The following is a 72,089-nucleotide window of genomic DNA, read 5'->3' as shown; positions in this document are numbered from 1 at the left end:
GTGAAGCGGAGTATGTTTCTGCTAGCAGTTGCTGCTCTCAGATCCTGTGGATACAACAACAGATGCGCGACCACGGTTTGCAGTTTCTTAACACACCTCTGTTTGTTGATAATGAGGCCGCAATTAATATAACTAAAAATCCAGTACATCACGCTAAAACTAAACATATCGAAATTCGTCATCACTTTATTCGCGATTGCTTCGAGAAAAAGTTGATACGAATTGAGAAAATCCACACTGACGAACAAAAAGCTGATTTGCATACCAAAGCTTTTGATAAAAATCGGTTTCAATATTTGTTAAAACTTAATGGTATGAAATTGCTTTCGGTGTCGGATGGGGTTGTGAGCGTTGATGAGAGTACTGTTGCGGATGAAGATGAGAAACAATCTGCGATGGTTTGTCGATTTTTTACGTGTTTTGGTCTTTAGGGGGAGATAGATAGTTGTACATAGTTTATTTTCAGAAAAATACAAAAACAGTAAAAAATGCAAAAATACAAAAACATGATAAAATTGAAAAAGAGCTTGTGTATATAGGGAAAATGATTGTACATCAGCCAGACAATTACAGTATGCTAAAGATTTGGAAAGACAAAATGAGTTAAACAGTCTCACTAACGATGTGTCGATAGGTTTTCGCACATTTAGTAGATTTATCCGGGATATAAACCTAAAATTTCAAACTTGTGAAATTCGTGGGGAACACTACTTGGATATATAGGTAACCCCTGAAATCTCGTTTGAAAGGTCTCGTATTTTGATATACTAGGTGTTTGTACTCTATGATGTCTGGGGTATTATTCCGGGACTTCTGCTGAACGGTAGTTTTGACCTAGTCCTTGGCTAATACTTTCACCAAAATGCTTGAAACATAGCATAAAGCCCTCAGCTGATTAGACAATAAAATTGATAATCATCTGTTGTAGCTGAAAAGATCCTCTAAAGGGGACACACTGCTAAGTCGAAGCTGATATCTCTCTGCTGAACGGAAGTTCTGACCTAAGATCCCTCAGTTCTCGCATTTAACCCCTAATTTATGTACAGACATCATTGTAGTGTGGGTACCTGTAAGACTGAATATTGGGATTCTGGATACGGGAGTATATTCAAGAGGTGGGACACATGAATTGATCTAAGTTCTTAAAACACTTAAATGGTATCCTGAATAGATTGAAGTTTGTGTGAGAATTTAAGATGGATCAGTATATCGACAATCGAGGTGAATTGTTTAAATCTGTGTATGTAATATAGCTTAACGGTACTTGTAATCTGTCTGAAAAGCTGATATGATTCCCTGACACGCTCGCCAAAATAAAACTTGTAAATAGTTTACTTTCTGCAATTTAAGTTTTCTGTATTTCATTTCTTAGTTTAGATCACATTAAAAATCCAAAAAGATTTTATTTCTGCTTTATTTTAGACAAACCAGAGTGGAAAGTTGATTGTTGGATTCTAGAAATATGAAGCAGATGCAGGAGATTCTGAGCTGAAGAATGAGAAGAGCTTACATTGTTGGAAGTTTGATTGTTTTCAAAGTCACAAACAAGTTCATTAATTTGATACTTGTTATTTTCAGAAAAAGTTGAAAATGATTTTACTAAATCAGTTTGATTCGTCAATAAGATCAACCAGGGTCATTAAATTGAACTTGGTAGATTAATCAGGTGATCAGGGTCATTAACTTGAACCTGAATACTTGAGTGGATGTTTATAACTGATTCAGTGTGAGTTTTATTGTTAGAAGAGATAGATTGTAATGTTATTGGTTGAGTAACAGGTTTGGAGACTTCATTATTCCCACGGGGGCAAACTGTCAAAGTTTGAGCCAGATACCTCAGATCCCAGCATACTGAGAGGGGGAGTCTGTTCAAGGGATAGTCTGAATCAACAGTTAATGGGAAGATTGAAGTTAGAGCTAGGAGACAATCCTGAAACCTATGAAGAATGCTTGTGAGAATAGACAGAGTTGAGGAAAAGACTAAGACTGAAGACTATGGAACTGAAGACTGATAAAGACTACGTCAACATCCAAGGGGGAGTCTGTTGATGCACGGAATGTCTGTTGACTGCGTCTACAAGAAGTCTAGGTCATGTCTGGTCAATAGATGGTCAAATTGTCAAATTTAGAAAGTTATGACATAGGTCCGCTTTTATGGTCATTTGTATTTAGGATCGCTTTTAGGTACATTAACGGTTCGCTTATTTGTCACAGTTATGTTGTGGTCCGCTCATAGGGTTAAATGTGGTCCGCTTATAGTGCAAATGATGTAGGTCCGCTCATATGGCATGTCATATGAGCGAACCAGGATGTCTATAAATAGTGTGGTCATCTGAGCGGTCCATATACGTGTGTTGGTGCTTGGAGCCGAAACTCTATCAAAATATCTTCAGAAAGCTAATAAAAGCCAGGAAATTAATAGTACAAGCTGTTGTAACCTTGCATATTCTGATTCCGCCTTTATATGTGAGGATGAGCTACTCTGACTGACTTTTCGGGTCAAAGAACGGTCCAACAGGTATCATATGATACATCTAGGGCTGTAAACGAACCTATAACACCCCGTGTTTTCGAAGGTCAAAGTCAAAGTCAAAGTCCAAGTCAAGTTTGACTTCTTTGACTGTAAATAGTCTATTTTATGTTTTGTATTATGTGGAGTAAGTGTTGTTAATCCAAAGAATCGAAGTAATCGAATGTCTAATCGACGCGAAATGCTTTACGACCGTGAATAGTAGGAAGTAACAATGCGATAAAGTTAATCAATCAATAATCAAGCTAATCGAATCATCAATCGAACTCGAAACTCGAACTATGCGAATCTGGTGTTATATTACGTGTGTTTGTGCCCTATGTGTTACCTGTGCATGTTTACTTTATGTCATGTGTGGTGAATCAATCGAATCGAAACTCGAAACTCAATCGAAATCGAATAAGGAGTATAGATGCTTGTATGTAGATATAGTGGTTGGGATTAAAAGTAATTTGAATAAGAAACTCTATCGTATTCGTATCGTCTTCAATCAAAATCGAAATATCAAAAATCATCGCACCGAACACTCGAAACAGGTTGTGGATCGATCAGGCTCCTAGCCGATCGAACAGCCCAGCCGATCGAACAGTCTGTTCGATCGAGCAGGCTGTCCGATCGGGAAGCCTGGCCGATCGGCCAGCCCTTTCCCCTTTTGGAAGCCTATAAATAGGCCTGTCATTATCATTCTTTTCACTTTTGGAAACTCTCTAACCGACCAGCTCGTGCTCCCCTTCTTTTCTCAGATTTCTTCCAATTTCAGTAAGTTTTTATCCTAAATCTTGTACTTTCTTGGTCAATACATGCTCCTACACCTTTCTATCTTTCAAATCTTGATCTCTAACTGTGAAATCATCAAGATCTAAGCATTCTAGGATGATGTCATCATGGTGTTCTTCAAGAACATCATGTTTTGGCCTCAATCCACCAAGAATCACTTGGATCTAGCCGATTTCCACATAAACAAACTAAGATCTATCACAGATCTAAACATTTACATGATGTGAAGGATTGAAAGAATGATTTCCAACTTTCTTTCAACTCTTTTACACTCAATGCCTTCAAACCGGTAGAAACGGAGCTTGAGCCAACTCACTAATCATTATAATGGTTGTGCGGTTCAAGATTCGGATTCTATCTACGAGGTTCACAGACTTCCGGTTAAACGTTAAACTACCGTTCCGAACCGTTCGCCGGCCGGACTTGGGTGATTCCTGTCCAAGCTAAGGATACAAGTAAGAACGAAAGTGTCGTGGTTCAGCTCGTTGTCAAAATACCGCGATATAACGTCAAACAATCAGAACAGCCAAGTGTTAAACGAACAGGCCGACCAGGTCAGGATGCTGACCGATCGAACAGGCTGTTCGAACGAACAGCCCAACCGATTGGACATGTCAGCCGATCGACCAGGCCAGCCGATCGGCTAGCAAGTGGCCCCACACTTTGACAATTTCATGAAGTATAGTATTGAGCGAGGTGATATTCGATCGAACGAGCTGTTTGATAACATTACTCATCGGATCATGAGATACTATGCTTCAACCCTTAATCGATTTACAACTCGTTCGTAGTACGGAGTGCCACCCGATCGAACATGCTATTAGATCGATCAGGTGACATCCAGCTGAGGACTCACTATCGAAGTGTCTAACCGATTGGTTAAGCCGTCCGATCGAACAGGCCGTTCGTTCAATCGATCGACCTGAAAGGTAAGAACACTTCAATGTTCTCAAATACTACAACGAAAACTTCAAAAGGTCAAACCATCATACACAAACAAATCCTACTCAAGGGAAGAAACAATCCACTTGAACAGTCCAACCGATCGAGCCTATCGGCCGATCGAACAGACTGCCCGAACGGACTGTCTAACCGAACGAACAACCCGTTCAATCGAACCTACCATTCGATCGGCCAGGCTGTTCGACCCATCATCACTTGTTTCCATTTTACGCATTGCTCATCGTTATGCTATCGAACTATTCAGGCTAACCCTACTCCCAAGCACTCCCTTCAATCCATCAATCAATCGCTGTGAGTATACTTTAACCCTTTTTGCTTTAGCACTTTTGGGTGTTACATACGTTACTTATCAAAATCACAATCGATCACACTACACAATTACTTTATACGCTAACCGTTATGCATGTATTACGTGACTAAATGAATGCTTGTTGATTGTGTTTACACGTGGAATGCTGTCTACCTGCCTTAACGACGTAGTACTATAGTTTGGACTCAGCACCCGTTCACACGGGGGTTGATAAGGACAATTACTTGCATGGATTACGGTGGTAATCATGTATTGCGAACTGTCTCGGACAGTCAACCCGCAGTCATTGTTATCGATAGATCCATGTCGATATTTAACATGCTTCGTTTTCCTCTGTGTACGTGCTGGTTATGCGTAAACTATTCGAACTCTATATACTATTATCAAACTTGTATGCTCACCTTTACATTATATGTATTGACTTTATTTTAACGTATGTGACAGGTGTTTAAGATGCTTTCTTGCTAGGGAAGCGAGGCTAGAATAAAGCGTCTAGAGCCCCCAACAAATAGTTGTCTGTAGCAGTCAATCTAGGGGTCTTTAGAAGCAGAAACAATATTTATTTTATTTCATTATGTTTAAATCTGAGTTGTCGGAACAGAATTACTTGACTAGTTGTTATCTGTAATAATTTATTGTATTATTTGGGATACGGTATGGGACGTATCATTTAACTGAATAGTATTAATAGTTGTTGTGGAAACTTCTGGACAATCTGTTTCGCTCAGTGCCATGCCCCGATGATTCCGCTATCGGTTGGGGTGTAACAGAACCGAACGAAGATGATCAAGGTCTTGTTTGTGTTTGTTCGTTAAAGAATGTGCATGTTATGAACTGTTCACGAACGCTAACTGAACGAGATTTCTTGTTAGTGATCGTTTATTAAGGAAATGAATATGTTCATGAACTGTTCACGAACACTTACCAAATGCAAACGAACTCAAACAAATGTTAATGAACATAAACGAACACAAATAACATTTAGGAACACAAATGAATACACACGAAAATATTTATTTTAGAATAAAATTTGCATTTTTTATCATAAAGATTACGAAGAATCCTCCAAAAAATAAATAAACACTTAACATAATTATCCGAACACAGTTGGCATAATCATGAGAAACAAAAACATGATTAACACAAAATTAAGAAGTTTGTCAAGCTTTCACACAAACTAAAATTGTAATGGTCAAATAAGGGATGTTGGGGGAGGCATATACTATAACTAGGGTTTCAAATTTTTAAAAACTAAAAACAATATAACAAAAATAAAAACTAAAAACAATGTAACAAAAATACAACATATAAAAACCTTTAAATGAACAAAAACAACTGAACATAAATGAACAGATTACCGAACATAATTTCTTGTTCAGTTCATTCGTTTGTTAAACAAACGAACATAAACGAACTTCCCACCGAATGGTTTATAAACTGTTCAATAAATATTCAATTCGTTTATGGCCCTAGATACATCGATACCAATCAATTAGGATTAGCTACTTGAATAGATTCGATCTTAGCACATTTTAATATTCATTCATATTTATTTACTAGTTATTACTGTTACTTTATTGAATCAGCTCTTGGTATTTAGACTTTAAACCACTTCTAGTTGGTGTTCATTTGTGTTCGTGTATGTTTATTGCGTATATCTCTAGGTTCACTTATGTTTCATAGAATAAATTTAAAATGAATATATTATGTTTCAGAAAGGGTTGGCGGCGCAGCTTGTTGCCCGTCTACCTTCTGTTTTGATGTAACTTAACAAGTTTTCTGGTTATATTAATAAAAGGTATACAATTATTGACAAAAAAAAAAAAAAAAAAAAAAAAACATTAATAGAAAAATCCATTTATTTAACTATTCATATTTGTTTGTTTGTTAGCTTTCTTAGAATTACACACACAAACATAAATAAGCCTCCGTTTGTGTTTCTTCAGTCGTTTACATGACTTAAAAATTGAATATGATCCCCTATAGGTTAAGATAAACTAAGTAATTTTTTACATTCTGTAGTATTTAATTGAATTAATATATCATTCAACTTATTTCAAACAATAAAAAGACATATTTCAGTATTCAAATACATATTATTGTCTCATGATACAATTTTTTACCACTTTAACAACGGTTTTTAAAGCTCAATGAATTATTGTATAAATTGTATAAACAAAATGTCAATGGTGCACGAAGCTCTGTCCTCATGTTTCAATTATTTTGTTGGTCAGCTCATTTTTCAATATTGTTGTTCTTTTGTCACGTTCTATACTATAACTTGAATTTGAACCTAATTTCAAGTATCATATTCAACACCTCTTAGAACTAGAATATTTGTTTTTAATTTTACTTAACGACTTCAACTTTGAAAGTTAGGGTTAAATTTCAAGAAAACGATAACATCAAATACCTTATTAATAAAGGATATTGGATTTTAATGATCCAAACTATTCGTTGTTGGACGTTAACAGTTCTAACTTCAAAAATAACCACTGGCAGTCCCAACTATTAACATTGGCCTCCAATGGACCCTGGCTAATGGAACCCGGACGTCGTTAGTCTCCAATCATCGGCAAAACGATTTTTGGCTGGATCACTCCTTTTTTGTCAGAAAACTCAACCTTTTAGTCCCAAACCTCTTTGTAACTTTAGATCGGACCTTTAGGAACCTTTTTATAATAAAAACCCCAATTATTAAGGTCGTCGGAAAACTCTCTTTTGGCCGGAAAACTACTTTTTTTGCTAGAAAACTCAACTTTTTGGCCGGAAAACTTAACATTTCCGTCTTAAACCTCTTTGTAACATTAGATCGGACCTTTAGGAACCTCTTTCCGGCCAAAAACGTTTTTCCGATGACTGGCGACTAACGAAGTTAATAGCATGAGACAATCAGTGGTTATTTTTTAAGTTGAGACTGTTGACAGCCAACGACGATTAGTTGAGATTATTAAAATCCAATACTCCTATTAATAAAAAACCGGGTCTCTTCTAATTCCGCTAACTTGTCTTGTCTATAACTCGATTAACTTCTTAGTATCATGATCTTAAGAAACGTTTCACTAAAAGTATAATAATATAAGAAATGGGTAACAATTATTGGTAGTGGTAGGGATGATATGTCGTTAAAACCTATGAGGTGCAATTATTTGTAAGTTGTGGGGGCAAATGGTCCAAGTAGAAAACAAAAGGTTATGCCAGCAAATTTTGGAAGCAATTGCATAGAGACAAGTTGATTTGCAGGGCAGGGCAGGACCATTGTTTTCGAGATCTTTTACTCTATCAGGACAAATTTATTCTACAATTAATTTTAAGTCCTTGTTTTTTTATATAAATATAAGATGGTTATTACCAATGCTATAATTTTTAATATTTTTAGGTATAAAGGTGTTGTATCATATTCTATGGGACCAAAGTTAAAAAAAAAAAATTGAGTTTTTACTTTTAACCCCAAACTATATGATTATTTACTTTTAACCCCAAACTATTTGATTCTTTACTTTTAACCTAAAATTATTTGATTTTTTTTACTTTTAACCCAAAACTATTTGATTTTTTGCCTTTTAACCCCAAAGTTTTCATTTTTACTTTTAACCCAAAACTATTTTATTTTTTTTACTTTTAACCCCAAAACTTTTCATCTTTTGCAATTTAACCTCAACTTTTTTACTTTCAACTTTGATCCTCTATACTTTTCATTTTTCGCAAAATTTTCGTTTTACATTCCGTTCTGAATTTTGCGAGTTAACACGGTGCAACGTGCGTGTGTGGTAAAACGTTTTTATGTCGTCTATTTTTTCCCGTTTGACAAGTTAATGGTAACGTGCGGGTCCTAGATCGACTTAGTTATTCTTTTATATGTTTTACGTTTCGGTTTAGTTTCTTCGCATTAACACGCCGCAACTTTAGTGTTGGTGGTCGCTGACAGTAGTGTCATTGGTGTAATGGTGTTCGCCCCCGCCGCAAGACGGGGATGCTTAATACTAGTTAACTCAATAAAGGAACAACTTCGTCACTTGAATAATTTTCTCCGATTCCACATTACGATTATTGTTATTATAAAAAAGTTGATTACGTTTTTTGTCCATTTGATTTGTTGAAAATAACTATTAGAGACCATTAGTTTAAAAATTGCTAAAACAGTCATTTTACCTTTGCTTTCGTAACAATTACAGTCCACCCTCACTATCGCCATCCAGTTGTTCTGTTAGTTTATTTGAAATGACCATAATACCCATGTTATTAAAATTAAAATAAATAAAGAGTTAGTTACGTTTTTCGTCCCTGTGGTTTACTCAAAATAACTATTACAGTCTATTAGTTTAAAATTTATAAAACAGAGGTACCAGTATCTTTCACTTTACTTTTCCCTCTCTCCGTTTCTTCAGATCCTGCCAGAACATCTCCTGGTCTGGCTCCACAACTCTTTTCCGATAACACAGTTTCACCACCGCTTCCAGTTTCTTAAATTTTTATGTGTTTCGACCCAATTTTCATATATTAAAATCATTAAACATGTCATAAGACACGAAAACAAAAATCATTCAACACAAATATATTATCTTAAAGTCCCTAAACTTATCTAGAACAAACATACTTGTAAAAAATATTTAAAATGACAACTTCTTACCCCTATGTTCTCAAAAGGTGACATAATATATTTTTATATTGTAAAAAGGTAAGAATTAGATAAGTTTGGAGACCCTGAGAGCATTCGCATCTCATCTCCCATTTTTTACCCCATGTTCTCAACTAAATAATACTTTTTAATATTTTTATTATTACATTTTATCTTTCTTTCACTCATAATCATTTTTAAAATATATTTAAAAAAATAAATGGTGAACAATATCTGCTCAAATTTACAAATGAATAGTAACATTTTATCTTTGCTTTACTTACAACCATCTACAACCACTTTTTATAAAATAAAAATCCTCATCACATAAATCTACAACCACTTTTTATAAAATAAAAATCCTCATCACATAATTTAAGAGGTTGGATGTGAATGCTATGATACAGCAAGGATGGGTTGATAAGACTTTTTTTATATATATTAACATGGTTTAGGGACTTCATCAGACGAAATCAGGTTGGTCTTTATTATTATTATTATTATTTTTTGAAAAACAAGTAAATGTGTATTTTATGAGGCATTCATATATCTTTTTTTAAGTTATGGGGCATTCATACATCAAAGTTTATAGTTATTATCATATAAAGAACTCGCCAATGTAGGGTAGCTCACTTGGTAGTGACTCATGCTACTTGGAGGGGATGTCTTAGGTTGGGCAAGAGGAGTTATTTAATTAATTTGCGCAATATAGAATAGAAGTAAGCTTTGTCGTTCAAAAAATAATAATAACGAACCCGGTTACTGAATTCAGTGGACCGTAAGTTTATGGTTTAAATGGTTTTAAAACTTAGCAAGTCAGAAACCGGACCCCACACAAAAAAAAAAGAGAGAGCCTAGCCTAGATTTTGATCTTTCACCACAGATTCCAGTTTAGACAAAAGACGCGAACGGGAAAGGATATGTGTCTGCAATCAAAGTGGATGCTTGTTCTTGATGGTTAGGTTACCTTGTTGAGCGCTCGATAATCAATGCCCAAGGCTCCCGCTTTTTTCTGGAATAAAACAAGGGCTTGCCAACCTTTTCCTTGCAAGATAGGGAAAAAGAGCCTTGGAGGCTAGAATAGAAATAGGAAAAAATGACTTCCTTAAATTCTTTCCTGATTTCAACCAAGCCCCTTAACTAATAGACCTAGTAGCCTTGACACCAAAGTCCAAACCATATAGATAAAACTAACCTTTAGGCCCGCTCTAATACTCGGGCTAACCTCTATGCATATAGTAATATAACAGTGGGCCGTCAAGGTGGTGTTGATAGACTCATATAGCCCACAAGGGATAGTGCATATAAACCCATATTTGATAATATTGTTTTCACTATAGTGTATCATGTATTGGTACAACCTCAAACCTACATAACTTTGTTATACTATAAATTAAAATTAAATTTTATTATGGGTACTAATTGTAACGTGTATATTTATTTATGTAGTTGTGGTTGGGTTATCATAAAGTTTTAACCAATTGAATTATTAGTTAAAAGTGACCTCTAGAACATTATTTTTAATTTCACAGGCTTCGTCGTGATCCTCATGGATTAGCTTAGCTATGGCCTACTTGAAAACAAATAACTATAGCATGAGTTTATAAAAGTGTTTAGCCCTAAGAATCTTATTTTTTGCTCCAAGTATTGGTGCATGAACCAACAAAGTTTGAAAGAGAATGTATTGCAAGGAACACTAAGATGACCCACTAGTTGTTGCGATCACATGTATCACATTCTCTCGGCCCGTTTTAAACGATTTAGAATGATGTGATCGAATATGACCTCATCATGATGTCGGACAGTTGTATCTGCCCGACTCAAATCAACATTCTCTGTATGTATCTTTCAACCATGGTTGTAAAAATCCCAACTATGCGCCGATTAATCACAATTAATCCCGATTAATCCTGATTAATCGCTAGTCCCCACCTCATCAGTCGACTAGCGACTAGCAATTACTACAACCATTTTAGCCAAGCAAGTAAATGTTTTTATCTTTTAAAAGATATGTGATATCTTAATAAAGAGACCATCCTTGTGATCAGAACGTGTAGCACAAGCTAGTTGTTGGTGCATTTTGTGTGTCCGTTACTGTGTGAATAGGCTAAACAGAGCGTGTGTTGAATATTGTATAGTTTTGTGTGTGAATATGAGCACAAGAATCATATGCATGAGTCGTGCGTGCGCAAGGGTCCTACGCCTATATATAGGGTAGTGATGCGCAGGACTTCACAAATTTGGTAGTAGGGTTGTTCATGAGCCGATCCGAACGAGCGGACCTTTGCTCGTGCTTCGCTCGTATACAACCGAGCAAAATCCGAACGAGCATATTCGAGCGTGCAATTTTCCGAGCGAGCGGCGAGCGGGCGGTGTGCGAGAAGCGAGCGATGAGTAATTTGGACAACCATAGATTTAGCATGTTTTCTTCGATGTCTCCGCTATCGGGTCACGAATAAGGTCCAACTGTCCGAGAATGACACTAAGATTGAGATCTGGTTGAGGCAGGTGAGGCGATGAATATACAACAAAGAACAATTGTCGCATTGTGATGTATGATGAGAGCGAGAGACGATTAATAAGTGAAAGATGTCAAATTTTTTATTGGTTTGATTAGGCTGGTATGGATAAATATAATTGTATATTTGAGTATAGTGGTCCAAATCTAATAGAGCGGTATGTATAAAATATGAATATACATGTAATGTTGGTATACATATATAATTATATATGTAATAAATTAATAAAAATTAATTCGAGCCGATCTGAGCCGAGCGGACCTTTGCTCATGCTTGGCTTGTTTGCAAACCAAACCAAACCGAGCGAGCATATTCCGAGTGTTTTCCAGCGATCGGCGAACGAGCAATGATCGGCGAACGATTTGAACAACCCTATTTGGTAGTTTCGGATTTGAGAGGAAATCAAACTGCGTGTTCTCTCCCAGTGCTTAATGATGTATACTTTTTCGGTATGAAATGAAAGCTTATAAAATTGGGTTGATGAAACGCTATGCTGCCAAAATCTATACCGAATTAGTTTATCTCTATCCAAATTTCTATCTAAACACCATTTCAGGTCCTAGCAATAGTTAATTAGGTTCATATTTAATCTTCTATTTTTTTTTCTTATAAATAGGTAGGCTAACAATTGTTGATAAGTGGGGAACTAACATATCAATCTCCTTGAATTTTTCTTTTAAAATCAGAATATATTTCAAGCAAAGTGCTACCGGCAAGAAAGTGGAGCAAACTAAGAGTGTTAGTTGATGAATGAATCACTTATGTTATCAATCAATATAGAAATTTTTTTTATCGTTATCTTTAAACAAAAATGTGATAATTTCTTTCAAACATCATGTCACCACAATACCAAAACCTCTACAGGTTTATTTATGCATTAAAACCTTTAAATCTCATTATAAAAAGCCAATATGACATCAAATCACTAAATTTGTTGTCTTGTGTTAATTTTTTGGACTCATTCATTTGTTGCAAATCACCAAATGTTGACGACTTTGTACCTATTAATAAGGACATTTTCGATTTTGTTGTTTTTAACAATATATTTTTGTCACTATATATGAATCTGTTCATAGATAAGGTGTTATTAAGATTATATATTAATATATTAATTGTCAATTTACTGGTCCTAAAATCTTTTCAGTCATTTTTTTATGTATACTCAATGGCAGACCTATATCAAGCTTGGGGCAGCCGCCCCTCGTAAAAGAAAATAACGTATAAATTAGGCAAAAATTCTGATCCTCTCCCCATGGTTAAACCCGCTAATCGCTCTTCCAGATAATAAAACTTGGGTCCAACACTGTGTATACTTTTAAAGAGCCATTGTTGATTGTTCTAGTATATAGGGGTGTTCATTGAATCGAATATCGAATTTTTAAATTATTCGAATCGAATTATTCGAATAATTTTTATTTTTCCTTGAATTCGTATTCGATTAAAATTTATCGAATTCGATTCGAATTCGTATTCGAAAAAATACCCAATTCGTATTCGATTCGTATTCGATTAAAAATTTGAATTCGAATCGAATTCGAATAAATTCGTTTTGATTTAGATTCTTTAAAAACATGTAAATAACTATCAAAATGAAACATAAATTTTAAAGCAGTCATAAAGCACGATATAACATTAAAAAGTTCCAAATAAAGTACTATAAGTCTAAAATTCAAAATGAGAAGTCGGGAATAAGCACTTCACATTACAAGATAATATTTTTAGGGTTAGAAATCTATTGACTGGTTTGTTACTTAGGTTTTAATTATGAGCCATGTAGTGGGTTTGGTAATGGATAATTTTAATACTTGGAATAAATTTTGAAAATAATTTATAGTATAACCTAATAAAAGTTATATATGTATTACTAGTTTATAGTCCCGTGTAGTACACGGGGTTATGCATTATAAAATATTTACAATGAAAAATTACAAATTAATGTTACATTTACAAATCTCGAATAACTTCTTTATAGACAACATTAGATGTCCTACTCGAAAGATTATCATTTTTATTAATAATTAATAGTTTAAGTCTATCTCTACTTTTGATTATGGAAAAAGCCGTGTACAGTCTATGTGAAAACACTAGTTGTTTTAAAAACAAACCAACTCTCAATAGAAAATGTCCTTCAATTTATTTATTGTCATCGAGAAAACTGTCTTCTTTGATATCGCGTATTACAATGAGGCTGAATAAGTATACTTTATTAATGGTTTTTATAACGATACAGTGTATTCCTACTCTATTACACATCAATGATCCTAAATTATTCTCCCTAGCCTAGACCTCCCCTCTAGAGGCTTATGCCTCTACAAGTGGGTTATTCCTACGTTAGCATTTATTGATGATTTTTAAACTGATTTTTTCTTAACATATACCTTTTTATATATAATTTAAAAATATTATTAAATTTAATAGTAACCACAATATTATATAAAAGATTTTAAATCTACATAAATTATAATATTGATTATTTGACTTACCAGGAATTTTAGTATTGAATATTATAAATTAGAAAAAAAGTTAAAAAATTTAAGTAAAACTGTAATGTTAATAGAGAAAATATCACATGACACTAACTGGAATCGTTTATTAAAATAAGATTTTCAAAAGTACTTGTGGCAACATGACACTAAATGGAATCGTTAGAATGAGATTTTCGAAAATACTTTTGGCAAAAACAAATTATATAAAACAATTAAGATTTTTTAGGATGACGAATAGTTGTTATTTGTTTTTAATCTCTTCAAATAAAAATCATGTCCTATTCATAAATAGATGATAGCTATGACATCAATCCGTAGGAAAGTTGAATCCATTTAGAAAATATTTGCATTCTTTTTAAGCATTAGAAAATTTTGGGTTTTATCCACCATTAAATCGGGAAAGAATAATTATTAAATAGATATATAATTAATTAATTTAAATTTAAAATAAAACATATATAATAATTATGAGGTTAGAGGAGAGAATGGCATGTGACATTATTTGTAGTCTTTTATTAATATTTAGATATATAAAAATAATAAATAAAAATATATAATTTTTATTCGAATTTCGAATCGAATCGAATTTGAAATTATAAATTCGTATTCGATTCGTATTCGATTTACTTGACTCGAATTGAATCGAATTCAAATTCGAATTCTTATAATTGAAACGAATTCTTGATAATCGAATCGAATTTAAACGAATTTCGAATTTTTCGAATTCGAAACGAATTCCGAATACCCTACTAGTATATGTGAGAAAAGAAAAAGAAATGCATATATTAATTGACGATAATATATGTTTGAAATAACTTGTTAGTTGTTAATTTGAGATACAAAGAAAATTACATTGATAATCGGTTTGGTAAGTTCAAAACGTACTTTTTTTTACTTTTGAGAAATTACGCATATATTTTAAGCTATTTACTCAGACATGACAGATTTGATCTCTGGGGTGGTTGAAAGTTTGGTTAAAATTATCCTACAAAGTCCTTTAAAAATGAGAAGTGTACAAAAACACTATGAATCGTAAAATATATCACAAGATCGAGCAAAATATAACACAAATGTCGAGGAAAAAAAGACACAATGAGTCGCTACAAAGACACAATGACACAAATATAGAAAAGACACAATGATTTAAAAAAAAATGTCTAAAATCTACATTCTAAAAATCCAAAAGCGAAAACCTAAAATCTCATATCGTAGATATCAATTAGACGGTACTAATGCCGCTTGAATGATGTCAATCGCAGTCCATTTAATACCATTCTTATAACTTTCTATTTTTAGGAGACTATGTATTTGATTTTACCCTGAAAGTTTACTCTTTGAAATATATGAAAGTCAATTTTACCTTTTACCAAGGTATGTAAAAAGCGAGTTATATAAACTAAAACTAAATATATTCACATTCGTACAATTCAAGGATGAAATAAGTTTTCAAAAGAAATAACAAAAAAAGTAAAATTTAACTTTATTATATGAATCATCCATGTAATTTATTTAAAAAAGACTTTACTGATTCAAATGTCTTTGCTGTTCTAAACTCTAAAACTATTAAATAATACATAGTAAAGCTACGAATGTAAAACAATAAGCTTTCCTTTTTCTTTTTGCTATGAACATAAATTAATACATTTCTATATATTCTCTAATTTTATCTAACTCAAATAGAAAAATGTATCAACATTTCTTTTAACGGCAAACATAATGAAAAACTCTTTGATGAAAAAACAATCGGTAACAATTAATAAAGAATGAGTAAAATAATAACAATAATATTTATTTAATTTACCAATTTACATGATTGCAATATAATTATAGGGTTGGTTTGTCCTTCGTTTAAGGGTATATTTTGTGGGGAACAAAATTGATTGTGAAGGTCTATGATGCATACAAGGTGCCCAAAATTGTAAGGGCAGGATTGTCCCTGGGTTGTTTGCATGTGCATGGACAGGGACCTATTAAACGGCATGGGTCCCCTAATCATGTCAATCATTAACATATCTTTTTTTCTTATTTTAGAAGACACTATACTTATAATTCTTAGTCCATCTCTTACGGTGCAACGTCCCCTGCCAAGAGCATGGCGTAAGAGGACGGGGTCAGGGTCGTTTTTAAGAATACTCGAAAAAACATTGGCCCCTAGGTGAGAAGACAAAGAAAACGGGCCTCTATATATGAAGTATACATATGTATATACTAGAAAACATAAAAATAAATGAAAAAATAGCCGCTAAAATATAACTAATTTTAAAAAAGTATATATATATATATATATATAGGGGGCGCTAGAATGAGAACCACCTCGAGTTGTAAGAACCGCGAGAACTACACCCCACGGAGCGCCGTTCGCCATGATTTTTTTTTACAAGTAGATGTGTATATTTTAAACACAGCCGTAAAAAATCATGGCGAACGGCGCTCCGTGGGGTGTAGTTTTTTACACCACAAGTTTGGTGAAAAAAAAAGAAAAAAGAAAAAAAAATTAAAAAACACCAAACTTGTGGTGTAAAAAACTACACCCCACAGAGCGCCGTTCGCCATGATTTTTTACGGCTGTGTTTATAATACACACATCTAGTTGTAAAAAAAATCATGGCGAACGGCGCTCCGTGGGGTGTAGTTCTCGCGGTTCTTACAACTCGGGGTGGTTCTCATTCTAGCAGCCCCCTATATATATATATATATATATATATATATATATATATATATATATATATATATATATATATATATATATATATATATATATATATATATATATATATATAGGGGAAGGTTCATTTGAGAAGAAATTTAATGTGAGAAAAAAAAAAGAAGAAAAGGGCATAATGGTAAAACATCAAATAGTTTATAACTCCTCTCATTAATTATGTTATCTCTCATTAATAAAACAATAACTTTTTATCCTACACATTTCAAATTCAATCTATATATATCTTACACTTACCGGAATTTACCCTACACACATCGAAATTTATCCTACACATTTCAAAATTTATCCTACACATACTGAAATTTATCCTACACATGTCGAAAATTGTCCTTCACCATAAATTATTTTATTTTGAAAGAGTATATTTAAGAGTGAGTTACAAGTTTAATTAGTTAGCTAATTAATTACAATTATAAATTTACCTATATGCCCTTTTCAATAACATTAAATACACATGTTAAATGAAGTAAATGGAGCATTTCTATTGGTTTAAAACTTATTTTTTTTATTCTTACATAATTTTCTTCTCATTTGAACCCTCCACTATATATATATCTGCTAGAATGAGAACCACCTCGAGTTGTAAGAACCGCGAGAACTACACCCCATGGAGCGCCGTTCGCCATGAACTTTTTTTACAAGTAGATGTGTGTATTTTAAACACAGCCGTAAAAAATCATGGCGAACGGCGCTCCGTGGGGTGTAGTTTTTTACACCACAAGTTTGGTGTTTTTTAATTTTTTTTCTTTTTTCTTTTTTTTTCACCAAACTTGTGGTGTAAAAAACTACACCCCACGGAGCGCCGTTCGCCATGATTTTTTACGGCTGTGTTTATAATATACACATCTACTTGTAAAAAAAAATCATGGCGAACGGCGCTCCGTGGGGTGTAGTTCTCGCGGTTCTTACAACTCGAGGTGGTTCTCATTCTAGCGGCTCCCTATATATATATATATATATATATATATACAAAGATATATACAAACTAGTGGGATCAAACCCGCATGTTGCGGCGGGTAAAAACTTTGTATGTTTTAATGTACTCGCTTTGGCAAACGACGTCGCCCTAGTGCCTAGCCGTGGCCCTACGTCGTGTTGTGTTGTGCCCAAAGTGTCATGTGGCACTCCATTCACGCCTCACCGAGGATCTACAACACATAGCCTTATTATACTATATATTAAATTACATCCTTAGCTACAGTACTTATTATCCCCTTTCTTTTTCTTTTAGTTACAATACTGTCATCAACTCACATACTTAACTTTTCCTTTTTAATGACTTTTTTGTAATTAACTCCCCTGTCATCAACTCACATTTGTAACCATCTTACAATACTTCTTTATTATTTTTATGTTTTAACAACCTAGGTTTTGGTTCTTATCATTTTTACCTCCTCGACTTTTGTTAGTTTTCTTTTAAAAATAACTTACATTCCTACCCCTTAAATTTTAACTAATTTATTAAGCACGCACTCAACTTTTGTTAGTTTTTTTTAAATAACTTACACTCCTACCCCTTAAATTTTAACTAATTTATTAAGTATCCCCCAACTTTTATTAGTTTTTTAAACAACTTACATTCTTACCTTTTGAATTTTAACTAAATTTATTAAGTGTACCCTCAATTTTTGTTAGTTTTTTTTTTAAACAACTTACATTCCGACCCCTTAAGTTTTAACTAAATTTAGTAGGTGTCCCATGAACATTAATAAAGTTATTATTACCCCTTTTACACATAGTGTTACAATATTTTTTTTAAGTTTCAAATTAATCTCTTACATTTTAAATAATGTAGGCCTTTAACGCAATAGTTTTTTTTCCTCTTGTAACTTCTGTTCAATATTTTTTTACAACTTAATTCGCGATAAAATATTTTTAGAAAACATACCAATCCGGTACCCACCGGAAAAATTTATATACTTACTTTTACGTTATCTAGAATTGATGTTTTGAACGGTTATTATTAATTAGAACAAGTAGGTTTAAATATATCTTGTAACGAAATATAACTGCTTTCAAAACTGATTTTTACCGTTTGATTCGTACATGGATTTTTCGCCGCAACGCGCGATGAGGGAATCCTAGTTAAATTAACAATTAATATATGTATTTAGAGTTAATTACATACACTAAGGCTATAGGGTGTGGTCATGATCCTCATGACTACAATGACCCTACATGTTAGTGTCATGTAACGCACCTCTAATCCATCATCCAAAACCATTACCCTAAGGGTGTGGTCATGACCCAAACCACTAGCCCCTTATTTATTTTAATTTATCTTTATTTAAAGAAAAAGGAAATGATTTGTTGAAAATGGAAAGGAGGACCATGGTGAATCAATTAAGAGGATGGTGTAGCCATTCATTTATGTTTCTAGATTGCAAATCATGTCCCAATCATGACCCCCACACCCTATAGCCTAATGGCGTTTGGCATATTTTAGATTTTGTTTCCGATTTTGAGAAATTATAATTATGGTTTCAGTTATTTGTTTTTAATCTACTACTAATTAATTTTACTTCACAATCCACAATTGGACACTATTACATCCTCATCATCATCATATTCAATATATCCCACCAATAGCAAAGCAAAGGTAAGGTCTTGGGAGGGTAAAATGTAGACAACTTTACCTCTACCCCGTAGGAATAGAGAGGCTGCGTCTAGTGAGACCCCCGGGCTCGATTGTAGTTTTGCATCAAGCTTTGGACATAAGGCATATAACACTCAACAATCGGGACAAAGATCGATTAGTGCATCTACCCTTTTGTCTTTCAGCTATCAATGCCACCACATGATGCATGATTAACCGTCCTCAGCTTTAAATGTTATTTTCATGAAATTAGTAAATAACGTTAAAATTAGTGCACTTTCAATTTTGCCCCCTGATGGTCCACACATATACATATACATATACATATACGTATACCGCAAGCGGGTACTATGACATTATTGGGCTAAATGCCCTTGAAGACCGCTAACTTTTTTCATAAATTTGATTTGAAATTATAAATACACCCTTTAAAATAAAATAAAAAACTAAAACCAAACATATAAAATAAAAAAAAATTTGAGGCCCACATCAACAAGCCAGACTCCCTCATCATTTAGGTAAAATTCATACAATGAATAATCGACCAAAAAGTTCCTCCAAAATGAACATTAACAAAAAGTTCATGTTGTAAGTTGTTTCTGTGAGTCGGCCTTTTTGGGTTCGGTCTCAGCGTTCTTATAAAAGTTACATTTAAAAAAAACTAATAATTTACCAAAATGTTCCTCCGAAATAAACATTGACTTTTCACTTGCCTAGAAATGACTAGTGCTTTACTTGTAAAAACGCAATTCACGCACTCCCAAGTAGACACATCAAGTGCATGACATAAAGTCTAAAAACAGTATGTTCATAAACTGTAATTCGTTTACGATCAAGAAAGATCTAGTGTCGATACCCTAGTCTAAAAACATAAAGTCATTAAAAACAATTCAAAAGTATCATTTTTTTCTGTAATTTACAGTATGTTCAAAAATGGTAATTCGTTTATGATCAAGAATGATCCAGTGTCGATACCATGGTCTAAAAACATAGTAATTAGAAAGTATAACTTATTCAAATTCGTTTATGATCAAGAATGATCTAGTGTCGATACCATGGTCTAAAAACATAGTAATTAGAAAGTATAACTTATTCAAAAGGAGCGAGGATATGATTTGGCTCAAGAAAATGATCTTAGATTTTGAGCACACTAAAACTATTATTAACCAAGCTAGTATGAGTCATTTTGGTAATAACAAGGCGATATATGACATCAAATCACTAATTTGTTTTCTTGTAATTTGATTGGTTGGACACTTTGTACTAATTATTAACACATTCATTATTTATTAATTCATTTATTTTTGTTATAAGATGACCAATTGTACTAATTATTAACACATTCATTATTTATTAATTCATTTATTTTTGTTATAAGATGACCAATTCTATTTTTAGTTTTAGCATTCGTAAATGGGTTCTCTATATCTTTTTTGCATAAGTCAGTTAAGAATCATATTATCCACAAAAATTTATTTAGTTTTTAAAACCTCTTACCAATAGAGATGTTTTTTTTTTTTGTTTCAGATGACACTTGCCCCACAAATAAGAAGATCTCTTTCATGCCCTATTCACAAACAACAAAAATACGTTTACTCGGCCTTAACCTTTGCGAACGTCAAGCTTTTTCCGACATAAGCCGCGATGTCGCTTTTGAGGTTAGGCCACCAATAGTATTCTTTCAAGTCTTGGTACATGTTGTCCGATCCCGGATGGATCGAGTACTTAGACTTATGTGCTTCATCAAAAATAACATCTCGACTACCGCCAAAAAGTAGAACCCAAATGCGTCCTATAAAGTGCAACAACGACACTAATTTAACATAGCACTATAGAAGTCTGTAATACTCATATTGTACTATTAAAAAGTATAAATATTATATTCTAACTAGTATTGCTTTGAAAAGTTAGACTGGGTATACAGTCGTTTCAAATGATCCCAAATTTCCTGTGTGGTGTCATATTTAGCTGGTTGAAATGCTAACGGACTAACTTACTGAATTGTTAATCCAAGTGATAACTTTATTATCAGGATCAAATTTATCAAGTAATACTGCATACTCATCAGCCTTAGCAGTGACGGATCCAGAAATTTTTTCTACCGGCACTACTAGAAAACTGCTACTATTCCTACGTCAATTTCCGTGGGAAATCCGTGGGTAACTGCGATTACCCACGGATTTCCCACTAAAATGGGCTGTGGGAATTCTCCTCGTGGGTAATTTTTTTCTGACGCAGTTCCTACGGATTTTCCTACTCCTTTCCCACAAAAATGTTTCGTTAGAATTCTCCTACTTATTTCTCACGGAATTAATTTTCTTAACTTTCCGACGCATTTCCCACGGAATATTTATTTTTTAAAATTTTGCGTTTAAAACAATTATATTTATATTTATTATATAATATTTATTAAATATTAATTTTCTTACACAATTCCTACGAATTTGTTTTTTCTTCCTACACAATTCCAACGTAATGTATTTGTTTTCCCTACACAGTTCCTACGGAAATATTTTTTTTCCTACACAATTCCAACTGAATGTATTCATTTTTCCTACACATTTCCTACAAAACTAGTTTTGTTTCCTACACAATTCTAACGGAATGTATTCCTTTTTCCTACGCAATTCTGACAAAATTGGTTTTTTTTCCTACACACTTCTATTCTTTTTTCTTACGCATTTCCTACGAAACTATCTTTTTTTTCCTACAGAATTCCAACGGAATTTGACAAAACCTGTTGAGTTTTTTCCTACACATTTCTTACGGATACATTTAAAAAATAATAGAAAAAACAAAAAATACCTGGTTTTTTCCTACTAAAAAATGCATATTGATAAATATGATTCGGAATATAAATTTAACAAAAACAAATAACATAAATTCGGTGCACGTTTAAATTACAAAACCATCCATTGTTAACATAAAGATTCGGAATAAATAACAAAAATTCCGAGCCCGTTTCAATCACAAAATCACCGTTGTTAATCATAAAGATCCGGAATAATTAAAAAACTACTACTAATGACTAACGGGAGGCTGAATTTTTTCATAAACTCTTCAAATTGTTTTTGCCTCTTTTCTTCATTTTCTTTCATTTCTTTTTCCATCTGTTGCACTTTTTGCTCCAACTCTGACACACTTCCTACGGATAGGAAATGAAACATATTTCATAGGAATTGTGTTGGTATTTTCCTACACATTTTCTACGGATATAAATCAATTTATTTTAAAAATAACATATATTGTTATAAATAATAAAACTTTATGTTTTAATATCAGTAATTTCATTTTATTATGAATTTCTTTATGATTAATTGGATTCCTACGCATTTCCTACCGATAATTAAAATGAAAACGGATTCCGTAGGAGATCGGTCGGAATTTTCCTACACTTTTCCTACGCATAACAATTCCTACGAATTTCCGACTAATGGTTAAAATGAAAACGGATATCGTCGGAGATCGGTCTGAATTTTCCTACACTTTTCCTACGCAAACCAATTTGTCGTTCTTTTGTCGCTTTTTTGTCACAAAACTAAGACCCTTTTTAATACGTCGGAATTTCGTAGGAAATGTGTCGCCATTTCCGTTCGTAGGAAATGCGTAGGAAATGTTCCTTTTGTTAGTTTTTCACTAATTCTCACTATTTTTTTAAATCATATAAAATTTCCACTATTTTTTTCATTTTTTTCCAAACCGAGGGGTTCCAGAGAACCCCCAAAATACTCCTGGATCCGCCACTGAGCCTTAGACTTATCTATAGGCTTACCCTTTAACACCCATGACATAACCCCACATATTTTTCCCACCAAGGAAATTTTTCATCACGTAACTCTAGTAGGCATAGTTTTTATCATCTTCCAGCCATATTGAAAAAAACAAAAAACAAACTTTTCATCTCAAACTAACTTTTCGCTAAAACTACTTAAACCTTAGATTTAGTAGAGTTTCGCACAACCACGATAACCAAAAATGAAACAACGGAAGCAAATAACGAACTAATCAAACACAAGCAAATACCTGAAATGGGTGACTATTAAAGATTCTTCAACAAGCATGGATCAAATCAAGTCTGATACCATGTTGAAAGACAAACTTGTACAGAGAAAATTAAAGTGGCTAGGGTTTATTGCATTAGACAAGAATAAAGAATAATGAAAGAATAATACCAATTATATATTCAGGCTAGGAGCTTACTAGCTAACGAGTCAAAACCCACAATTAAACTAATCTTCTTTATTATGCTAACAATTTAACTTTTAAGTATGAGATATTGAAGAAACAGTGATCTAATTAGAGAGTTAATTAGATTGGTTTATGTTCCTTTCATGTTGGTTAATCTTCTTAAAGATATTTAAGCTCCGACTTGGTGATCTAACCTGCAAAACAGAACACCGTTACTCGTTAAGAGGGGAATGTGGGGGTTTCCCTCTTAACCAGGCTCCGGCGTGAGAATAAGCGACTGCTTTGAGAGTAATTAAGTGTAAAGAGTGAGAGCCAAGGGAATAGAATGTTTAACCTGTGGAATAAGGTCTCTATTTATAGCCGGAGAGGTGTGAGGGGTTATGGGCTGATGGGCCTTGGGCCAGAAGCGGACAACAAAACGGATATGCTCTTTGTCTCACTGGCGTCGACCGCTTAGTGGCTTCTAGATGCTCGTCGGTGCTGGCGCACCTTGATTGGAGCCACGTGTCATTGTTGTCGGCCTTGTTGTCCTTCTGTCATCAGCAGACGAGTGGAGATCGTGGGACAGTTGTCTCCGTCCTCTGATTGGTGCCACGTAAGCGTCCTTGTGTACTTCTCGTCAGGCGATCGTGGCGCACGATTGACCAGAGCCTGCTAGACGCTGATTGGCTCCTTTTACTGCCACTTGTACCTTATGTGCCACTGTAGGTAGCCGCGCGCTTCCCTACCGAGTGGCTCATTTCTTCCATTGTTTTATGCTAAGTGCTGATATCTGGGTTTGTTGTGTGCATTCCTTCGCGCGGGATAATCGTAGTGCGATGTAGGTCGCGCGAGGTTGTTGTTAACAAGTTGTTGTGTTAAGGAGTATGGTCTCACGCGCAACCTGATCTGAGGTTTGCGCGACTTTTTGGGACCATACCCCTTCAAGTCCCCCCAGTCCAGTGCTGCACCATGCGCAACGCAAGTGGTTGGAGCTCTGGACTTAATAAAAAATAAGAGAAGGGGAAATGGTTCTTTTGATCCTGACTTATGTGGCGGGCGTTGAAAACTGTCGTTTTCAATGCGCAGGTACTAGGCAGGTGTCGAGTGATTTCTTGTTTGGCCTTTTAGGCGCGCGAGGTTATAGTAGTTTACGTATGTCTGGCGCGACTCATGTGACTTCTGCATGAAGTTACTTGCACGTTTTATGGCGGGAAACTTCGAAATTTGAACTTCTGACAGGTTGGTGAGATAAGTCGCTGAGGGCGACGTTTGAGTTGACCCCTGGCACGGGTGTCATCATGCCGCCTGCGGCGGTTGCACTTCATGTCAGGAGAGTGAGGCCCACGCGCACGTGGTAACCGTCACCCCTAGTTTTCCGCTTGACGTGGCAACCTCCTGTTGGTTAGCCTAGCGGCGAATGCGGCACGGTTACCCATCGCATTAAATGCGATGGGTATATATATCCGAAGAGAAGGTGAGAGATTCTCACTTCTCTTCGTTGCTTCTCCACTTTTCTCTCAAAAACTCTTTGAATCTTCAAAGTGTTCTTCGTCTCTTCAAGATTTCTTCAAATCTTCAAACTTTCTTCAAGCCTTTTTTCCAGATCCTTCTTCAAAGATGAGTGAAGAACACCAAGAGGCTCCTGTTAGTGAGGAAGGACCAGTTCCTGTCCTCAGATGGGATTTAGGGCTTTTTGAACAAATCGTTCGTAGTTTCCGATTCCCACCGGAGTGGGATGCCCGGTATCCGGCTCAGGGCCAGACCGCGGCTGATGCACCACCCGGTTACATCACTTTATACGAAGACTTCTTCCTTCAGGGCAATTTCCGACTGCCGGCGACCAACTTCATGGGCAGTATCCTTCACCACTACAACTTTCACATATCGCAGATGAGCCCACCCGGGATGGTGAGGGTGAGGCACTTCGAGTTCTTGTGCCATTCTCATGGCATTGAGCCATCTGTAGATAAGTTTCGTGCTTTCTACCAGTTGCAGAGAACGATGGGGTTCTTCTCGTTTGCAAGCCGGGGTGCGGCAAAGAAGATCTTGTTGAATCCCCCTAAGAGTTTCCACGACTGGAAGCCCAAGTTCTTCTTCATCAGGGAAGAAGTCTTGCCGATTGCCATGCCCTTTAGGGACTGGACCGAGGTCATACCGAAGGAAGATCTTCCCATCCCAAAAACTGCTCGGTGGTACCAGCAGCTAACCCCAACCCCAAATCGGGTGTTTGGAGAAAATGTGTTGGTTGCTGCTAAGATGAGTGACCAGTGGTCACCTAGCAGCAGGGAGGTTCCGGTTTTGAAGATCGGCGATCAAGGTTAGTGTCTTCTTTATTCTTTTTCTGAGTAGGATTTCTGTAATTGTCACTTACTTATCTCCGTTTGTAGAAGCGCAACTCTACCAAGCTGCCTTCTCTACCTTTGGTGGTTCCATGGGCGGTCGCCCATTGCGCGATGACGGGGAGAGCTGGTATGACCAGATTAAAGGAAACTTCATGTTTCCTGCTGCTGATGCTTTCGCTTCACCGCCGACTGCTACTGAAGGTGCGCAATACCCTAAACCTCGACCATTGCGCTCTGTGACTCTCGCTGGGAAAGAGACTTTCTATCTTTCCAGCGAGGAGTCCGTAGGTTCTTCCAACGGCGAGCTAAGCTCTTGGTCTGAAATCTTTGCAGGTGTGTTGCGCGACCTGGGGATTGACCCCGAGGAGAAGAAGAAGAAACCGGTGAAGAAGAAAAAGAAGGTGGAGCCTGAGGTGACCAGTAAGGGCACTGGCCCTAGTCGCGCAACATCTGCTGCTGTCAAAGGTACTCTTCGCCTTCGTCAACGTGATTTAGACGACTATGTGATAATCAGTGACTCATATGAAGGTTTATCACATGCAGCTAAGGGGAAGACTGTTGCTGGTGGGTCGAAGAGTTCTGGGAGCGCGGGTTCTCGTAACCCTGAAGCTGGCGCGACTCCATCTTTCCCTGAAGATGAGGAAGCTGAAGAAGATGCTGGTGCCCAGCTTATTGGGCGAAAGAGGGGTAGGAGCGAAGCCACGACTGGTGTGGCTTCCGCCCCTACATCTGCTGTGATTCCCGTTGTTGGGAAAACGAGCAAGCTGCGCTCGTTATACAAATTTTCTCCTGGTAAGTTCTTCGCTTCTCTTCTTAATACTTTTCTCTTTACTCAAATGCACTTGCTTTATTTTTCAGAAATCAAGAAGAAGACCCCTGAGAAGGGCGTCACGTTCAGTGAGGCTGGGGTAAAGAGGCCCAAGATTACCGTCAAGTCCACTGACACTGCGGCTCAGGATGCCGCGAAGGCTGCTGAGGCGCAGCGAAAGGTGGAGGAGGACCGGAAGAGAGAGGAGGAGAAGAAGAGAGTTGCGGAGGAGAAGAGAAAGAAAGAAGAAGAGAGGAAGAAGATAGAGGAGGAGAGAAAGAAAAAAGAGGAGGAGGAGAGGAAGCAGAGGGCGGAGCAGGAGAGGTTGGCTGAAGTGGCGAGGAAGCAGGCCTTGGAGAAGGAGCTATCGGCGAAAAAGGCTATGGATCAGCCTCTTAAATCTCCAGGTCCTGAGGTCACCAAACCAACCAACACCGGTCCTGTTATTACTTCCAAGGGTTCCAGCCGCTTCTCCTCAAGCGGCGCGAGCTCTGGTGGAGCTGGGGGTTATAACCCCAATGTGATAGGTGCGAAGGACACCGTTGGGGATATTTACTACAAGACTTACACTGAAGAAGAGCGTGGGGACGCTCCTCATCAAGCCCCCTGGAGTTTAAAACAGAAAGATACTTTCATCGAGTTCAGCCCTGCGCGCGAGTGGTTCCTGAACTCCTTTACACCTGCTGAAGTCCATCGGCAAAGGGCGAAACCTCACGAAATGTTGTATCGTACTTATATCCTTGGTGAGGCCAACGCTCGTGCTGCCAACCATCAAATAGTTCGCGAATGGTGAACGATGGTTAGGGAGCGCGCCGACTGGGAGGCTTATCGCGAGCGTATGCTGAAACGTATTGCTGAATTCGAAAAATCTAAAACCGCGTTTGGTGAGGAGAGAGCCAAGTTTGAGGCTGACAAGAAGGCTGAAGAGTGGGGCCGCGAGGGGCTGCAGAAAAAACTCCACAATGTTGAGGAGCAACTGGCCAAGGAGAAGGCCGAGTTTAAGCGTATATGCGCCCAAGACAACGATCGTGCTTATGCGCTACGACAGAAGATCGTTGATCTTGAGGCTAAAGTTGCGGACTTGACCTCAAAGGTGGAGGAAGCGCAGGGTGAAAAAGCTGCCAAGCAGCAGATGGAGGTTAGTTCTATTGACTTTCTCTCTTCCCTTTGTTGTTTATGAAATTTCTTAAGTCAATTCTCAAGGCATTTGCCAATTTTCAGGTTGAGCTGACTGAAGCCAAGGTGCAATTGTCCAGCAAGGACAACGATCTCCAAGCCAAGGACGTTGAGATTGCGGAACTCAAACGTCGCTTGAATGAGCAAATCGACAGATGCGAGTCTTTGGAGATTGACCTTGAGGCTGAGAAGGTCAAGGCTGCTGATGCTGAGGAGGCGCATGCTGTCAGCACTGCTGCGCTTAATGTGGCCCAGACAAACTACTCCGAGGCCCAAGGCATCGTTGATACGCTTGTCTCGGAGGCTGAATGGATGCGCACGCGCGGCGTAGTGCTGGTGAGTACTTTTTAAGCTTTGATCTTGTTAAGGGTTATATTTAACGTTTTTTCTTTTGTTGAAGGTTGCCAACTCCATCCTGAATGCGAGCGAGCTAGACCGCGCCGTAGCGGCTCTGACAGATGCGGCGCGTGCGGTGGGTCATCGGGGAGGCTATCTGGAGTGTGCCGATCACGTTGAGCAAATGCTTGGGCAGGAATTTGACATAAGTCATTGCTCAGTGACGGAACATGCTGATGCTGCACTGGCAAGTGCTGAAAACTCCTATGACAACCTTTCCTTTCCTATTATGGAGTTGGTTGTCGAATCGTTGAAGAAAGACGACTGGTGCCAGCGTCTTAAGGCGGTCCTCGATCCACCAGTTACCGTTGAGTTGTCCGACGAAGATCCAGCTGGTGATGATGGCGGTGATGGTGATGATGATGGCAACGATGATGATGGTGAAGATGACGGCAACGATGATGATGGTGATGATCGCCGCGATGAATAGGATAGTTTGTTGAATAGGTGGTTGATAGGCATTTGTGCCTTTGTAATTTCTTCACACTATGTACAATGCTGCGCATTTGCGCAAGTTTTAAATGAAATGAAACATTTTGGTTTTTTCCGTTGCAATTATTGCATTGCTATAAAAACTTTATGTTAAATTAGCTCGAATAAATGGAAGCGTTTTTTAAGTATCTAAGGTATCCACCCGGTCTCGCGCTTTGTTCGCGGAGGACCTTGGAGGTGGTTTGAACAACCCTGAAATGCTGGAGTGTTTTCGCGCTAATCAAAAGTTTAGCATGCATTTGTAACGAAAAAATGTAATAGAGAAACATGTCGTATGTTGTCATTCAAGTCAGAAAAGGGCGCTTAGGCCTTCGTACATAATTGCTAATGGCTTGTAGCCGGCGTATTGAATTGAAAGATGGCGCAAGGCCGAAATAGATTACATGTAACATTTGCGCAATTGTTGCGCATTCCAAGTTCTTGGTAAGATGTGACCATCTAGGGTGCGCAATCTGTAGGCCCCTTTGCCCAGGACCTCATGAATCAGATATGGGCCTTCCCATTTAGGTGCCAATTTCCCTGGTCGTTCCGCATTTGATGCCTCATTGTCGCGAAAGACGTATTCCCCTGGGTTGAAGGTACAAATGCGAACCCTTGTGTTATAGTACCTTTCCAGCTGGGTTTTGTATTTGGCCTCTCTGATTCTCGCGATTTCGCGTCTTTCTTCTAACAGGTCCAAGTCTAGGCGCCTTTCCGCTTCATTGTCAACTGCGTTGATCGTTGTCATGCGTGGCGAGGGCAGGCCAATCTCTGCCGGAATGACCGCTTCTGAGCCATAGACCAGGCTGAAAGGGGTCTCGCCGGTACTCGTCTTTGGCATGGTCCGATGAGCCCATAAAATGCTTGGGAGCTCATCAACCCATCCGCGCCGCCTTGTTCCTAATCTGGCCTTTATCCCTTCGACGATGCATTTGTTCACACTTTCCACTTGTCCGTTGCCTTGTGGGTGCGCAACGGATGTGAAAGTGTGTTCGATGTTCATCTCCTTCATCCATTTCTTAAGATCGTCCGAAGCAAAGTTGGTGCCATTGTCAGTCACGATCTTGAGCGGGAGGCCAAATCTGCATATGATGTGCTCCCATATGAATTTGCGCACAATCATAGCTGTGGTGGATGCAAGGGCTTTGGCTTCTACCCACTTTGTGAAGTAGTCGACCGCTACTATGATGAACTTTACGGCGCCGGGAGCATCCGGGAAGGGTCCCACCATGTCAACTCCCCATTGCTGAAAGGGCCATGCGGTGGATACGGGGATAAGATCATTTTTAGGGCGCAGCGTTTTTGGAGAGTGCCTCTGGCAAGAGTCACATTTGCGGATCTCCTTCATTGCGTCAACATGCATACCAGGCCAGTAGTAACCGGCGCTCATGATCTTCACGACAACCATCCGTGGTCCGGAGTGGATGCCGCAAATCCCTTCGTGGATTTCCCTTATCAGGTAATTCGCATCCTGGGGGTCCACACAGCGCAGTAGTGGCCCTAGGAAGGATTTTCGGTACAAGATACCGCCGTTCATTTCGTATTGCAGGGCTTTGTTTTGGATCTTCCTTGCTTCCGCTTTGTTTTCGGGAAGCAGCCCCTCTTGCAAGTATTGGATGATCGGGGTCATCCACGATGTTTGCCCTGTTTCGATCACATTCACCTGTCGTAGCAATACTGACGGGTTCTTGAGTACCTCTATCCTTACATCCTTGGCGAGATGTTGAAAGGGAGTCGAGGCGAGTTTGCTCAGGGCGTCTGCGGGCTTGTTTTCTGAGCGATTGATATGTATAACTTTGTGGGATTTGAATTGTTGGAGCAATTCTTTCGCTTGTTCCAGATATAAAGCCATGACTTCTCCCTTCGCGTCGTATATGCCATTTACTTGACTGGCTATCAGGAGTGAGTCAACATGTGCGCGCAAGTTTTTTGCTCCCATCTTGATGGCGAGGCGTAAGCCTGCCAGAAATGCTTCGTACTCAGCCTCGTTGTTGGTGTTTTTGAAGTCCAACTTAATGGCGTAAGTAAACTCGTGGTTCTCTGGGCTCACCAGGCGCAATCCCGCTCCAGCGCCATCTTCATTTGATGCCCCGTCGGTGTAAAGCATCCAAGTTTCATCAGTTGTATCTTCCTCGGGAGTCTCTACCAGCTCGCACTCCTTGATTTTATCGGCCGGCACTTCTGTGATGAAGTCGGCGAGGACCTGCCCCTTAATGGCCGGGCGCGGCCTGTACAAGATGTTATGGCCGCCCAGTTCAATGGCCCATTTCGCCAACCTGCCTGATGTCTCAGGCTTCTGTAGTATAGTGCCAATGTGGAAATTTGTAAGCACAGTTATCACATGGCCGGTGAAGTATCGGCGCAGCCTTCGGGAGGCGTGTAATAGCGCAAGAACCAGCTTTTCCATTGTGGAATATCTTGTTTCTGGGTCTGTGAGTACCCTGCTGACGTAATAGATCGGGGTTTGCACTCCGTTCCTGTCTACCAACAATACTGACCCTACTGCCTTATCCGAGGAGGACAAGTACAGCACAAGGGGCTCTTTTTCAAATGGTGCCGTCAGGGTAGGGAGTTCGATCAGACACGCTTTCATTTGTTGAAAAGCTGTTTCGGCTTCCGGGGTCCATTTGAACTCTTGCTTCTTTACGCAATTGCGCAACGTGCTAATGAAGGGATACGACTTTGCGGCGTGATTGGAGAGAAAATGATTTAGCGCGGCCAGCCGGCCGGCTAGTCGTTGCATTTCCTTGATGTTTCTCGGTGAGGGCATTCGTTCTATAGCTTGTACCTTCTCTGGATTCACCTTGAAACCGCCGTTTGTGACAATGAAGCCCAGAAACTTCCCTTCTTCCATGCCAAAGGAACACTTGGCTGGATTTAGCTTCATATTTACGCTGCGCAATGAGTTGAACGTTTTTTCGATGTCTTTTAACATTTGGTCCTCCTCGGGACTTTTCACCACTAGATCATCGATATAAACCTCAATATGCTTTCCGATGTCACCTGCGAAGGTTTTGTCCATCAAGCGTTGATATGTCGCGCCTGCGTTCTTCAGACCAAAAGGCATCTTTGTGTAGCAGAAGATTCCAAGATCTGTTCTAAATGTTGTCTTGTCTTCATCTTCTAGCTTCATCTGCACTTGATGGTATCCTTTATAGCAATCCAAAAAGCACTTCCATCGGTATGGCGCGAGAGAATCTATTTTTTTTATCGATCTCAGGCAAGGAATAGCAATCCTTTGGGCACGCCTTGTTGAGATCAGTGTAGTCTACGCACATGCGCCATCCGCCATTTGATTTTTCGACCATCACGGGGTTCGCCACCCAACTCTGATATCTTACCTCTCGCAGGATCCCGGCTTTGAGCAGCTCACATACCTGCTCGTTCATTGCTTTTGTCTTGTCTGCCCCTAGGCTGCGCCTTCTTTGGACCTTTGGCTCGACAGATGGGTACGTGTTTAAGCAATGCTCGGTGATGTTGCGCGGGACACCGGTCATGTCTGCCGGTGTCCAGGCAAATATATCCATGTTTCGAAACAGCAGTTGCTTTAGACGTGTTCTGATGTCTGACGAAATGGCGTGGCCAATTGTCACAGTCTGCTCAGGGTATTTTCGGTTTAAAACCCATTTCTCTGGCTCGGTCGTGGAGACCTTCGCCGCCTTTGTTGGGCGCAGCTCTTCAGTTGACATTACTTCTTTCTTGGCAGACCTATCGCAGAATGAGGCGTTGACGTCACCATGTTTAGCTCGCCTTGTGTTTCCCTCCCAAGAAGCACATCATGCCTCGATTTCACTGGCATTACCATAAAGTTCACATTTGTTGTTCTTGAGTGTTTCCCGTCAGAGAGCGTGACGGGGAAACTGATCTGTCCGAGAGGAAAAACCATCTCGTTGCAAAATCCAGACAAAGGATAATCGACAGGTTCGAGTCGCGCTTTATCCTCCTCATCCAACTGATTGAAACACTGTTCGTAAATAATGTCGGTAGTACTTCCCGGGTCTATGAATATGTAGTCAGTTTCATAATGCCCGATTATGCCGGTGATGACCACAGGACGTGTGGCGCGAGGTCCGCCGCGCACTACTGGAAATATGACTTGCTGCTCTTGCCAAGAAGGTTCATAAGGGCGTTTGCCTTTCTCTTTCGCGCTGTACCTGGGTCCGTTGACCATGTGAGTCTCTAGTCGTCGGACCTTTTTGTGGTTCCCTTCATCATGGCGCTGGAGTTGACGGGTTTCCTTGCGTACATTCTTCACTAAATGGCTTAGCTTGCCGCTTTTGAGCGCTCTCTCGATTTCTTGGCGCAAGCTGTAACAGTCGTCGGTCAGGTGCCCTGAATCTTTGTGAAAATCGCAGTACAAGTTAGGGTCTTGCCCTTTCTTGTTTGTCATTGGCCTTGGCGCCTTGAAATCGACATTCTCCGTCATCAATACCTCCTTTGGAGTTTTTGTGAGCGGAGTCCAGTGTTTGTCACGATTGTCGTCTCTGACTGCCTTCTTGTAACCGATTCGGTCAATCGTTTCTCGCGCATCTTCTCTGTAACGTGGCCTGTCGTCACGGCCTCTTGGTCTCTCAGACTTCCAGTCATGACTCTTGTATTTGTTGCGCTTGTTGTTGTTGTCGCGCGTACTTCCTCTTGAAAATCGATCTTCTGGGTAGTAGCCCTTTCCACCAGCAAGGGACTCCTCAGTTTGCGCGACGATTTTTGCGGCTTCCATCAGTTTATCCCACTCCTTCGGCATACCATCTTTGCCTGTGATGGTTCTAATGAGACTATCGCATCGTATAGCCTTTTTGAAGTGACAGCGCATGAGTTGCTCACTGACGCCGCCTATTTCCAGACACTCTTTGTTAAAACGTGTGATGAAGTCCTCCAGACCTTCACCATCTCTTCTCCAAATATCTTCTACTTCGGCTGTGTCACGTTGGTAGCGACGCTGTTGGCTAAAGTAGCTTAAGAATTGCGTCTTGAAATCTGTCCATGACTTAATCTTCCCGGGCGGAAGGCTGTCAAACCAGGCGCGAGCCGCTCCGGTAAGAGTTTGAATGAACAGGTGGCACCACATGGGCATGTTCCAACCTCCCATGCAGCCCACACTCGTGAATGTTCTGACGTGATCGTCTGGGTCAGTCAACCCATTGAATTTCCCAACAGTTGGGGGTAGCTTCTCTCGTGAGAGCGGTGCGAGTGCAATTTTCGGGATAAACTTGGAGTGTTCCGCAGCTTCCGCTGGTCTGTATGCCAGGCGGAAATCTCGTTCAGCTTCTTCTGTGTAGCCAATGTGTTGCCTTGGCTTGTAGTACTCGTGGTTTTTTGGTAAACGATTAAAGACTGATGATTCTTCGTCACCTTCCCATGTGGGATCGTATGGGTCGGTTTCTTCCCATTCATTGTTCATGTTGCGCGGCGTGAGCCGGCTGTGAACAGGGCCTCGTTGAAGGTTCGACGGATATTCATAGTAACTATCCGTTTCCCCTCTTGTATCGCGCGTGTCTTGTACGCTTAGACGTCTTGTAGGGGGAGGCCTGTTGGTTCTGCCTTGTATATTGGCTGGTGGTGGCATTTGGCGCACCCCCTGACTCTGAGGGGTGACCAAGGACGGTTCTGCCGTCAAAACTGCCTGCTGCGCGATGAGCGATTGGTATGCTGCATTGATAGTGGCGATGTTCTTGGCATACCATGAGGCTGGGGTTTCGCCCTCTGGTAAGCCAAGTAATGCAGATACATTTTGAGGTGGCGCTGTGTTCGACGGTCCCTCACCGTTGTTCCCTGGGGTGACCACTTGGGTGATGCGGGTAAAGCTCCCGCGCGGACCCCCAGTATTGTTGATTTCAACTTCGCCGATTTCTTCGATTTGTTGGGCTTGGAAGGTTTGGACTCCTTCACCCAACGCCGTGTTAGAGTTGGTTCCGAAACCGAACTCTGGGATGATTCCTTGACCAGTCATAGTCGAAGGAAGGAAAAGATGTCAAAAGCTCAAATAAAAGAAGATGAGGGTGGTTATAGAAAAAATCGGTGGGCGCCAATGAAGACACAGTGATCTAATTAGAGAGTTAATTAGATTGGTTTATGTTCCTTTCATGTTGGTTAATCTTCTTAAAGATATTTAAGCTCCGACTTGGTGATCTAACCTGCAAAACAGAACACCGTTACTCGTTAAGAGGGGAATGTGGGGGTTTCCCTCTTAACCAGGCTCCGGCGTGAGAATAAGCGACTGCTTTGAGAGTAATTAAGTGTAAAGAGTGAGAGCCAAGGGAATAGAATGTTTAACCTGTGGAATAAGGTCTCTATTTATAGCCGGAGAGGTGTGAGGGGTTATGGGCTGATGGGCCTTGGGCCAGAAGCGGACAACAAAACGGATATGCTCTTTGTCTCACTGGCGTCGACCGCTTAGTGGCTTCTAGATGCTCGTCGGTGCTGGCGCACCTTGATTGGAGCCACGTGTCATTGTTGTCGGCCTTGTTGTCCTTCTGTCATCAGCAGACGAGTGGAGATCGTGGGACAGTTGTCTCCGTCCTCTGATTGGTGCCACGTAAGCGTCCTTGTGTACTTCTCGTCAGGCGATCGTGGCGCACGATTGACCAGAGCCTGCTAGACGCTGATTGGCTCCTTTTACTGCCACTTGTACCTTATGTGCCACTGTAGGTAGCCGCGCGCTTCCCTACCGAGTGGCTCATTTCTTCCATTGTTTTATGCTAAGTGCTGATATCTGGGTTTGTTGTGTGCATTCCTTCGCGCGGGATAATCGTAGTGCGATGTAGGTCGCGCGAGGTTGTTGTTAACAAGTTGTTGTGTTAAGGAGTATGGTCTCACGCGCAACCTGATCTGAGGTTTGCGCGACTTTTTGGGACCATACCCCTTCAATCAACTTCTTGTGGCAATTTAAGTGAACCAAATTATTAACTTGATCACCAAACTGTAGTGCTATAGTATTTCTGGTTTAACCATAAAATAATATATAAATCCCATATAACAACGCAGCTATTTAGATCTAATTATACTTCCATAAGGAAGACTCCCCAGTCAGCCTAGCTACGATAATTGCGCAACTATCGACTAGAGAAATTAATCCCACATACCATCCCATTCAACGAATCACATAAACAGAATTCATTCTCGTGAGTTTATATAACCTCAACCTTTACATCTTCTTTAGCACCCCACTTTCCACAAAGGGAGCAACAACATCGCTAACCCCTTCACTTAATCCAGAGCTCCACCCATCTGACACCATCGCATGGAAGTAGCATTGGACTGGGGGAACTTAAAGGGGTATGGTCCCAAAAGACGCGCACGCAAGGCCACATTCCTTCGAGATGGGCCATAGCCAGATTCATGCGACCAATCAGGTCCCAGCATGGTCTGCCCTGGCACTCATCATGATGGAGAAATAGTAAAGGGGGCAACTCGTACAAAAGGACACCACCTGGCACCAGTCACAAGTCCCCAGACACTGCCCCACGATCTCCATAAAAGGCTAACGATAGGCCGGACCAAAGGTACAAGGAGACGCTGTGGTGGAACCATGTCCCGCCAGAGGAGACGAAGTGGATATTCCTCAAAGATGACAGTTGTAAAGGCCCATCAGCCCATAATCTCCTTCCTTACCCTTCCGCTATAAATAGAGACATTCACCTCCAGGTTTGGATCATCGGCTCTCTCACTCTCTTACCCTTAACACACACATTCGTTTATTCTTCTTAAGCGGTACTTATTCTCACACCGGATTGTGGTTACAAGGAGAACCCCCAACCTCTTCTCCTTGCAGATAACAATCGGATCATCATCGAGGAAAGATTAAGGATTCACCTTTATTTGGCGATACCATTCCACAACGATAAATCCGTAGGATTTAAAGTTGGTGTTTCTTCAAAAGGATTCGTTAGTGGCAAGATTTGGAACTGAGAATCATTTATATGATAATTATAATTGAAATAATTTCCTTAACTGTATAAGAATCACATGAAAAAAGTTTAATTTTTGTTACTCTTTTAGCAAAATTCATTTCCCTTTCATTTGTGGGGTAAGTTGTGTAAGGGTATATTTGGGGAGAACAACATTGATTCTATCATCTACAAGTATTTATTCCATGTTACATGGAACGGGACCTATGAAAGGGAAGTGGGTCCCACACTACTAAAGATCGGATGGCTGAAAACATTTGTGGTTGTCTTCATTATTAAGGACATTATGTCAAAACAAATATCAGATCATTCATCTTATTGGTCATCAACATCTGGCTGATTTCTTACTGCCACAATGTACTACTTGTGGGCCTTCCATACATAGGAACGGCATCTTACCATTGATTTAACTCGTCGTATCTTTGTCGTTTACGAATAATAATATCAACTTTCCTTCTTTTATTGATCTATTTTTTAAATAACTAAATCCTACTAGGATAGCACAAAATCTACCTCAGATATGAAATTACTTGGCAATCCATGACCTTCTTCTAATGTGGAGGTTATGTTGGAGTCTCACTTGGTTCAATTTATTTCAGATAGTCCAGACATTTTACCATATTAGGTTTTCGAGCAGCGAGTTTTCTCTGGAATGGTGGGTTGGTCAGGTCACCAACGGTGTTTGTGTTCACAGGACATTGGTGATCTTTCACCAATAGTTTGCCCGGGTGATTGGGCTTCTATAGTATTTGTTGGCCGTTTAAAAAAATATATATGTAGTTACTTTTCATTTATCTATTTTATTATTTCATAAATGATTTATATTCAATTATCTTTTTGTTAAGATTTTTTTTAATTCCATGAGAAACACATGTTTCCAATATACTGTTTATTCCCAAATATGATTTTAGAGCTCGAGGGTTTCCTGAAAGCAGCATTCTTATCATGGTTCATACAGCACACATTCTCCAAGCTCTTCCAATAACGTTGTTTATTATTTGTATTTATACGCATCATTTTTATCACGTATATACTTTTCCGTATCCAGTTTTCGTGTATCCGATGTTCTTTCTCTTCACAAAAGTATTTCACAGATCTTATTGCTATATTTTGCTATACACATGTATAACTGTATAAGAAAATATTATTATGATTTCTTTTTTTCTTTTTTTTTTACTTTGAATGAACTACTCATAAATGAAAAACATTAATAATAAAAACAAGTGGAATGACAAATATACCCTATCCATGTTTACAATATTTCATCAATCTACAAAACATCTGGTTGTGGAAAACTGTTGTTGCTTGATGTACAAGTTAGCATGGCAGTAATTTAGCTTTAGGGAAAAGGGATTTGATTAAAGATAATTACAAGCATAATAATTAGAAAAGAAGGTTGTTTATCAGAAAAAGGGAGTAATTTAAGAAATAAAAAAAATAATAATAAAATTACAAAAATAACCCTCCTCCATAGTATCATAAATCTAATCCATACATTGATAATGTTCAAGAAGCCTATTGGCTTCTCTAATCCCACTAAAATAAGCACCATGAGTTGTAGAGTAATGAGTTCTATGTGTTGCTTCTCCTGCAAAAAGGATTTGAAGTGGGTGTGAACCACTTGTGGTCAATGGCTCAGCCAATGTGTCTATGTCACATCCGCTTGACCCAACCGCGACATAACTATATGAACCCAAAAACAAAGGATCACTCGCCCATTTACTCTTTAAAACCTTAACAAGATTCACTTTTGATGAGTTCTTGATCACATTCCCATTACATCGTTCATGGGAATCCGACGCATTCGACAAAAAACTTGATAAAGTTGTGGAGACTTCATCAAGAATCACTTCATCCGACATTGTTTCTAGCTTAAGCGCTTCTTCACCCGCAAACCAAGCTAATAACACTCTTGATTTTTTATAAATTGGTGCCACCGAAGCCGTTTTCCTCATCCACCATGGGATTTTCGGGTTCCTACCTTCGGAATCACTTTTATGGAATACCAATTGTAGATTTGGGAATGGATCAAAACCGGATAAATCAGGACTTAGTTGCATGAAAAGCTTGTTGACAACACCATACCCGAGTCTTGAAATGGCTCCAATCTTGTAATCCGGAAGCGGTGGACTAAATTTAAGCATACCCGAATGATTGGAATCGTTGGAATCGCGGATTCCGGCTTTGAGTACACCTAATGGAACTGTGACAATCACATGATCAGCTGATAAAGTAGTACCATCAAGAAAGTGTACCTTCACTGGTTTTCTACCATCATCATCATAACCATTTTCTACTATTCCAACTTCAGTTTCAGATTTAAGATGCCACTCAATTTTACAAACTTTTTTCCCTAATTGAATGACCCCACATGGTAAAATAGATGCTAATGATTCTATAACACTAGAGTAGCCTTTACCAATGGTGAGTTCTTCACCAGGACACACAGTATACTCACACTCTGCATCATAATTTAGATCAAACAAATCATCAGCACCTGTATGAGTCCTTTGATTGTTTTCTTGTATTGCAAAAATACCTTCTTCTAACAACTTCCTATTCCAATTCCCATCCCCATTCCCATTCCCATTCCCATTCCTGTTTCTTGATTCCATTTGCCAATACTCTTCAAGACCTTGTCTAAGGAAAGCACCAACACTCCTATTCCCATTCCAATTCCAACATGTTTTCCTTTTCCCTTGAACAAACTCCATAAGATTTTCAAAGAGTTTCAACACCGGATCAACTAAAGATGGATGTAACACATACCCATGTTCAGCAATGGTGATTGGATCATCAAGAATCCCATCCATACACTCCCATGGTTTATCTGATTCCATGGAGTTAGATTCCAAAGCTATCTTATAAACCGGGCTACCGCCAATTCCATGGATCCAAGTAGCTCCCATTTCGACTCGATCACCACCAAACTCTGAAGTCTTAATCCTCCCTCCAATTCTATTCCCACCTTCAACAACACAAAGATCAATTCCACCCATAGATTTATGAAGCCTGTTTGCAGCTGTTAACCCTGCTATTCCTGCTCCAATGATCACTATTCTTGGCTTCTTGACCATCATTTTTGTAAATAAAAATTAGAACTTTTTTTCAAGAAAATGAAATATAATTTATGGGTATTGTAGGAAAGTGTGTTTCTTTTGTGGGTCTGCAAGAAAAGATTGTGAAATGAAATTATTTCATTCAGACACTGTGTGTGTGTATGATCTAGTTATGGACAGCATATATAACAAATGGTGGTTAAAGCTTTATGGGAAGGTACTGGAGTAAGCAATTATAATTTGTGTGCAATATGCACACGCTTGCATTTACTCATTTAAATTTTTTTTAGATATTATTTAATAAGAGATCCTATTGATCATCATCATCATCATCATACTCGGTAAATCCCACCAATAACAAAACTAAGGTAGGGTCTAAGGAGTGTAAGATGCAGACAGCCTTACCTCTACCACGTAGGAATAGAGAGGCAGCTTCTGGTGAGACCCCCGGCTCGATAGTAGTTTTGCATCAAGCCTTAGACATAAGGCACATAACACTCAGCAATTGAAACAACTGCGGATTAGTGCATGTACCCCTTGTCTTTCGGCTATCAACGCCATCACATGATGCATGATTAACCATCCTCCTCTTTTAACGTTATTTTGACGAAATTAGTAAAATAACGTTAAAGTTAGTGCACTTTCACTTTTGCCCCCCCAAATGCCCACATATATATACATTATATGCGCATACCGCAAACGGGGCGTCTATTGATGTTTAAAATATATATGATTGGTAAAAGATATTATTTATAATACACTATCATAATTAGCTAACTTTTGATTTGTAATTTTAATATGTAAGAAAGATGAAAAGAAGAAGGCAAAACTACAAGTTTTTAAGTTTTCTTTTCGCATTAATAGATTTTATTTGTGTATAAATCACATCTTATGATTTAAAAGGTGACATTACATTAAACAAGGATTCTAGATTAGAAGTTTCAAAACTACTAGGTTTATAAGTTATTTTGCGTATTAATTGAGATTTTATTTTTGTATAAATCACATCTTATAATTTATAAAAGGAATAGTGGATTTTAATAATCCTAACTATTAGTCGTTGGCCGGCAACGGTCCCAACTTTGAAAATAACCAGTGGTGGTCCAACCTTTTCACATATTGTAAATCAATGGACCTTTACTAACAAAAATTTAATTTCTTTTTGTCCCCTTTTCCTTTTCTATTAGCAAAGGTCCATTGGTTTACAATATGTGAAAAGGTGGGACCACCACTGGTTATTTTTAAAGTTGGGACCGTTGCCGGCCAACATCTAATAGTTGAGATTATTAAAATCCATTGTTCCTTTATAAAAGTGACATTAAACAAGGCTTTTAGATTAAAAGTTTGTTGTATAAAACAACATTGCGAGTGACATGTTTATTGGTAAAGGTATAATTTTTTTATCAACATTTCTTGATATTTTGGAATTTGAAGACCGAACCAAAAGCTGAACTGGAATATCCACCATTATACCAGTTCAACTTCAACTGGTCGGTCATGTCTCCAAAAGTGATCATCTAGCAAAGAGAGGAACGGATAACTACCGGTTCATTCTTGTTCACTAAAATCCGGTTTTCACGCTTTTTTTAAGATAAGTAGGATGTCTAAATTTCGAGCAACTTTAGATACACAAAAGTTATTCCAAATTTGATGAGACATGGAATTATTATGTTAATTTGTTTTGAAGCAAATGAGCTGATTAAATTTCCTATCACCCGCAAACAGTAGACACTAGACAACCTAACACCTGAGGTGGTTATGTTTCTACATCAACTTAATCATTCTATATTGAAAAGTTATTCTAAATATGATTAATTTAACATGTTTCAAATAATTGTAAATGAAACCTTTTGTTTTTGTACAAATATAGTGATGCAAAAATTCAAATATTTGAAATGTGACTTCGATGCATCAAAAGCAAGGGCGGACCCAAGCTTTGGCTTGGGTGGGCGGGCGCACCCCTTGAAAAAAAATTAGTGTATTTTCGAGGTAAAAATCCCGACTGCACCCCTTGAAAATTTGATTGAACCCTTCGTTCGCACCCCTAGAAATAATTCATGGGTCCGTCACTGATCAAGAGATAGAAAGTACTCGCACTGAGTTGGTCATATTCATGTGGGGTTGATTCATACATCAATACATCAATACGTACTTGTTCTCTATAATAAAAATTGTCGGTTTTTCTAAATAATAAAGTATTACACATTGTAAATTTATCAGTAGACCCATAGCAAAAGTTAAATTTTCCAACGTTCTAAAGTAATTATATTTACCCAATTGTTTTTCTTACAACTAGTCAAAATTATTGGATTTGTTGACATTGATGTCACACTAGGAATTGTTTCTTAAACAACATAACCAAACAGTTGATATGTAAGGCACATGACACATGTAACTTGCCTCGTGCTTCCTAGATTAAGACACTTCGATGCTAGAAAATCTGAAGCATAAAATCTTGAAACATTGCATGATCAGAATTTTTATCTATCTTTTTTGGGCATGTGTATGATAATGACTTAACTTGTAGTATCATCATACAATCTTTACTTTTATAAGATTTATAAGAATAACCTTTGTCCTTATTAAAGTAGAGAATGACATCATAAATCTTACAATGTTCTTACAATATGGTTTTTGAGTGTTGTGACATTGTGTATGGTGATTGTTTGGATCAATAGTAGGGCGATGATGTCTCTCAAGTCACATGTGTATCCAATAAAAGATGGGCCACACATCATGAATGGTCATCATCATGTCAAATGTGTGTCCCATACAACATGACTCACGACACACACTATGAGCGGTCTTGATCAATTAGCCAAGGCCCTAGTTAGAGTGCATTCATATAAACACACGTTTGATGAAACATATATTGATTTAGCAATTTTGGGTTTCGTCGATCACCACTTTCTACCCATGTGAATGTAGGTTTGAGATTTCGTTTGTAACTTTGATAGCTTTCGGAATGATGTTGAATCACTTTGAGATTGATCATGAAGTTAGATCAGATGAGTTGTATTTGTAAGGGGTTGAACCATCGTAACGTTTTACTTGGTGTATACTATCGACGATTATAATTATTGGTAGTTATCATGGCCGGCCCTGGGGGTGGGCGGGAAGGACCACCGGCCAGGGCCCGATATTTTGAGGGGCATGTTTTTTTATGAAAAAACCCGATATGTATATGTAAAATATTTTTTAATATGGTACACCCATACAAACACCAACATATGACCCCTTACAAAACTATTCTTATGGTTTAGATTAATTATAAACCCCTTTGGCATTAGGTTTAGACCTTTAGTGAGCCCAATACCCAATTTCATTAAGGCCTAAGGGCACATTTTTTCGAGCTCGAATAGGGTACACAAATTCTCAGAGCCGGCCTGGTAGTTATGAAAGTTGCTGCAAGAAAACAATCTCAGTAGCAACTATGTTGCTACCGAGCTTCACTAATGTTGCTACCGACCATCATGTGATACATTCTCTACCAAATTTTGGTAGCTTAGTTGCTACCGAGTATAGCAACTTTGGATTTCCCATGAACCGTGACTTTCGACCCCCCCCCCCCTCCTATATATTTGTTCGAACTCAACCACTGCTGTCAAAACAGATTGTAATGCCCAAGCAGATTTTGCAAACATTACGGCCAATGAAAATAGATTTAGGGGTGTTCAAAAAACTCACATCTCGCTCGAAAGAAACTCAGAAAATGCTCGGTTATAAACGAGTTGGCTTTGCTTGGTTTGTAAATGTTGGTGCATTCATCTGTCGACTTCGTCTTGTATCGAGTCTTGCATTGCTAATGGCACGAAGATCGAGGAATCAAGTTCTAAAGTTAATATCGCATGAAGTGTCATTGTAATTCCGCACGGAATTACAATGTAATTCCGTGTGAAGACTTAATATCGTTTGAACATGTAATATCGTTTGAAGTTGTAATTTCGCATGAGTGTGTTTCATGCGGAATTAGCTTGTCTATATATAGGTTTGATTCTGTGTCAGTTGGTACGAAATTACATAGAAGTTTTCCAACGGCGAAGCTCTGTCGAAGTGTCGTCTTGCTGTAATTGTGTTCTAGATCAATACAAACGACAGTTTAAGTGAAGATCTAGCTGAATTTATGCATTATGTTTGTTTCCACCTTTCATAGTGTATAGAACGCCTCTGATCGACTCAATTCGGGTCCGCAAACGATCCTACAGTAAACGAGCCGAGGCTCGAATTATTTTATATTATACAGATTCATTTTAATTTTTAATGTATTAATATAAAAAATGTGTGGGAAGGGGGTTAAAGTGTTTCATTTTAAGTTTAATTTATTAATAACATAAGAATATGGGAAACTAAACAAAAATTATACATGTATTACTTTTCATATGCTTTTAGGTATTTAAAATATTAGAAAAAATAAAAACAATACATAAAGATATATGTCCAATTTTTATTTGTTTTTTATGTAAATAATATTTGTAAAAATGTTAAAAAAAAATAAACGAGTCGACTCGAACATATTACGAGTAGAACTTGAACTTGACTTTTAAGCTTAACAAAATAGGGTTTTTTTACATATATCCCTCTATTAAGAGCCCTTAATTACATATTTCTCCTCTCCTTTTTCTTTTTTTGAACGGCAAGGAACGACGTGTCAACCACCATGACACCAGGCGTTGTGGACAAGGTCGACTACTCGACCACCGCCAGCCCCTTGGCTCTCCCAGATCGCGGTATTCAAAATCACGTAATCACATAATGGGTTTTCAAAATTCTTAAAAAAATAAGAAAAATGTAGCAATGGTTGCTCAAATTAAAGAGAATAAAATGCTCGTTAATACAGTGTAATTTAAAAAAAAAATATTAACGTATGAAAAAGTTATAAATGCTTTAAAATTAAGGGTGAAGTGGATTTATGATTCAACAATATTTTATTTTCCTATTTTACCTTTTTTCCCCCACTTGTTCCCTTGTTTTTAGTCATGGAATTCTATATTTAGGGACCACTTAATCTCAACCAACTTTTCTCTATTTTTTTGTCATGTATTATTATTATGGGTGAGGATCAAATATGAAGTTTATTTTGGTTAGAAAGTATAGGAAGCAATAGTATTAGGACATGTGGCAAAATTTAAAATAAAGAGGAAGGGTATTTTAGTCAGTCTTATCCTTTTCTTCTTCCTTCTTCTTCCCGGTAACATCAAAACCCACCATCTTCAACCATTTCTTCACTTTCTATCTCAATAATCACTACATTATAGTGCGATTTTCGTCATCAATCAATGATTCAAACACCCGATAAACGTGTTCTTCAGCTTTTTTGAAGAAAAACCAGTTTAATTTCATACAAAATCTCGTTTTTTTCCGGTGATTTTGAAGATAATCACTCGATCTGTTCGATTCATCTCTGATAAGTGTTTCAATCATTCAAATTTCGTCAATCGTTAAAGAAACCGACTTCGATCCATGTAAGAAATTCTTTAATTTCATTTTTATTATCTGGGTTTTTGATTTAGTCATTGCGTTTTATGATCTTGGCGGGGATCCAGGGGCAGCGCCCATGGTAGCAGGGTTCTAGGGGCGGCAGTCCCTAGCGGGGTCCAAGGGGCTGGCCTGGCTGGGGTTGAGACACATTTTTTTTCGATTAAATTGCTTTAATAAAAATGCATCAGAAAATTTAATTTTCTGTAAATTGTCTCTGGAAAACTGCATTCGTAGACAGTCTTTTTGATCTCCTACTTCCTGGTTCAGACAATTCAATGCGTTTTAGAGAGAAAACACTTTCTTTGGTGTTTTTAGGCCATTGCGTTTTAGAACTAAGACATTTTTATGTGTTTTCTGGCCTTTACGTTTTAGAAAAACACATTTTTGAAGTGTTTTTAGTCATTGCGTTTTAGGTAAAAACACATTTTTAGGTGTGTTTTCTGGCCTTTGCGTTTTAGAAAAACACATTTTTAGGTCATTAACTAAAATACCCTTTCTCTTTATTTTAAATGTTGGCACATGTCATAATCCTATTGCTTCCTACACTTTCTAGCCAAAATAAACTTCCTATTTGATCCCCACCCTTAGTATAAAACCACTTTAACCACATTAAAAGCCCGTGTATTTACATAAACAAAAGCCCAAATTTTAAATCTACTTCATGGCCGGCTTCGAGACCTAACCGGTACTGCTATAGATTAAGAATGGCAAACGAATACAAACCTTAGGGACTAACTCAAAACCCAAAATATTAGATATGTATTCGAGTAAATACGAAACAAGCCCGTTTACCATTCAGCGTTCATTTTTATTTCCTTGGTGGTGCTAAGGCAATCTACTATCTATGGATTTATTGTTTTCTTTATTATAATTCCTTTTAAGTACTTAGGTGTCAATGATTAATATTTGAGTAACACCAGACAGCTAATAAGTAACCAGCACCTAAGACTGTTTTATAATCAAATCTAAGTTTGGTTATTACACCTGTCCTGGTGACATTTCCTAAAGTATAGATTAGTGGTGCACAAAAAACCCAAACCCGGGTTTTATCTTACCGTTTTATCTATACCCAGGTTTTCACTATACGCCATTTGCAATGCCTTTTCTTGCTTTTGACAGGACCCCCTCCGACGGGAGGAAAAAGATTACGTCAATGCCAATTGCCAATGATATAGAGTTTCTAGCGATACCCGCACCGGGTTTTAACAATACCTGGACCGTTTTTACCATTGCAGCATAGCTGCTGTGTCCAAGAGCCTTTTTAACGGCTATGATGCCGTTGGGCTTGTTTTAATGGTTTCAAGTTTGAGTTAAGTCACACCACTTGAAAAACATCGAAAATCACAAAAAAAGACATACATAATGGTTTTCCTATACCTGGAAACCGGGGTTTTTTATACCCGAACCAGACACGGGCATTGCCAATACCCGGAGAACCAATACCCGGTGATACCCGCACCCGGGTATATACCCGAACCTGAGTATTCAAAATACCTGGTTATGCGCACCTCTAGTCTAGTATAGATTGCTCTTCTTGGTTCCATAACTTTGAAACATTTTAATCCGGTGAAGTCCACTTCTAAGCCGCTGCCCGCCCCTATCCAAGCTTTGAACTAAGGTCTCCAAAAAGGCAAAAATGGCTAGAAATTGCTTTAAAAGTTTTAGCATTTTGTCATAATCAAAGGAAATAAGGCCCATAAATTCACACCAAGTCTCAAGTGATGCACTCTTCAATTTTCAGACAACCAGCACTAGGAACAGGAATCTTACTTTAAACTCACTCTACTTACCTACCTACCTACCTACATACGTTGGTCATATAATAGGTTTAGTTAAAGATATGCAAACATCTAAAATCGAACATACAAGAACAGTCTTCTTCCTTCCTAAGCCTTTGGACCACATCCTGCAACATGAGCCTTGAAGTCTTCTAACTCGGTTAACACTTCGTCTCTTGGTCTGTATATCAAATCACTCATTCTCCAAATCTGCAACTCACATGTTAAAATCAATCATTCCTTTACATATATGTTTATCTTAGTTTTAAAGGGGCATGAGCCCCGCCTTATGGGTGAGACGCACACGGCAATCAAGAAAGCGCCTCAGAACCTTGAGGCGCTGGCACTGGCACATTTGGGTCAAACTTGGTCAAAATTGGGGTCAGTGATATGTAAAACCAACAAAAGGGATCAAGAGATTGTAAATGGTTTCCAAGATTTAAAAAAAAAAAAAAAAAAAGCTAATATGCAACGCCTCACGTACGTGAAACTCACGCCTCGACTTTTGGGGCCTAAACGACTCGAAGCCCCTTGACTATTGAGACCTAAACGACTCGGAGCGCCTCACACATTTTTAAGTCAAGCATGTTATTCTTTTTTTTTCAGCTCGGCCAATTTGTATTCAACCAAACCTCTTTTTGTCTAAACTTTATTTAAAGAAGTATATTTCAAAATAATCTAATTTTTTTAAATAATAATGATTTAAAAGATTTTATGGGTGAATTTTGACCCGTTGGACCTATTTCCTTTAAGCTAATTCCCATTAGAGAACAAACATAACCCGAATCGATTCATTTACATGGCATGAAATGAAAAATGAAAAAATTGCAAACTTCAAATATTTCAAATCAATAGTGATTACCTGAAGGGTCCCACCACCACTCGTGGTTTCAACATCATCTGATACACTTACAACGGTCCATGGATCATCAACGTTCCAATGGAAGTCTACCACTTTGTCCCTGAATTACACCAAAACACAGAAGTGTAACCAAGTTGATATAACTTCAAAACAAATTTAAATCATATAGATTAATGGATATGAACCTGTGTCCGCAATGTTTAAAGAACAACCCTGGAGCAGCATTTGGAGTCCCACGTTCTATCTTTTTACCAACCTGCAACATAAATACAAAAAAAATGAAGTGGCATGCAGTTTTGAAGTTTTAAATTAAAACAACATTTTATATTTATATGTTTCAACTTAGAAAACTCTACCTGTTCATAATCCCAGATATTTACACAGCCATCCTCTGCTGAGCTCCCAAAGACGGAAGACTTGTCTGGACACCACTGTAACATATATATAATTTCAAAATAAAGCATGGAGGTTTACAATAAAAAAAATTGAGTAAATTACAAGTTTTGTCCTTTATGTATGTATCAAATTGCAGGCGGTGTCCTTTGTCTTTAAAATTGACTGGTTTTGTCCTTAACGTTTAAAAATGTTGCACGTTATGTCCTTTAGCCCTAACACAGTTAGATTTTTTGGTTAACTTTGGTCATGTGCCTTGCACATGAGGGTATTTTTGTCAATTAACCTTCTTGGAGGCTATTATGTAAGTAACTTTTATTTAAGGGCTATTGTGCAAAATTTTACATATAAGATCTGAACCCCTCTCTCCCATATCTATTCCAATTCTCTCTCTACTCCATCTCTCACTGCCTCTGTAAAACTTCCAACGCCACCACCACCACAACCTCCTTCCTCCAACACCACCACAACAGATGTATCAATCATCTTCCTACGTCACCCTCCGTCATCCACACACATCCTCCAACGATCGTAACAGCGGTGGTTCAACCCTAAGAAGATCACCAATCCAGCAACGGCTATTCAGTTGCGTGCGTCACAACAATCGTCTAACATCAGAATCGCCTTTAAAGATCGAAGCTTTTGGTATACCCATCGGAATCTTTGATTCAGATGATAATTAAGGTGGGTTTGAATTTGGGGTTTTTTTTTGTTTGTGGGTGTGGGGGTTTCTTCTTCTTAAGATGATTATGATTGGTGAATTTTGTTTTGTGTGATGATTTCTTGTCCGTCAAGTCTTTTGCTTCCAAGATCGCTAACCGAGGGGATGTGGGTGGGAGATAGTGAATCGTGGTGGCCAGAGCTGACTTCTAGGGATGTAGTTGTGCTTAGTTGATTTAATTTGTTCTTGCTCGGTCTTATATCGTAGCATATGAATGTTTATTTTTAGTCAAATCAATGTTTTCCTTCTTCTCTTTATGTTTGCATCTCTATGTTCCACTGATTTCTCTTGAAAAATACGAGGGCATTGAATTGGTTAATTTCTTTTATCTTAATTTTATATTACAACTGAATGCTTTTCTCATTTTACCTTCCTAATTTCAATTCATCTACATGAGGCTACACTTCTGTTTAGAAATCAAATGCTAATCAAAATTATGCAACCACTCATGTGTGAGCAAATAGTACTATGACATTTATAAAGTCTTGTCACACTTGTAATAAAATCGAACAATAATCATTCATCAACCTGATCAGTGGGTGCGGCGGTGGTAACTGTCGAGGTGGTGGTGGTTCGGGTGCTGATGTAGCGTAGTGAGTGAGAGGGTGGGAAAGATATATATAATATAAGAAGAATAGAGTTTATTTTTGTTTTTTATTAAAACTTAAATATATAGGTAAAAAGACTAAATTACCCTTGTGTAGTCTGATTTAACAGAAAAAAATAACTGGGTTAGGGCTAAAGGACATAACGTGCAAGATTTTGAAACATTAAGGATAAAATCAGTCAATTTTAAAGACAAAGGACACCGTCTGCAATTTGATACATACATAAAGGACAAAACTTGTAATTTACTCAAAAAAATATAAATAAATAATGAAACAAATAAAAAGTAATACCTGGACGCATAGAACAGGAGCTTTATGTTCTTCAAATTTGTGAACAGGAGAGCCAACTCCATCAGAAGTTAAGTTTCGGCGGTCAAACATGCAAACAGAGTGGTCAGCTGACCTGAAAATCACATCGTAGAAAGATAAAACATCCAACTTTAAATATATCCTTTTTACATTTCAAGAAAGAAAAATCAACAAATAGCCTTTCTACATATAAACAAACTCGCTACTTATCTAATCTTTAAACATCGAGAAAAAAATATTTGATTTTAATGTTAAATTTCAAAATAACTTGGTAAAACTTCTCAAAACAAAAAGAGTAAAATGCCATTTTCGTCCCTAAGGTTTGGCCAGTTTTGCAACTTTCGTCCCTAAGGTTTGTTTTTCCGCATCTAGATCTAAAAGATTTGAAATCTTGCCATTTTCATCCGGCTCATTAACTCCATCCATTCTCCTCCGTTTGCTAACTTAAAGCACAATTTGGCCTTTTGTCGCTTTATGTAAAAAGACCGAATACCCCCTAAAAAGGACCAAATTGCCCTTTAAGTTAACCAAAAAAAAGGAAATACCCCTGACTTAACGGAGAAAAATGGATGAAGTTGACGAGCTGGATGAAAATGGCAAGATTTCAAATCTTTTGAATCCATATGCGAAAAAACAAACTTTTGGACAAAGCTCGCAAAACTAGCCAAACCTTAGGGACAAAAATGACATTTTACTCAAACAATAAAGGTGAAAGTTGAGTCTTTTTTAAACTCGGAAAGTATAATAATATACCCGGTTAGAATGAAATTTGCATCATGAGGATTCCAATCGACACAGTGAACATCAGCATTGTGTGCTTTTTCAACCTAATTTAAAGAAACAAAGACAGATGAACCCATGTAAGATTATACGTATCAGTAGAAGACTTATATTTCATACGAATTGTCAAATTGTATGTATAAAGATTACTAAATTGAAATATTTGCAACAAACCTTCGTGATAGGGTTGGTTCCAACTCTTGCATCCCACAATATCAAGCAAGAATCATCTCCAACACTACAGAACTCCTGTGTACTTCATCAACATACAGATATTTTAATACCATATAGATTACAGAAAAAGCGAAGATATGTTTATAAGATTTTAAAAGCATAGACACGGATATTATTAGACAAACCTTGTTGGACAAAACTGCACATCTTCGACTGTATCTGTATGCCCCTGAAAGATCCCACGTGGCCCGAGAGTAGCATTGTCAGCAGTTTTGACGATAGACCCTGGGGGGTTGGTTGACTCTCCAGTTAATGTAGATATATGGTCATGAATGCTCCATAAAACCACATATTTATCCTTCCCTGTAACGTAATATTTAAATTACGTTATTATGATTGATCGGATGTTAAGTAATAAGATTAGTCAAGTGTCAACCACCAATTAACATAAACTAGGGTAAATCGGTAAATATACGCATAAGTCAAAAGTTTTCACCAAGGCCAACTACCTATTAATACATGCTTATAGGAAAAGTTTTCAGAACCGGGTAATGCCGTAAATATTATTAAAAAAGAAGATAAGACTGAATTTTTTTAATAAAAAAATCCAGTTTAACCCTTGAAAATTCTGGTTCAACCGGACGATTTTCCGGCCCGACCAACGATTCCCAGGCCAACCGAACCGGCCAGACCCCTGGTTCCCGGTCCGCTTTTCAAAACATTTTCGAGGTATCATTTATGACGAGGCAAACGAAATGCCAAAAAACTGTAAAATGGCAAGAATGTCCCTAAATTTAAAAGCTTGTTATTTTAAGAGTTGTACCATGCTAAAATACCTTTTAATCTATCAAGAGTTGGCTGTTTCACGGTCGGTATTGTTATTTATACAACTATATATGTGACACAAGCTATAAATCTGAACACATTTTACAATTTTGCAGCAAGTTTTTTTGTTGGAATTCAGTATAAAGAAAACAAATCAATACATGGGTAGCCTCTTGAAGTGTTTTAATAGTTTTCTGGCCTTTATGAAGCCTTTTAACTACTATATACATTGTTCGTATGAAATTACAATTCCCTAACCTCCAGAGAGTACATAAGGTTCAGTTGGGCACATTGCAAGAGCAAATTCTGCATTGTCAGCATGTCCTGTAAGCACCTGCCAAAAAAAATTGTTACTTGATGTCAAGGCATAACTGGAAAGAGAAAGTTCTCATAAGCGAAAAAAAACGCACCAAATCAGCATGAGATTCAGCAGCTCCAAGAACAGCATGACGATTAGGTTGTGTTTCGATATCCCAAATAAGAACCTGATATCAATAAACATGTAAGAACATTAAAAAGATCACATCATATTGCAAAATGTCATAAACACATGCAGGGATAATCATTTAGCAAACCTCAGGGCAGTCAGTATGTGTAGCAACTATGTTCTTGTTTTGTGGCAGTTCCCTGATTCTGTTCACCTGTAAAATTGATAATCAACAAACTATAAACAGGTAGAATATATCAACCATAAAATGTCACAAAACAAAACTTATTCACAGAAATCACTGATTCCACTTGTGTAAGATTCTTACCTCTCCCGGATGAATTATAGTTTTGTACTTCTTTACAAACGGAGAGCGGGCTTCCTCGTTAAACTAAAATATCAAAAAATCACGTACGTATTAATCCAAATAGTAAAACAGATTCAAAAAATAATTATTATTTACCTGAGATATGTGTTCAGCTGCAGCAACTTTTGGCTTCACTACATCACAATTTGCTATAACTAGTGTGTTTGGAACACTTCCATCAGTCTGAAAAAGAAGCACAAGGCATCAGAACATCATATCAAAATAAACTTTCAATAAACTTAGCTGAATGCATAAGTCCTAACCAGAATTTAGATCACACACATCCTAATTATTTCACAACATAGTTTATGTTTACCGAACCAAAGAAATTAATTTGTAACACTAATCAATATAAACAAGTAGAAAACGGATTCTTGCCTGTTCTGAAAGATACAAACGCTGCCTGTTCTTGTTCTTTGCTTGCTCCAAAAGCGGCCCCCACCTATTCACATAGCATGAGAATCAAACCCTAAATAATTTTGTCAACTTTTTGTAGCAATTATGAAAAATCTATCACCAAAACCATCCATATAACCTTAAAACAAAAGCAATCAGTAGCCAACCTAGGTTTCGCTACCAGATTGCAGCTAAAAACTGCTTAAATCAACCAATTAGCACAAATCAACTCAACAATTTGGAGCATTTATGAACAACCAATCCCCAAAACAGTCCAATAAACAAACTCAATCCGTAGCCAACATAGAGTTTTGTCACCAGAACTTAAAAAAAACTGCTTAAATCAACTAATTAGTAAAAATCAAGTAATCAACTCAACATTTTTGAGCATTTATGAACAAACAATCACCAAAACAGTCCATATATAACCATAAAACAAACTCAATCAGTAGCCAACCTAAGATTTCGCTACCAACTCACAGCTAAAAACCGCTTAAATCAACCAATTAGCACAAATGAACTCAACCCTTTTGGAGCATTTATAAACAATCAATCACCAAATGATCCATATAACCTAAGGTACCAAATCGCATCTACAAAACCCCTTAAATAAACCAATTAGCAGAAATAAACTCAACATTTTGGAGCATTTATTATCAAGCAATCACCAAAACAATCCACACAACCATATAAAAAATCAATCAGCAGCCAACCTAGGGTTTTGACACCAGTCCTAACTAAAAACTGCTTAAATCAACTGGATAGCACAAATAAACTCAAGATTCTGGAGCTAAAAACCGCTTAAATCAACCAATTAGCACAAATAAACTCAACATTTAGGAGCGCTTATGAACAAACATTCCCCAAAATCATCCACACAACCATAAAACAACATCAATCAGTAGCCAACCTAGGGTTTACCTACCAAATCGCACCTAAAAAACCGCTTAAATTAAGCAATTAGCACAAACTAACTCAACATTTTGTTTAATTAGGGTTTAACAAACTCAATCAGTAGCCAACCTAGGGTTTCGCTACCAAATCGCACCTAAAAAACCGCTTAAATCAACTAATTAGCACAAAAAAACGCCACATTTTACATAATTAGGGTTCAACAAACTCAATCGGTAGCTGATAGAGGCCGATTCGAGATGGCTAATCTCCCAAGAGACCCGTTGAGTGGGTTAGGCTCCAAAAACTAGATAAGAGAAACGAAACAATACTTTTTCAATAATTTTCTTCTTACTTCCATTAATGATACGAATCCCTTTTTAAAGGCTTACAAAACAAATAAACAATCAAATAACTAACCTAAACATGGCCACTAACCCACTACTTTAATTTAACTAACAATTAGGAAACATGGAAGAAATGCAAATATGCAATAGCAAATATGAGAACGTGCAGATGTATGTATGCATGCTAAAATAAAGGATGTGGTGTACGTCAACTTCAACCACATGAACATTTGACAAAAACATGGATGTAGTAGGTGAAAGAGGTGGCTGTGTGGTAACTTGTTTCCTCAGGTGGGGTTTAGCAAGTGTAAACGGATCATGTGATGGTGTTGCAAGGGTTGGCTGTGGTAGTACAACAGGTTGATCCGGTAAGATGTCGGGTGTGGCGGGTGAGGGCGGTGAAATGTGGTGTGTAGTTTCCGTAGGTGTAGGAGTTCCCCAAGGGACATAAATTCCATTTTCAAATAGGTAATATCGACCTTCGCGGGTACTATAAGACCAACCAGCCACAGGGTCGTGATAAAACCCACTTCTAGCATGGTAATACAATCGTGACTGGAAATCCCATTGATAGGAATCTTCGGGCATGACGGAAGGATGAGGACGAGAATGAAAGCACCAAATGATAGAGGCCGATTCGAGATGGCTAATCTCCCAAGAGACCCGTTGAGTGGGTTAGGCTCCAAAAACTAGATAAGAGAAACGAAACAATACTTTTTCAATAATTTTCTTCTTACTTCCATTAATGATACGAATCCCTTTTTAAAGGCTTACAAAACAAATAAACAATCAAATAACTAACCTAAACATGGCCACTAACCCACTACTTTAATTTAACTAACAATTAGGAAACATGGAAGAAATGCAAATATGCAATAGCAAATATGAGAACGTGCAGATGTATGTATGCATGCTAAAATAAAGGATGTGGTGTTGAAATGGATCTTCACGGGTCGGCTTGCGGTTCGGGTCGTATCAGTAGCCAACCTAGGGTTTCGCACCTAAAAAACCGCTTAAATCAACATTTTGAAGAATTAGGGTTTAACAAACGAACAACTGCATACCGGCAAGAGAGAGAAGGCCACATGAGGTTATGATTAGCAAGCCAGTCGTAGAGAATCGGTACAACGGACTTCCAGTTGCTGTACTTATCGTCAACGACGACGGCAGCCTTCTTGTTTCCGGCAGCCGTAGGTTTCATTTTGTGAGGTGAAGTTTCGGCTTCTTCGGTGGTGGAGCGTTTGGTGCCCTTTGGTCTTCCTCTCTTTTTAGGTTGCGATAATGGCGATGAAGCTTCTTCCATTGGAGTGACTATAAAACCCTTGATGATGGGATTTTCTCTCTCTAAAAGAGGCTGTTTTGTTTCTCTCTCTAAAAAGCTACACACACTTGATGTGTGTGTCTGACAGTGAACAGTAAAATACAACTTTTCCTTTTCTTTCTACGTGTTATTCGGTATAGTAATGTATAAATTTGAAACATATCACTAGAATATTTACAAAACAGGATTTTATCTTTGCATATCCTTAGCAATATTTTAGAGGTAATGTTTAAAAAAATTATTGTACTTCTTACAATGTAAAGAAACAAAAATAAAAACAGGATATCATCATGCATATCATTAGCAATATTCGAACTTGGAGTTGGAACGAGGGGACATGGTTTAAAACCTAGCCGCAAAGCAAAAAAGTACACCCCTTTTCGTATGCGAAGCACAATGTATTTGTATAGTTTTTTTATATTTCTCATGAGTTTATATTATAATTTACCTAAATTTCAGACAAAAAAAAAAAAGTTTTACATACATTCTAATATATAAATATTAACCTATATATACAACTTAAAAAAAATCACAAATTCTCTATGCAATACTCAATGTACAACTAACTAATAACTAAAGTATAGGTACAACAATGAAAATAAAAGAAACGAGAAAAGAAATAAAATAAGCAAGCTATGAAAGTTATAGGTAAGTTATAGAAATGACTAACAAATTGACATCTAATTTTTGTAAACCAAAAAATATCATTACTTTTCTTTTCCTCTGGTATTTCCATTTTCTAAACCTTAAAGGCTATACACACGCTCCTTTCACCTTACGAACTCTATTTCTTAAAGCCTCAACTCATATTTTCTCTCCATCTCATTTTTCCATGTGATGTTCTTCTTTTTATTTGAGGTTCATCTCCGAAAATGTGTCAATTCCATGAGTCTAACCTCTCTCCATCATTTAAGCAGTAGCCTAAATCGCTTGTGACAAGAAAGCAAACGCTTAGCGCCTAAGAAAAAAACGATTGGAACGTGAAAAAGGGAGCTCTTTCTGTGACAAGATGTTGGGCTTTAATTGATTAAGGATGGGCAACATAGTATTATTTCATGAGTAGTGGAATAAATAAGACGTAAAATAAAAATAATACTTCGACGGAAAAGTTGTGGGGTAGCGGGGGCTACCCTGTCAAAGAGGCAGATCTGCCCCTGAGTATAAACCTGGTATGTTTTCTAAATAAAGTAGACATGCAAAAGTATAATTGTAAAATATATTTGCGTGTTGAAATTACATCGGATGAGCTCGTTGCTTCGGACATCTTGCTTAAAGCATGCCCACATTAGGTCTTTACCAGTCCCACTGATCTGTAAAGCTTCCTTGCTAAACTTGGTTAGAAAGTCCTCCAACGACTCATTGTCACGTCAGTGGACTTGTATGGTGTCTGCTAGGTTTTTCGTGTGACGTTTCTGTTGGCTAAAGTGTTGCGAAAAATTGTCAGCGAGGTATTGTAAGTTGTCAATCTGCCCAACTAGCAAGCTGTCACACCCTAACCGATGGCGGAAACATCGGAGTGAGACGAAAATGAGATTGCAAGAAACTTCATAACAACTAATTGTGACAAGTATTTAAAGTAACGAATTTCATTTCATACTAAAGGGGTTACATTGTTTTGAAATGGAAAAATAAAACAATTTCAACTTAAATATATACAACAATAGAATTACAAATAAAGAATTTAAGCGTGTTTCTAAATCCGTCCTAAGTAGATTTCTTCCAGCGTCAACATATGTTTCTTGCAACATGTATTAAATAAAATCAACACAAAGTTGGCGAGTATACAAGTTTGAATATATAGCATACGTATAAAAGATTGTCTCAAATCCAAAATGGCAATTTATATACAAAGTTGAAGCTAGCATTCATAACTATAGGTCAAACCCGAGTGTCCACTAGAATATTGTGCATCCCTCGTCACCGAAGTAAACGAGACCGTAAAGTATAATGTGCGTCCCTCGACACCGAAGTGATTGAGACCGTTGATGTGCACAAAATGCAACATATAAATTACATCAATTGTGGCATAAAACTAACCCTTTTTTAGTACTAATGTTGGAAAAAGTGTGCTTTTGTCTTCCTTTTGTATTTTCAGGATTAAATGAGCTCAAATTAACAAAAGAAGCAAAAAGACAGCTAAATCTAATATAAATACAAGAAAAGGAACAAAAGTGGCATGCCCGACCTCCCGACAGCATATTCCCAAGCAAAACAAAGAAGACAGAAGACTGAACACGCCTCGTGCTCAGTGAGCACGGGGCCGTGCCCAAAGCTTAGCAGAAAAGACAAACTCATAGAAGCTTCTGTTGCCCACCACGGGGCTGTGCCCAGCGGACACGGGGGCGTTGTCAGCTTCCTGCAGACGCATTTTTTGGAATTGCGAATTGCAATTAATGAAGAGAGAGATTCGGATGGACACGGGGCCGTGCCCAGCGGACACGGGGCCGTGCCCGAGCTTCTGTTCAGCCTATAAATAGGAGTGTTTGGAGCTCTTGCAACTCATCCCTTGGCACACCACCTCTCTCACACTTCACCCACCACCACCATAACACCATCATCCACCACCATCATCCATTGTCCATCATAGAGTGTGTGAGTCGTCTCGGGATCCAAGATTAATCGTAAGAGTTCTTGACAATCAAAGGCCATGTTTGCCTAAGTCTCTTACATCACTTGGTGAAGACAGGTGTTTAGTGTAATACTTTTTATTTTTAATCTTTTGCTCCAAAATAAGGAGTCTCCTAAAGACTCGCCCCTTGAGCTCAAAGAACTTTCGAAAGGTTTGGAATATGCTTTTCTAGACAAAGATGGTAATTCACTTGTAATTATTCATCTAAATTAAGTAGTGTAGAAAAAGAAAAATTAATTAAACTTTTGAAAAAACATAAAAATATGATCGCTTGGAAGCTTGTAGATATAAAAGGAATAAGCCCTTCCATGTGCACGCACAAAATTATAATGAACGATGACTACAAATCAGTAATACAACCACAATGAAGAGTAAATCCAAATGTCCAAGAAGTGGTTAAAAATGAGGTCATCAAATTACTTGACGCCGGACTTATTTATCCTATCTCCGATAGTCCATGGGTGAGTCCCGTCCAAGTAGTCCCAAAGAAAGGAGGTATGACGGTAATAACTAATGAAAAGAATGAATTAATACCAACGAGAACCGTCACAGGATGGAGAGTATGCATAGACTATAGACGATTAAATGAAGCAACAAGGAAAGATCACTTTCCTTTGCCCTTCATTGATCAAATGTTAGAACGACTATCGGGTCATAAATTTTACTGTTTCTTGGATGGTTTTTCAGGTTACTTTCAAATTCCAATAGCACCTGAAGATCAAGAAAAGACAACTTTCACATGCCCCTACGGAACTTTTGCTTATCGACGCATGCCATTCGGTCTATGCAATGCCCCCGCAACATTCCAACGTTCCATGGTGGCCATCTTCCATGACATGATAGAAAATAAAATGGAAGTCTTCATGGATGACTTTTGTCACACCCCGATTTCCACGTGTCTCACCGGTGGGCCCGGTGGGGGATTACCGTGACGTAGTTGGCAACATTATAGTCAAACCACACAATATATATGAATGCACAGCGGAAGCAATAAGATAATATATTTCAACATTAAGTGTAATATCAATGTATCACCATCGTTGAAATAATAATCCACAGGGGATCAAATAATAATATCAAAATATTGTTCAACAGACTTCAGGCATCTTAAGCTTGCGAGACTTCTAATGATGCTAAGGAGAAATCCCAGCCAATTACGCCTAGTACCTGCATTTAGTCTTTTTGGGGAAAATACGTCAGTTTACACTGGTAAATACATTCAACTGACACTTTTGTAAAATGTTTAATAAAATTTGGTTTAAATGCTCAAGGCACAAACTCTTTATAACTTGGGATAATTTATAATCAAATCTTGTAAAGAATTACATGTTACTATGCGTTTGGTCGCCCGAGTCGTATCGGGTTAAAGTTTAATAGACGCACCACATAGCATATAACACTGTGGCGGGTAACCAACGGCTACACTTTTATAGTTATAGACATAATGCCGGGTGTACGCCTACACCGGGATGTCAAGGTCGTGGCCATTCGTAAATGCTGCCAAGGATATCCGGGACATGGTCATTAAGCCCCCAAAGGCTTTAAGCCAACAAAACAGTTTTTAAATGGGTCACATTGATAATACCCAACTACTAATGAGTTGGGGTCAATTGCTCGACCAAGCGGTATTTTAGATACCGTAACCCAAGCCCGTATAACGGCAAATAAGTTAAAAGTATTTACCTTTGCAAGTATAATCCTTAATTGAGTAAATCACAGATAGCTTTTACTGGTCTCCTATTCTGGAACGAAGGTTTTAAAATAACCTATTAGAATCCTAACGAGTCTTTATATTTGCCGTAGCTTAGACCGGTCAGTTTCAAAGGAGAGTTACGGTTTAATCGCGTGAAAGGCGAAAACCGTGAATGGAGTGTGATTTTGACCCAACAAGTTTGAAGACTTGTTTTATATGGGTATAATAATCATACTCTGGATTTTGGGGTCAAAACAATATGGTTTGACCCGTTTCGGCTAATTTATGTAACTAGTTACATAAGCCGAACCGTGCGCGCAAAAGGCGCAACGGGTAATCCGTATGAGTCCTACACTGTTTTCCTAAGTCAACATGCCTTAAAGAGGTTGTGGTATCAGTAGGATACCTTCCATAATGCCCGTAACGAGTTTAAGTTCATATTATGCCCCGTAGGGGTATTTTGGTCTTTTTAAAGATTATAAAAGAGGTTTTAGAGTTCTACAGAAAATCTGAGTTTCCCGAACAGTTTATAAAGTCTAAAATACTTTACTTATTATTTAAAATCAGTAGCAACTGGAATCGGGTCAAAAGACCTTGTAGAACTCAAGTTATGGCCGAAAAGGGCATATTCGGTATTTACCGAACCTTAGCCATAACCGCAGGTTATGAGCAGGTTAAAAATAATTAAAAATCTTTAAAAACCTCAAAATATTATTTTACAACAGTGAGTAAAAGGTTTGGTGTCGAAATCCGGGTTTAGATAGGCGTTATGCTAATTGCGCTATTTAATTACTAAAGTTTCGCAATTTGCGCTATTTAGCATAACTCATATTCTGGACCTCGGATTAACGTGAAATTTTAGGGACATGCTCAGAAATCAATAACCAAGGTCATGATCCTTTCACGTGTCCAAAATTCTCGTTTTAAATTAAAAAGGGCGTTACGGTCAACTTTTAAGCATTTAACGGAAATGTGTAAAAGACTTGGACAAACAATGAACCGGTCACAGAGGCTTATACCATCATGTAACCTGGCCCTAAGAGAGTCCTAAGGCATATCTAAATCAAACTTTAACGGGTCAGAACTGAAGTCAATGCAAAAGTCAAACTTTTGCGACTTTCGGCTCCGAACCGGGTCAAAACAATAAAAGGTCGGATCAAACAAGCTTAGACTAGTTTATATACTTATTATCATGTTTTATGAGTGTTCAAACAAGTTACATATCATCTACATTACAGATTATGCAAGAAATCGCAAAATGACATTTCTGTTGACTTTTTCTAAGCACGTTTGACTCGATATTTGATCTAGTTAGAGTGGGAATCAGAGGGTGCCCTTTTAGGGGTTTAATGCCCACATGATTACCATCATATAACTATCTTTGATTCGACAAATCACTGGACCATTCGTGATTTATCGCAAAGTCAATCGTTAGTTACGACGGATTGACTTTTAAGCTAAACTAAGCAAAAACAAGGCCATAAAAGGGTTGGCATACTTACAGAAGCTTGGTGCACGATTTAGAATGATAGGGGAAAGCTTGAGAGCTCCAAGAATGATCAGAAGGTAAGTTTTGAGGTGTGTTTCACTTATGCACAATGTCTTGCCTTTTATAGTGAAAAACTTGGCATAGGATCATCACAACTCAACCTATAATGGAGCATGGATGATCAGCAGGTGGCCCTGGATGCTAGGGGGCATGTAGAGGGCGCCCATGCTTCATTTATTGCATATATGATCGTTCACAACTTCAAACAACAAGTCTGTCCAAAGTTTCTGCATCTGGACTTGTACGCGGCCCGCATTAGATTCAGGCAACTCGTACGCGGGCCGCCTGGATCTTCATGTCAGAACGCGTATAAGCAGGAGGCTCGTGGCCCGCGTTAACTTATGTGTTTCACTCAGGCGGGCCGCCTGAGGCCTGTTTTCAAAGATTTTTAAATATTTTGTAATGATTAACCGAATCTTTATAATTAATAGGCTGACCTTTCGGGTTTGAAGGGGTAACTTTGCGATTTGGCCCACGGTTAATTACAATTAGGGGCCTCGTGCCATTTACCCGCACTCTTAAGTCCCCGGTTAGTTTAATTACTATCCGGAAAGCCTTAACTTTCATTGTTGACGCTTTTAACCCCTCTCGTACGAATTTGATCATAACTTTCTCGTTTTAAAACGGAACTTCGCGAAATTTATATAGTACATTCTAGTGAGCATATTTTACTGTTACAAAGCCTCGGGTTCGTCAAAGGGTCACTCAGAGGTATAATTAAACATGTTGACACAGTTAACCCCTGCAGCTTGTAAACTCTCACTTTCTTCCGCGTTTCGATTCCGTACGATCCATGATTTATTCGTTTGAAGGTACGAGCATCGTTTAGGGTTACTATACAGTATATTCACCCCTTGTTGACATTTATAACCCTCGAATTTACATGCTTTCAAGGTTTGTCAACTTTAGTCCTTTATTTAATAGTTAATGCCACGTGTAAACTCATGACACGTGTTAACACATTATTGGACACAAAATTTCGAGGTGTTACAACTTTTCTATCTTTGGAGATTCATACGACCAATGCCTCGATAACCTCGAACGAATGCTGTCCCGATGTGAGGAAACTAACCTCGCCCTTAACTGGGAAAAATGCCATTTCATGGTAACAGAGGGAATAGTACTAGGTCACAAGATCTCGAGCGAAGGAATGGAAGTTGATCGAGCAAAAATAGACACAATTTCTCGATTACCTCCACCATCCTCAGTTAGAGCAATCAGAAGTTTCTTAGGGCATGCCGGATTTTATAGACGATTTATCAAAGGCTTTTCGAAAATTTCAAGACCTCTAACGAAATTACTTGAAAAAGATGTGCCTTTCATCTTTGACAAGGATTGCAATCAAGCATTTCTAACCCTCAAGGAAATGCTAGTCAATGCACCTATCATGATAGCGCCTGATTGGAAATTACCTTTCGAAATCATGTGTGATGCAAGTGACTTTGCCGTTGGAGCAGTCTTGGGACAAAGAAAAGAAAAGCATTTCCACCCAATTTATTATGCTAGTAAAACACTTAACGATGCACAAGAGAATTACACAACCACTAAAAAAGAATTACTAGCTGTGGTATTTGCTTTTGATAAATTTCGTTCTTACCTTGTTCTTTCTAAAATTGTAGTCTATACAGATCATGCAGCCATCCGATACCTCTTCAAGAAACAAGACGCAAAGCCCCGTTTGATCAGGTGGATTCTACTCCTCCAAGAATTTGATATTGAAATCAAAGACAAAAGAGGAGCAGAAAACACAGCAGCAGATCATCTTTCGCGCTTAGAAGATCCAGCTTTAGAGGCAACCAGGGACGAGCAAATCAACGAAAAATTTCCAACAGAGTCCCTGGAAATGGCGGAATATAGACAAGAACCATGGTTTCCCGACTACGCTAACTATTTAGCTAGCGGTATAGTCACCAAAGGATGGCCACATCACCAAAGAAAGAAATTCTTTGCTGATGTAAAGCATTACTTTTGGGAAGATCCTTATCTTTTCAAAATGTGTGCTGACCAACTCATCCGAAGATGCATACATGGCAACGAAGCACGAAGGATTCTCCGCCATTGTCATGAAGGTCTATATGGAGGACATCATGGTGCCGCTAGTACCGCACGGAAGGTATTTGATTCAGGATTTTATTGGCCGACTATTTACAAAGATGCGCAAAATCTTGTCAAGACATGTGATGCTTGCCAAAGATCAGGTAATATTTCTTCCAAAAATGAAATGCCACAAAATGGCGTTCTTGTTTGTGAAATTTTTGATGTGTGGGGACTCGATTTGTAACACCTCGAAAATTTACGTCCAATAATGTACTGACACGTGTTATGGGCTTTGAATATGTGAAAACATACTTTAGAGGGACTAAAGTTGACAAACAGTGAAACTATGTGAATACAAGGGCCCAAGGTGTCAACAATGGATAAATAGGCTCTAAAATAACCCTACATAATGTTTATAGTCTCAAGCGGTTAAATCATGGATCATACAAAGCGGAAAATGTAAGAAAGAGAGGAATTACAAACTACAGGGGCTAAACGTGTCAACATGTTGAATTTATACCTCTGAGTGATCTTTTGGCAAACCCGAAGCTTTGTAATGATAAAGTATACTCACGAGAATATATGATAAAAATTTCGTGAAGTTTCGTGAACGTATGAGAAAGTTATGATTAAAACCGTACACGAAGGGTTAAATGCGTCAACGTGAATTTCATGACTTTTCGGGTAAGCGCAAAGTGAACCGAGGACTTTGCCATGTTTATAAAAGTCCCAAGGTTCCTAAAAACCAGATTTGAGGGTCTAGACTGCTAAATAATCGATCAAAACAATGTTACAAAGATCAGGGGCTGAAACGGTAATTGCTGAAACCTGTTAAGCAGGTCACCTGCTTGCTCGCGGCCCGCGTGACCACCCTCGCGGCCCGCCTCCGACTGCCCAGCGACCAAACAGCGAACAGATGCCAGTTTTGGTCTGTTTTGCGAGTGAAAACCAGCTGTAATCACCTCCTAAACTCACCAATCGACTTTCATGCAATTGAGGACACTTGTACAGGTCTTACAACACATGTAGACCTCTGTGGCAGCCTCACAACTCACCAAAATCTGCATAAAAGGGTCTTGAAGTAGTAAAACCAAGAACACTTGCATCTTCAAAAATTCACAAGACCATCTCTGGAGCTCTATGGACATCAAGCCGACTTTCTAGTGATCTCTAAGCTTTATTAGGACTCTTGTAAGTGTTCATACCCTTCTCTAATTCGTTCTAGCTTAGATTATTAGCCGAAAGTCAATCCGTCGTAAACTTAGTTTGACTTCACGATTAAACGAAAATGGCTCAGTCATTTCTCAAATTGAAAGTACCTACAAGTTGGTATTTATGTGGGAAACAAACCCTCAAAAGGGTATTTTCTGATTCCCACTCTAAGCATGATGATTGTCGAGTCAAAGCTTTTCTTAAAAAGTCAACAGAATGTGTTTTTGCAAAATCTAGCATAAATAGCAATGTAGGTCAATTGCAACCTGTTTGATCATCAAAATAACTTTATAATTAATGTAAGAACATGTTTCATCATGATCAACTCGACAATTTTCAGTTAAACCCGGATCGGAACCGAAAGTCTCATAAAATGACTTTTTCTTTGACTCTCGATTAGGATCCGTGCATGCATGTTTGAGATCTGCCTTGGAGCTTATTTTGGACCATTTTTATTTATGTACAACTCTCTGGGTTTTTACAAACTTGGTTCTACACTTATCCGATTCATATGCATGTTACCGGTTTATGCTTAAATATGACTATTTTGCCCTTTTTACTATAAAACGCGATTTTTGAAAAAATGAAAGAGTAGAAACGTTTGTTACTGATTTATAAAATTGCACCAAAAATTTGATATCAGTTTGAGGTCCAGATTTAGAGTTATGCTCAATATCATAATTTGAAAGCTTTATGTTAAGTAAACGGCGTAATTAACGGATAGCCTATTTAAACCCACTTTTTGTTATAAAACTTTTTACCCACTGATGTTATATAATATTTTAGGATTTTTGATGATTTTTATTTAATTTTTGGCTGAGCATAACATAGGTCCCTAAGTTTAATTCGGTTAATACCGAATTTACCCTTTTAAGCCATAAAATGAGTTTTATAAATCTTTTTAACCCCAAACCTTTTTCCACTGATTTCATTTGTTAAATAAATTATTTTTAGCATTCTGGAAATATAAAAATATCAGCTTTCTTTTGAAAATCCGGAAACGGCTCTAAATCGCCTATTTAAGCGTTTTTAACGCCTAGTATGCGCTATAACCATATTAAACATATAAGGTTGATACCTACTGATATTCTTAGTATATTTTTATAAAATAACAGTAAGTATAAGTTTTTGAACTCAGGTTTCCAGTTTTGACACTTTTAGCCCTTGCGAAGTTACCAAAATACCCCTAAGGTGCATAGTTTGATTTTAAATAATAAGTTTCATATATGGGTCATACCCTACTGTTATAATATGATAAATTAAGTATTTTTACTGTATGAATCAGACCTACAACTCAGATTACAAATTTAGCTCTTTTATAATCTTTTAAATGACCAAAATGCCCTTATAAGGCATAAGTTGAGTTTAAATTCATTCGGGGCATAATAGAACATAACTTACTGATATTATGACATATTTAGAGCATATTATCTCAGGGAACTTGCATATGACTCTTATGGTTACCCGTAACGCTCTTTTAGCGTTCGGTTCGGTTTATGTAACTAGTTTGCATAAATTGACCGAAACGGGTCAAACATTATCATTTTATCTCAAAAATCCAGAATGTATTTAGCATACCCAAATTATACAAGTATTCAAACTTGTCGGGTCTAAATCACGTTCTATCCGGTCTTCGCATAATCGTGCGTTTGAACCGTATCGTCCTTAAGGCTAACCGGTCTAAGCTTAGGCTTAAATAAAGACCCGTTAGAAGTCTAATAGGTTATTATAAACCTTTGTTCCAGAATAGAAGAACCAGTAAAAGCTACCTTCACTTGCTAGTTGTGATTTATACTTACCAAGGTAAATACTTTTAACTTATTTTCCCGATACGGGCTTGGGATACGGTATATAAAATACCGCTTGGTCCGGCATCGAATTCTTTAATCGAATAGAGGTTAAATTTATTGAGATGCCTTGTTTTGAATGTGTTTTATTGCTTAAAGCCTTTGGGGGGTTAATGACCATGTCCCGGATATCCTCGGCATTATCTTACGAGATAGCCACGACCTGAGCACGGGGTGTAGGCGTACACCTGTCAAGTGTATAACTCAATTTTTGTGGTGTGTCAATTGATCTTTAACCCGGCACGAACCGGGCTACTGAACGCATAAGTAACATGTAAATCCTTTACAAGATTATATAACATAATTATCCCAAGTTATAAAAATATTTTTATGCCATGTGCATTTAAATCAATTTTCAACCTTTTTCAAAATGAGTCAGTTAAATTGTATTTACCAGTGTAAACTGACGTATTTTCCCAAAAGGTTAAGTGCAGGTACTACACGAAATAGGCTGGCTGTCTTCTAGAGCGTCCACAATAAGTCTCGCAAGCTTGGATGACAATAAATCTGTTGAACAATATCTTATTTTATTTTGATCCGCCTGTGGACCCGTTTCAACTATTAGTGATATTTGATATTACACTTTATTAAAGTTGAAATGAATCTATCTTTGCTTCCGCTGTGCATTTATGTATTGTGTTGTTTGTCTATGATGATGCCAACTACGTCACTATACTCCCCACCGGGCCCACCGGTGATACGTGGAAATTAGGGGTGTGACAGGTTGGTATCAGAGCCAACTTGTCACACCCCGATTTCCACGTGTCTCACCGGTGGGCCCGGTGGGGGATTACCGTGACGATGTTGGCAACAATATAGTCAAACCACACAATTATATAATGCACAGCGGAAGCATAAGATAAATATATAAATTTCAACCTCTGATTGTAATATCAAAATGTATTACAGGGGTTGGATATATCCACAGTGGATCGTAAATAAATATAAAGTATTGTTCCATCAGATACTGCAATCAAGCTTGCGAGACTTATCCCGACGCTAGGGAGCTAATACCAGCCAATTACGTTTAGGTACCTGCACTTAATCTTTTTGGGGAAAATACGTCAGTTTACACTGGTAAATACATTCAACTGACACATTTGAAAATGTTTATTAAAATTGATTTGAATGCACAAGGCACAAACTCTTTTATAACTTGGGAAAATTCATAATGATCTTGTGAACGTTTTACATGTTCTTTTATGCGTTCAGTAGCCCGGGTCGTGCCGGGTTAAAGATTTATAGACACACCACGTTTGCGTAAAACCGTAGTATAAAAACCAACGGCTACGTCTTTTAATTTTAATGTCGACACTTTATACCGGGTGTACGCCTACACCGGGATGTCGATGGTCGTGGCCATTTCGTAAAATGATGCCAAGGATATCCGGGACAACGGTCATTAAACCCCCCAAAGGCTTATAAGCAACAAAACTGTTTAAATGAGCCGATCATATTTAATCAATTAACCACCTAAGCGATGGAATTATATAATGCTCAATCAAGCGGTATTAATATACCGTAACCCAAGCCCATATAGGGGAAATAAGTTAAAGTATTTACCTTTGCAAGTATAAATCCTTAATTTAGATCAAGTCACCGATAGCTTTTACTGGGGCTCCTAATCTGGAACGAATGTTTTAATTAACCTCTTAGAATCCTAACGGTCCTTATATTAGCCGTAGCTTAAACCGGTTGATTCCGATACATAGTTATGGTTAATTCGCACGAAAAGGCGAAAACCGAGAATGGAGTATGATTTGGACCCAACAAGTTCAGTGACTTGTTCTATATGGGTTTATAGTTCATACTCTGGATTTTTGGGGTTCAAATAATATAATTTGACCCATATCGGCTATTGCACGAAAACTAGTTCCATGAGCCGTACCGTGTGCGCAAATAGGCGAAACGGTTAACTATGAGAGTCGTACGCTTATTTCCTAAGTCAATATGCCTTAAAAGTATTTTGGTATCAGTAGGATACCTTCCGTAATGCCCGTAACGAGTTTAAGTTTATATTATGCCCCGTAGGGGCTTTTCGGTCATTTTAAAGACTTTTAAAGAGCTTTTCGGGTTCTACAGGAAATCTGAGTTTCCCGAACAGTTTATAAAGTTTAAAATACTTTATTTATTATTTAAAACCAGTAGCAACTGGAATCGGGTCAAAAGACCTTGTAGAACTCCCGTTTTGGCCAAAAATGGCATATTCGGTATTTACCGAACCGTAGCCATAACCGCAGGTTATGAGCAAGGTAAAAATTATTAAAAATCTTTAAAATTCTCAAAATATTATTTTACCACAGTGGGTAAAAGTTTTGGTGACGAAAACTTGGGTTAGATGGGCGTTATGCTAATTGCGCCGTTAATTACAAAACTTTCTTAAAAGTGCGCCTTTTAGCATAACTCTCATTCTAGGCCTCGGATTGACGTGAAACTTTAAGGACATGCTTATAATTAAACAAGCAAGGTTTTGGTCCGTTCACGTGTCCGAAATACTCGTTTTAATTTTAAAAGGCCGTTACGGTCAACTTTTAGGCGAATGACGGAAATACGTAAAAGACTCGGATAACTCATGAACCGACCACAGAGGCGTATACCAACATGTGACCTGGTCCTAAGAGAGTCCTAAGGTATATTTATACCTCACTAAAACGGGTCAGAACTGAAGTCAAAGCAAAAGTCAAACTTTTGCGACTTTCGGCTCCGAACCGGTTCAATATAGTAAATGATCGATTCAAACGAGCGCAAACAGGTTTATATACTTATTATCATGTTTTATGATTGTCAAAACAGGTTCCATAACATATACATTACAGATTATGCATAAATCGCTAAAATAGCTTTCTGATGACTTTTTAACCGCACGTTTGACTCGACATTTGACATAGTTAGAGTGGTGATCAGGGGGAACCATTTTAGAGGTTTATTACCCACGTAAATACCAACTCATAACCACTTTTGATTCGTCATAAGACTGAACCATTACTGATTTATTGTAAAGTCAAACCGTAGTTACGACGGTTTGGTTTTTAGCTAAATACTAAGCAAATGTGGAACCACAAAGGTTGAATTACTTACAGAAGTTGTGTTCTTGCTTATGGAGCAGAAGAGAATGCTTGGGAGCACTTAGAATGATCAGAGAGGTGTTGTTTGAGGTGTGGTAAACATATGCTCATAACCTTGGTATTTATAGCCAATGTCAAGGATGTATGATCATTACAAACACCTACAACAGGTCAGGGGTGATGGGTAGATGTCCCCTAAGTGTTATGGGTCGAGCATAGGGTGCCCATGCCCCATTTGTTGGTTGTTGATCGTTCAAGGCTCCAAAAGTCAAGAAAACTACAACTTTCTGCATCTGGGCGTCGTACGCGGCCCGCATGGACATTCCATGCAACTTTTACGCGGGCCGCCTGAGGTTAAGAACTCAGGCGTGTATTTGAGGTGGCTCGCGGCCCGCCTCAACTTAGCCTTAACCTTCACGCGGGCCGCGAGAGGTTAAGATTTCTGAATTTCTCAAATCTTTTATAATGATTACAGAATCCGGCCATTAATAACGAAATCTTTCGTAATGATTTGCCTGACCTTTCGGTTTTGAAGGGGTAACTTTGCGGTTTGGCCCTCGGTTATTTACCGATAGGGGCCTCGTGTTATTTACCCGCATTATTAAGTCCCCGGTTTATTTATTAATTATATTGGAAAGCCTTAACTTTCACTGTTGACGCTTTTAACCCTTCTTCTACGAATTCGATCGTAACTTTCTCGTTTCATATCGAAACTTCGCGAAATTCATATATATTATTTTAGTGAGGGTATAATACCGTTACAAAGTCTTTGGAACGTTAAAGGGTCACTCAGAGGTATTATTAAACATGTTGACACAGTTAACCCCTGTAGTTTGTAATCTCTCACTTTCTTTCGCGTTTTGTTTTTGTACGATCTATAATTTATTCGTTTGAAGGTTTAAGCATTATTTAGGGATACTATACAGTATATTTACCCTTGTTGACATTTTATAACCCTCGAATTTATATACTTTCAAGGTTTGTCAAAATTAGTCCTTTATTTATTATAGATGCCACGTGTAAACAAATGACACGTGTTAACACATCATTGGACACAAAATTTCAAGGTGTTACACAACTCTGAGTGAATTAAACACTGGCCTTTTGTGTTTAATCTCAGTTACACAATTGCACATTCCTCGATTCTCGAGTCTAGACAAAGAACTTAGGAAATATCCAAAATTTGTTTTATTTTCTAACTTTGTCTTATATATATTTTGTTGTGTCACTTGTTTGATTTTTGACAGGTTCACCAAAATGCCGCCACGTATGAGAGGAAGAGGAGGGGGACAAGGAGCATATGCAGCCCCAAACGACCATGAAGCCGGACCTTCGCACAGGCGAACACCTTCAGGCTCCCATAACACAGATGCTCAAAATCTGTGGAGGTCTTTTACTGAACCCGCAAGGCACTCGGTTTCACTGAGTACCCCGCCTTCTATCCCACACTCCTTTGGGCCTCAATCCGAAAATGAGCCCCACAACTCTCACCATTCCTATATTCCTCTCCAAGGACACCAATCACCCTTTGACCAACCATCACCTGTTTTCCAAGGCCTGTACAACCCTGCTGACTACCTTGATGTGCCTATGGGTTTTAACCCACTCGGACCAGAAGACCATTTTCCCGGTGACAATGCGATGGATGTCGATGAAGATACCGATCCCTCAATACCACCATCTGGAACTCCGAACCACCCTATCGAGATTTCTGATGGGTCACCTTTTGTGGGATCACCATACAATGGTCCCGACAGCTTTGAGGAGAGATTCAGGCAGGATGACTGGGTATTTACCCCTAGTTACCATAACTCTCCCCTGCACCAGCCGCAGCACAGCTCTCCCTTGCACCTCCAGCAACAGCAACAGCAGCCACAGCAGCAGCAGAATCCTTCTGGGGATTCCCGACTTGTCGCGGTCACTCCACCGCCGCCACCACCTCCGGTTTTGCCTCCTCCGCCTCCGAGGCGAAGAGGAAGGAACGCACGGATGTCCACACGAGGGGGAATACGCATCGGCACCCCTCCACATTCAGGTAGCAGCCGATACTCGCCACTTCATGAAGAACCAGAGATGGGAGAATCTTCACACCCCGTCTCAGAAGTAACATCTGCGCCAATCGCGCCACCACCACCACAAGATTTCAGAAACCCAATCCCTGCTTATACTAGCGTGGCAGCATACAATCCCTTCGAGCAGACGTTTCCCCCATGTTATAACTTTACAGAGGATCCCTACTGGGTAGCTGCGAACTACAACTCTCTCAATCCGGAAGGTACTTTTGGAGGTCCCTGGACTACGGGACAACCGGCCTATGGATACCCATCATATGGATATCAGCAGCCGCAGCCTCCTCAACCACCGCATTATCCGCTACCACCACCGGCACCGATGATGTCGCCGCCACAAGTTCAAGAAATCCTTCAAGGGATAAACGATGTGCGACGTGAAATGCGGCATGAATTGCGGGAAGAGCGTCGGCATAATCGTGGGATGTTTAAGAAGATGGTGGATTTAATCAAGGGAAAAA

General features: G+C 38.1%; 3 protein-coding genes across 3 annotated transcripts; 1 reads left to right on the top strand and 2 right to left on the bottom strand.

Moving 5' to 3' along the window:
* Positions 1-27,640: 27,640 nt before the first annotated feature.
* Positions 27,641-29,033, top strand: LOC110928417 (myosin-6-like). Its single transcript, XM_035987385.1, has 4 exons — positions 27,641-27,982; positions 28,066-28,356; positions 28,421-28,769; positions 29,008-29,033. The coding sequence occupies exons 1-4, from the start codon at positions 27,641-27,643 to the stop codon at positions 29,031-29,033; spliced, it is 1,008 nt and encodes a 335-aa protein (XP_035843278.1).
* A 9,188-nt stretch (positions 29,034-38,221) lies between these two features.
* On the bottom strand, positions 38,222-40,081 carry LOC110928501 (probable polyamine oxidase 5). The gene has a single exon (XM_022171513.2). It carries the CDS (start codon positions 39,869-39,871, stop codon positions 38,276-38,278), a length of 1,596 nt encoding a protein of 531 aa, XP_022027205.1. The 5' UTR covers positions 39,872-40,081; the 3' UTR covers positions 38,222-38,275.
* A 6,894-nt stretch (positions 40,082-46,975) lies between these two features.
* Positions 46,976-55,688, bottom strand: LOC110928502 (WD-40 repeat-containing protein MSI4). The gene is made up of 15 exons (XM_022171514.2): positions 55,271-55,688; positions 52,951-53,014; positions 52,669-52,755; positions 52,534-52,596; positions 52,354-52,419; positions 52,189-52,263; positions 52,037-52,112; positions 51,139-51,316; positions 50,954-51,035; positions 50,753-50,826; positions 49,982-50,093; positions 48,325-48,399; positions 48,154-48,224; positions 47,969-48,068; positions 46,976-47,316 (listed from the first exon to the last, which is right to left on the bottom strand). Exons 1-15 carry the CDS (start codon positions 55,507-55,509, stop codon positions 47,215-47,217), a joined length of 1,464 nt encoding a protein of 487 aa, XP_022027206.1. The 5' UTR covers positions 55,510-55,688; the 3' UTR covers positions 46,976-47,214.
* Between the last annotated feature and the right edge of the window lie 16,401 nt (positions 55,689-72,089).

This window comes from Helianthus annuus, chromosome 3, assembly GCF_002127325.2.
Source record: "Helianthus annuus cultivar XRQ/B chromosome 3, HanXRQr2.0-SUNRISE, whole genome shotgun sequence".
Lineage (NCBI taxonomy): Eukaryota > Viridiplantae > Streptophyta > Magnoliopsida > Asterales > Asteraceae > Helianthus > Helianthus annuus.
Note: the sequence above shows the minus strand (reverse complement) of the source record. Positions and strands in the feature narration are given on the sequence as shown.

What these genes read in the sequence shown, in the direction of transcription:
- LOC110928417 (XM_035987385.1), top strand. Translation starts at nt 27,641, where the DNA reads ATGGTTAGGGAGCGCGCCGACTGGGAGGCTTATCGCGAGCGTATGCTG. An exon ending in CTGCCAAGCAGCAGATGGAG is followed by an intron (nt 27,983 to 28,065) that starts GTTAGTTCTATT and finishes GCCAATTTTCAG; the next exon opens with GTTGAGCTGACTGAAGCCAA. An exon ending in TGGTGATGATGGCGGTGATG is followed by an intron (nt 28,770 to 29,007) that starts GTGATGATGATG and finishes ATGTTAAATTAG; the next exon opens with CTCGAATAAATGGAAGCGTT.
- LOC110928501 (XM_022171513.2), bottom strand. Translation starts at nt 39,871, where the DNA reads ATGATGGTCAAGAAGCCAAGAATAGTGATCATTGGAGCAGGAATAGCA.
- LOC110928502 (XM_022171514.2), bottom strand. Translation starts at nt 55,509, where the DNA reads ATGGAAGAAGCTTCATCGCCATTATCGCAACCTAAAAAGAGAGGAAGA. An exon ending in ATATCTGGGATTATGAACAG is followed by an intron (nt 48,225 to 48,324) that starts GTAGAGTTTTCT and finishes TTTATGTTGCAG; the next exon opens with GTTGGTAAAAAGATAGAACG. An exon ending in GTGGTGGTGGGACCCTTCAG is followed by an intron (nt 47,317 to 47,968) that starts GTAATCACTATT and finishes TGTGAGTTGCAG; the next exon opens with ATTTGGAGAATGAGTGATTT.